Here is a 72,089-nt window from a genome sequence, read left to right on the forward strand (position 1 = left end):
ATAATATATAATTACCAGTCCGGACGGACAACGTTCCCCCGGGATACCTTCCTATCGTTCTCCTCGATATCTAAAAAAACCTAGCTAATTATTATAAAATCAGAATATGGCCTGGGGGTACAAGGCGGTCCTCCCCCTATCAAGTGATATATCCCCAACTCCCAGAGACGCATTTTTCTGTTTGATCGCCAGACTTACTGACGCCAGTTCGCTAGAGATTCCATGGTCGCGCGGAGGTATTACGTAACTACTGGCCACATGGCCTCCGCACCTGGCTGGGTGTGTATTAGACGACCGTCGCGCAAAAGTATTACGTAACAAGTTGCCCACCTGGTTAAGTGCAATGAAACTGAACACGGCCCTATAACACAATTAATATCGCCACAGGCGAAAACTAAATTAAGAGCATGTTCCGTCACATCCATATTACCAAACAAACCCAAATATGCCATCTATTCTGTGGACCATTGATCGACAGCCTTTTGAGGTACATCGCCATTTATGCTAACTAGTTCAACACGTTCAACTGGATAGACAGATGAGGGGCCTGCCCTGGGGTTCATTAAATATTGATTTTCTTTTATTATGGCTACTCGATCCAGTGAAGGAGTCTCGTCCAATCCATACAATCAGCAGTCCTTTCGCAGAAGGGCCTTTTTCAGACCGGGTTCACTTGGATCACATAGGGGTTCCACATTTCAAAATGTATCAAAACTCCCAAAGGGTTGCTGTTGGCAATACAACAGAGGTGGCTTCTGCCATAATTACCCCTGCAAGTTCTCCCATAAGTGTGGAGGGTGTTCTGGAAACCACCCAGTTTTCAGGTGTGCAAAACAAAATCCTTGGAAACTAAAGAATTAGGAAAGTCCAAATCATGGTAATAAAGGCATAAACAATCAAATAGTCACCCCTGTTTGTTGGAAGACCTTGTCTATAATGTTGCATGGTCACGATTTAGAAACAAAAGCATAAATGTTTAGTAGATGGTTTCAAATTTGGATTCAGGATAGGTTTTGAAGGCCCAAGAATAGGTCGAATATTGAAAAACTTGTAAAAGATTGTGAATAATAAACTGCACAAAGAATTAGAACTGGGTACGATAGCTGGCCCATTTTCAGAAATTCCATTTTCAAATTTACAAATTTCGCCAATAGGAGTGGTACCCAAGAAGGAAGCAGGCCAGTTTTGCCTAATCCACCACTTGACTTATCCTGCATTGGGGTCAATCAATGATTTTATCCTGGATGATTTGAAAAGTATCAGTATTGTGTTGTCATTAGGTCGTGGTTGTTTGATGTCAAAAACAGATATTGAGAATGCTTATCACATTGTTCCTATTCAAACTTTGGACTATGAATTGTTAGGTCACATTTTGTAGTCACGTATGGGTGCAGGTTTGGGTTTTCTCTCGGGACTCACTGAGGCAGCCTGCCGAGCTAGAACAGGACATTCAATTTGACTTTATTCTCGCATGATAATTTTTGCACAATATTATTCTCACATAGATATGGTGAGCTTATGGATTCGTGGTATATGTGTTACTAAGTTTATTCTTTTTTTTTTACGCTGTTGACAGTTTTTGCAATAGTGTGAATGTAATCAGATTGTGTTATGTTCTACGACTGTATGATTCATGGACTATGGTTGACGACCAGTGAAGTGTCGTGTTGTCAGATTTTACAACATGAAAGGATAGTACTTTGATTTATGTATCTGACACGTGTGTATGAAGGAATTAAAGTAGTATCGGAAATGCAATAAAACTGATTTTTATCTGACCAGTAAATATGTTGTAAATATCTATTTAATGATACTCAAACTAATTTAGCATTTACGTGTTTGGGCTCTCATTGATGTACAATGTGGTGTGTACTCTTGAAATTAAAAGAAAGATGTCAGTAAACAGCTGATTTGTGCACTTTATTGGAACAGACTATAACACATTTTGATCGACATGTGTCCATTTCATTACTATTGCAGTATGTGAGGGACCGTTTCTGATGAAGGTTTACCCCTATCCCTCTCCAAAACAAAATATTTGTAGACATATCTAAGTAACTTTTGAGCAAAACTGTCAAGAGTGTGTGATCTACTATACCGGTATTAAAGGTGCTGTCTCCAAGTTGCATAATGACAGCAATTAGAAATATATTTTTTAAAATTTAATTTTACTTTCAAATTTAAAGACTACACCTTTAATTATATACCCATAAATAATTCTAACAAAAACAATTCATCTACTAGTAGAAAATACATTTTTATTGGAGAATCCTTATCATAAACAAACTATGATATAGCACCTTTAAGTTGTTGCAAGATTTTGTAAATTTCTAATGTACTTATATTGAGTTTATATTCATTAACTATGCTGTCCATAATTAATAATTTATGCTGCAAATCAAAATACTGTTAAGCTTGTTTAAGGGTAAATGAAATGACACAGGTGGATCAAAATGTGTTATAGTCTTGTTCCAATATAGTATACAAATCACCTGTTTACTGACATCTTTCTTTTAATTTCAAGAGTAAAGAAAGAAAGAAATGTTTTATTTAACGACGCACTCAACACATTTTATTTACGGTTATATGGCGTCAGACATATGGTTAAGGACCACACAGATTTTGAGAGGAAACCCGCTGTCGCCACTACATGGACTACTCTTCCGATTAGCAGCAAGGGATCTTTTATTTGAGCTTCCCACAGACAGGATAGCACAAACCATGGCCTTTGTTGAACCAGTTATGGATCACTGGTCGGTGCAAGTGGTTTACACCTACCCATTGAGCCTTGCGGAGCACTCGCTCAGGGTTTGGAGTCGGTATCTGGATTAAAAATCCCATGCCTCGACTGGGATCCGAACCCAGTACCAGTACCTACCAGCCTGTAGACCGATGGCCTTCCACGACGCCACCGAGGCCGGTTTCAAGAGTAAACACAACCATGTACATCAATGACAGCCCAAACCAGTAAATGCTAAATTAGGTAGAGTATCATTAAATAGATATTTATAAACTATTTACTTGTCAGGTTAATATGAAAGACATAATCGACGAAAATCAGTTTTATTCTATTTTCGACACTACTTTAGTATATTTTGGCATTACATGATTACAGGTTGTACTACCAATACTGTCTCAAACATTCCCATTAACTTGATTGTTGGTTTCATTCTATTTCTAATTATATACACAAAGAAAAAAGTTAAGCACCCCCAGATATGATTACTTATATAATATTGGCATGCATTGCAACTGAAATTGCAATGACGATTCTGACAGGCATGGCGTTCCATAGAAAGGATGAGATCGTGCAAGCATGACAATGGTGTCACATCTCATCGTCGCGTGCACGTGCCACCCATGACTTTTCCAAAGTGCAGTATGGGTGCGTGCCCAAATTGGGTATTTAACGTGGCCGTCTTGCATTGTTCGATCATTATCAGTGAAGATGAATCGAAGGAGAATATCAGTGGATCAAAGATCACAAATAATCGGCATGCATAACGCAGGAATGACGTTCAAAGCCATCGGCCGTCACCTGGGGTACCACTACACAGTAATTAGCAGACTCGTCAGAAAACATGCTGTAACCAACTCTGTGAAGGATTTGTCGCGGTCAGGTAGACCTCGTGTAACATCAAACCGTGAAGACGTAGCACTGGGGCGGCTGGTACGGCGTCTATCGTTTGCAACAAGCACGGCGCTGAAACGTGAGTGGCTGCCCAATCGCCAGCTCTCTACAAGAACGGTGAGGAACCGCCTCAAACTGTTGGGATTGGCGTCCAGACGAGTCATCAAGCGTCCCTTACTGTCAGAACGACACAAACGCTTACGTTTGGCATGGTGTCTAGCACGGCGAGCGTGGAATCTGAGAACATGGAGAAGGATTCATTGGTCCGACGAAAGCCGGTTCCTGCTCCACGTCTCGGATGGGCGAATGAGGGTTTGGAGGAGGAAAAATATGGCTTATGCACCCAAGAACATCTAACCAACTGTCCCATACGGAGGAGGCTCGGTAATGATTTGGGGGTGCATCTCCCATGACTGCAAGCTGGACCTGGTCACCGTTCAGGGCAATTTGACAGGTGACCAGTACATCCGTCAGGTCCTGGAGCCCGTTGTCGTGCCACATTTCGACAACCACCCACTCGCTACAAGGCCTCAGTACATGGATGACAACGCGAGGCCTCATCGTTCCTGGGCTGTGACGGCGCATCTCCAGAACAACGCTGTGACGACTTTGCCTTGGCCCGCCATGAGCCCCGATCTGAATCCCCTGGAGCACATTTGGGGCATTTTTGGCCGTCGAATACAGAAACTGGACCCCCCTGTACAGAATCTGAGAGAATTGGAAGTTGCTTTGCATCGGGAGTGGCTGTTGCTGCCTCGTCAGAAGATCCGACACTTGACTGGGAGGGTGAGGAGCAGGCTTGAGGCGGTCATCCGAGAACGTGGAGGGTACACAAAGTACTGAACGTTTGGACTGTCAGTGTCGTTTAGGTAACCGAATGTAACTTTTTACCCAGAAATGACAATCTGCAAATGTCGTATGGACTGTAGATCCATACTTATAACGGGTATGTTTTGGGGGTGAAAACACGACTGGTGAGGTTGCGACCATATTGTGATTAAAAATTCACCACAGCTGACAATTGTTTGTGTTTTCCTATTGTCAGAATGTTGTTCTTGCCTTTCACATACATTGCCATGACTTCATTACGTCAGTAATTGCATGCCAAAAAAAATTCATTCGTCAGTCAGAAATTTCGTGGGGGTGCTTAACTTTTTTCTTTGTGTATATTATCAGTACATTAGTTGTTTCTAGTCATATATATTTAACTTTTAACTTTACCATATGTAATTGCATGCCAAAAAAAATTCATTCGTCAGTCAGAAATTTCGTGGGGGTGCTTAACTTTTTTCTTTGTGTATATTATCAGTACATTAGTTGTTTCTAGTCATATATATTTAACTTTTAACTTTACCATATGTATTATGTATGGTATTCTTTTCATGACGTATGACATTTATTAAATGCTCGATCTGAGGCTACATTTATAAACTTGTGGCATTTAATAAATTGCTCAAATCACATTTTTGTTTCCTTTTGTTTTTAAAAATTGGGAGCGAACATAGCAAAAGTATGCCTCTGGTTAATTCGTACTTATTTTCATTCTAACAACACCAGTGATTGGGTCCAGGGCACGGCGTAAGAAGGTGCCAAAAAGTGGGGTGGGAGTGTATAAAAACCATCGCTGCTGCCCCCCACGCACACACACCCCTCAACCTCCATTTAACACACACACTGACGTGTAAGAGTTATCCTACTTGAGTATTTCTGTCGTCTGCTTTGTCGATCCGCGACCACAACTTCTCTGTGCGCTTCCCCCCACCCCACCCCAGCAGAAAAGAAAAAAAGTTCAGGGTCGGTGGCAAAATTTAGGGTCGGTGTTTCTTACAGACACTATTGCTGCCTTAATATTTCGGTAATACTTTGGGTAACCAATCTCGATATTCAAATGTACCCCGTCGTCAGTATAAACTTGTTTCTGATTTTGTTCAGACCAAACACCAGAATGTTTCCAAAATTTGACACCTTCCATTCTATCCTCCTTGAAATAATGAGACTACCTATTCAATTCATCACACTTGACATTGAACCAAACAGTATCAACCTCATACCGTATCTTCCGAGTGGGGGGAATTCGGTGCAATACCTGACATACCACCACCTTTTGTACCATGTACTTAAATCTTAATTCCAAAACAAGTTGGATTAATTATCTCTCAATATCACGCACAGATTTGTTTACTGTACACAAATCATTAGAACCCACTTGTAAAAGTACCACTTCGGGGCCCACAGCTCGAACTGTCATGAGACCTACGTCATTCATTGTCGATAGCGATTCCCCTGGAAAACCGCGCATAATTATATTTTCCCTATTCGGGTCCAACCCTATATTTAGATCGACTAAGTGATGCTTACTACCTCGTATGAACTGCTGCATACGGAAAATAAAACAATGACCCATAATTAACATTTGCCATGTTGCCATTCGCACCGAACTTTGAGACTACCGACAATACAACAGAACCCACTATAATACTAAATATAAACGTCAGAAACCTCAAATAAGACAATATATACTCCACTCCGTGTGGTTTGCAAAAGAATATAAGTCTAATCAGGTGAAACAAATACAATATAATATTATAGTGTATGTAATAATGTTGTAAAGCATGTAACAAAAAAAAAATTCAAAAATAAAATCTAATTTTAAAGCCGCACACCCTAGTTCCATCCAGCGAAAATAAATTATAATTTGGTTAATCTACAAACCTGTAACACACTTAGATCACGTTTTTATCAAATGGAGTGAAAAAGCAGGTTTTATATCGATAAATACTATGGGAATCCCCATGTCCCAATTGCTTGAAATAATTTTGATAGTTAGTATTGTGATGTCACCGGTAGATGTCGCTCGAAGCACAACAATGCCTACGTCACGACAAATTTCACAGACTTGGGGTGCGTTCCTTTCACCTCTCCTGGACATGTTCCAACTGTTCTGTCCTGGTTGTATCCCCTCTCCAGATAGCGTAAGACTTAGCAAAATTATTGGTTTTAAGGGTTTGTAACGTTTTGTATTGAGACACTTACTTGTCTGAACTTTATTGTTACTGAAAATATTCACGAACTGTGAAGAAAAATCTCACAAATGAACAACAACAAATCGGATGTTCATTGCGCGAACCGTGCACGAGAAAATAAACCGAACCAAAATGATAACGGTCACGTGGTATACCAACGTCTGTGACATTGAAATGGAAATATCCCGTCTAAAAATAGATTAGACCTTGTCTGCTCAACGGTTTTTCTCAGAGGCCTGTGACATTTTATGAAATACGAAAAATGCATTTTGTGGTATTACAAACACCAGGATTACCAGGATTACCAAAAAACACTTCAGGTGAATGGAAATGTACATTCTAAATAATAAACGGTAAGTAAAGTGCAATTTTATTTGTGAAAAAAATGGGTTTAATAGCGAAAAACAACGGCGTAATGGTTAACAACTAGCCGTAACTAGGGTGTGTCCCTTTTATTTGCACGTGTAGTACTCACGCCTGAGACAAAAAGGGGGAATAATTACACAGTTCTCCAGAAGCATAAGAAAAAACCAAAAGGTTGCACACCTCCACAATATTATTTAGAGCTCATAATTTATGTGGCATAAAACCAATTTTGGTTAATTTTTTTTACAATGAATTTTACAATCAATATATATTTACATATGTTGTTGACAAATGTTTTAACACAAATCAATCTTTAAATCACCTATCCCCCCCCCCCCCCCACCAAAAAAATAATAATATATATATCAACACAGGCCCGTATCCAGGATTTTGCGAGGGGAGTGGGTGGGTGGGTGGGGGGGGTCATTTAGGCATATGATGGTTGTATATGGACGCACTGAGGTGTCTAGGGGGATCCGGAACCTTGTGCGATTTCCTAGCATCTTGACGTTAAAAGATAGGTTTTAAAAACAAATTATTTTCGAATATTTTAAGTATTGTTATTTTAATATTGATGGGCAGTCTTACCTCGCCTTGAAACGAAATAAAGTTGGGCCTATTATCAAGCTTGGTACGATTGTACGATTCCTTGCTTTCTTGGTTGATATTGGTATGCAAAACTATAATCACTGAGTGTCAATGTATCACTCTAATGGTAGAGCATAATACTTTTTCCATACTTGTGAAGTGAAGTCAAACCCCAATACTGAATATCTTTTTTGGGACGTAGGAACTATTGTAGTGCGATTTAATATTACATATATTTGCTTACTTAGGTTTGTATCTTTTAAAAATAGTTTTATTTTAAACGGAGGAATCGGGTTGCAAACAGTGTTAAAACTTTGCTTGTTTGATTTTGTTGTTTTACAAATATATAATTTAATGGCTCTAATTAAAGAAGCATATTCTAAAAAATTGGATTGTACTTGATATTTTGTTATGAAAGTATTGTAATTCATTAATATCCCATTTTCGTCTATTAGATCTTGAATAAATATTATGCCTTTTTGCAAATACTTCAAAAGGTTTGCCGGTTGTTGTTTTTTTAATTTTGCTATTGTACCAAATGTTTAGGCTCATTACATCTTCATTATTATCAGGCGTTTCTTTCTGTTGAATGGTAAGCCAGCTTTGTAACACATCTTTCCCAAAATTATTTTTAATTGTTGTTATTTTTAGCTGAATATAATAATCTCCATATTTAATCATATTTGCTGTCGTTAAACCTTTTACAGCTTGGAAAAGATGTGTCCATTTCGAGTTTGATATTAGAAGTCTTCTTAACCAAGTAGCTTTTAACGCAGTTGTAAAATTTCTAATGTTTAGCATTTTGATGCCTCCATTTACATAGTCTTGCATTAGTACTTCTCTTTTGACTTTTTCTGGTTTGTTTTGCCAAATAAAATTAAGAATCATTTTAGTTATTTGTTTTGTTACTTGATCTGGTACATTTGGTAATGCAATTAATAAATGTGTTATTTTTGAAATTATTAAGGTCTTAATAACAGACTTAATTTCCTAGTGGACCATTGTTTTAACAGTTTTTTCATCTCCATTAACTTCGGTTCAAAGTTAGTTTGAATCATTTCTTCAATATTAACTGAAAAATATACTCCTAGTAAGGAAAAGGTTTCTGCACCCCATTCTAACTTCCATTTTGGATGATGAAAAACATCTTTTGAATATATTTTACTGCCTATCCAGATGTTTTTTGATTTCGAGTAGTTTATGTTTAATCCAGATACGTTGGCATACATGTCTAATATTTTTAGAGTGCTATCCAGGGATTTGTGGGTTCCATCTAAGATGAAGGAGGTGTCCACAGCGTACTGCGATATTAAATATTCTTGCCCGTTTACAGTTATACCTTTGATATCCTTTGAATTTCTTATTAATATAGCTAGTATCTCGGCGCAAATTATGAAAATATAGGGGGAAAGTGGATCGCCTTGTCTAGAACCTCTTTCTAGTTTAAAACTTTCAGACAGAAATCCATTTTGTAAAATCCTTGATTCTGAGTTATTATAAAATGTTTTCATCCATGATTTAATTGACATTTTAAAATTGAAAAACTCAAGTGCTTGTTCAACGAACGACCAAGAGACAGAGTCAAAAGCCTTTTCAAAATCTACCAGGAACAATAAGCCTGGAATTTTATTAACTTCTGTATATTGCATTATATCGTATATTAGTCTTATATTTTCAGCTAAAAATCGACTTTAATGAACCCAGTTTGATCTTTTGAAATTATTTTATCAAGCACTTTTTTAATTCTGTTAGCAATGCAGCCAGAGGCAATTCTGTATATACAATTTAATAGTGTAATTGGTCGCCAGTTTTATAAAAAGTGTTTATGTTTATTAGGTTTTGGTATGCATGTAATAATTCCTAATTTCTGTGTGTTGGACATTTCGTTTATATTGTAGCTGTAATTAATGGATCTAATGGCCCGATCACACTGGCCCGAATGAGCTTCCGTTTGTTTTCCGTATACGAAAGTGGTGTGATTTTTTAAACTGGCCGAATGTCCCTCCGAATGTGTTTTCCCCAATGTATCACCGAATGCTTTCCGTTTGTTTTCCGAATGTTTTCAGTATGGTTTCAGAATGCTTTCAGAATAGACCGAATACTTCCCGCATGTTGACTTCGAAAGGTTTCCTTTCCGAACGCTTTCCGTATGCTTTCCGAATGCTTTCAGAACACGGCGAATCGACCTAGACTGGACCGAACTCTTTCCGCATGCTTTCCGCAAGGTTCTCAAAAAACGTTCGGAAAGGGTTCGTCATGTTCTATGTCCATTCGGGGTGTTCGGAAAGCATACGGAACCCAGCACCTCCAAATTTTCATTCCGAATGCACCAAGAACTAGACGCATGCTTCCCGAACGTTTTCCGTACATGCCGTATGCTCCTAGAATGCTTCCTGAATACTTCCCGAATCACATGGACGCCACATTCGGATGGTCGATAAAAATTATTTTGAACATGCACCACAAATTTTTGGAGCTACCGAATGCCGTTCCGTATGCATCCATACGGAGCCGAACAGCCAGTATGCGCCTAGAACACACCGAATGCTTCCCGAATATGATCCGTTCGCTCCCCTAACACCCAAATTCCTATTCGGAAAACAAACGGAATGGCATTCGGGCCAGTGTGATAGGACCATAACAATAAAATGCCCGAGATCCTTCTAAAACATTTTTAAAAACTGCGCAAAAAATCCATCAGACCCTGGGCTTTTATCGTTTTTCATAGTTTTAAGGAACGTTAATGCTTCTGAATATGTTATTTCTCCTTCTAGTTCCTGTGCTTCTGTATCTGTTAACTTTTTAGCCTCAATGTTGTAGATATACTATATGTTTTCGTTATTTGCTTGGTTTGTTTTAGAGAAGAGTTTTTGATAAAATACTTTCGTTTTTTCTAGAATTTGTTTTTGGTCTGTTATTATACTACCATCTTCAAGTTCTAATCTAGAAATTAGTTTATTATGAAAGTTGTGTGATTTTATATTACAAAAATATTTTGTCGGCTTTTCTCCTTCTTCCACCCACTTTGCTCTAGATCTAATAAAATGGCCTTTTAATTTATTTCGTCTAATTTCTATTAACTCGTTTGTTTTTTCTTCTAACAAATCGGAATTAACTGTACATTCATCTTCTTCTAATACTTGTATTTCCTCTATTAATTTTTTCTCTTTAACATCTCCTGTTTTCTTTTTGAATGCTAAGTATGAAATGGTTCTCTCTCTTATTTCCATTAGTAAAACTTCCAAAAACAGTTGATCGTTAATTGTAAACTGAATTTCTTCATTTAAGATATTGTTGATGTTTTCTAGATCATACAGAGGGATTGCGTATTGACATTTAATATTTGAAATGGTTTCCTGAATGGTTTGTACATATGTTTTATCTTTAAGTAAGGAATTGTTAAACTTCCATAGTCCCTTACCGGTTATAAAGTGCTGTAGCTTTAAATGTAAAACGACCCCGGAGTTGTCAGATCTATAGGAGCTGTCTATTTTAACTTTTTGAACAAATTGCATTAGATTGTCTGAAAGAAGAAAAAGGTCCAGTCGAGCTTGTTTTACTGGATATGTTTTCGTAATTATTAACACCCCCTTACATGTAACGCGTATGCCAACCGCTGGTCACTGTCAAAATTTCAAGGCAAATCCCCCACCGACCCCTGGAAAGGTATTGTACCATACCTCTATGGATATAAATATATTTTGGAGGTATGAGACGACCCCTCAATCAAGACAGTTAAATTTGTTCAAAATCACGTGAGAAGCTCAGCGCCTGCGCAAATCGCGTAAATTCCCAGTTCTACTGGCGTCCCGCTAATTGAAGAAAAACAAGCTGGCCATTGGGTTTGCAGTTGATTTAGATAATGTAGATAAGCGAGCATTGCGAAACTATAGCGATATGGTGGGCCTTTTATGTACCAGACAGAACTGGATCATCTATTCTAAATGCTTAAATAATAAAAAATATTCCAGACACTGCAGCTTTAATCGTTTAAGGAAATATAAAACGTAGCATTTAATATCTTTATTTAATATGGCAGTTAAAACTGTTATTGTTTTAGGCATATCTTGGCCCAAGATGTCCTGAACACTGCCCAAGATGTCCCCATAGTATTTTAGATAATTTTACCAAAGATTGATTAAAAGTTAGTTAATACAAAACATATAACATGTTTATGTAGCTATTGTGGTAAATATTAGATTCAAACAATGATAACATTTATCTGTATTTGAAATTGAATGCAATACTTGAAGTCCTTGCACACTAAAACACTGCATTAGAAGTAAACATTATTGTCAGAGATAAAATAAAATGTAGGATATGGTTACTTTGTAGTCTTGGAGACAATTTATGTGAACATATCGGATTAAAATTATTATGCAAATATCTCAGCAGAATGTTGTTATTAATTAATTCCTTGACCTCTAAAAGTGTATCACTAATTAAAAAATCTTGCTTAGATGATGTAAAATGTGATTAATTGCAATTTCCTTATAAAACAACTGCGGCTTTAGTCCAATCACGTGTTGGCTTAAGTGAGAAATTGTAATTTATGCTTTAGCAGCAAATGCGGCATTAAAACAAACTGACCTTGAACGTGGATCAACCTTGACCTTTAAAAGTTGGCAGCTTTATCTCAAATATTCTGTTATCTTAAAGTACTATTGTGTCCAGTTTAGTGCTTTAAAATTGCTTTTCTAAACAGTCTAAATTTGACCTGTGAACTTGACCTCTAAAATCGGGTAGCCTACTCTCAAAACAACTATATAGTCCTAAAGTACAACTGTAGCCCAGTAACCCAGTGGTAAAGCGCTGCCTTGATGCGCGGTCAGTCTGGGGTCGATCCCCGTTGGTGGGCCTACGATTGGTATACCAAAGGTTGTGGTATGTGCTATCATGTCTGTGGTGCTCTAGTGGTGTTGTTAAAAATGTTTTACAAACATTTGGTTATTTCGTGAATGTCTCAAAATATATAATGGGTGTAAAATTGTAACCAATCTGAGCTCCATGTTGTATCCAAAGTATCTTTCAGCATGGAGGAACGATGTATGTCCGTACATGGACGAGGAACGCTATGATGAAATGTACATTAGGGAGATTGGCGGGGGTGGTGGTGGCAACACATCCAAAGATGTTGTATGTACGTACTTTATGTATAGCCCCTAATGACCTGCAATCAAAGTAGGTAATCCTACTTGTTTAAATCATTTTCTAACTCGCATGTTGGGACTCCCGTAATGGCAAGAAAAAGGGATGGATACATTTTTGGAGCCTCATCCAACAATCACTTACCTATAATAATCAGGCATGTCCCTTCATGTATTATATTTGCATCTATTTTGAATTGCATATAGTTACTTGATCATAGACGTCACCTTTAAGGTCTCAACGTATGAAAACAAAGCTGAATACGTTAAACAGAAACTGAAATCCCAACGTGTTGGGAGTCGTAGTACTACGGGTTTTTCACCAGGGAAATGTTTTATTTAACGATGCACTCAACACATTTTATTTACAGTTATATGGCGTCAGATTTTTAGCAGGGAGTAATTTTTGCTTGTGTCAACGTAGTGAACACACACACCCCCCCCCCCCCCCCCAGTTTTGACAAAAAGATATGATGTGCTATGAAATTAAATGAAACTCGATCAAAAATTGTAGCCTATAATTTAAGGAGACTGGTGTACTTCCATGTTAGTCCTAAAATGGACGGCAATCACAGGACTCATTTTGGCTTTGTATTCAATAAAATATCATATATCTTAGTATAATCTGTTTGACCAGTTCGTCACGTTTGACAGGCAGGTCATTTTATGACATTAGTATCAGTACATACAGATATGTGGGGATAATTTTGTCCGGTGACCTATGACTTTATTATTCCAGTAATATAAGGATATCATTATAATATGTGAACATTTCAAGAAGGTGTAATGATTTTTTTAAATTTTGACCGATCATTTCCCGTTAGACCCTTTGAGTCACCCTGGCCGGAGTTGACATACAATAACCACTGATTATGTACTACTCACAGTGTTATAGTAGCGTCGTTAAACAAACGTTATCTTAGACTAATAGTAGCATGGATACATATCCTGGACCTTTTAGATTCCATCCCATTAACAGGAAACCGCTACTGCGCATGTTCTATCCAACAACCAGATAAATTTAACGACATCATTGGTTACCTTGTCCAATACAAAGTAAAATAATAATAATACGTTTTTTTTTTTTTTAATTACTTACCTTTGCTGTCAATGAATGTAAAATTCCCACCAGGAAGTGAATATTTGTAATTTTGTAAACACCATCGAAATCCGTCCCATGTGAACGTCACGAACGTGGAATATATGAAAAACCACACCCATCATAAAATTGAGGGAACAACAACACAGCAGATTGTCAACGAAGCAAATGTAAATGAATTATGAAAATATCAACACGTTTTTGGTGAACATTGGTTGTCGACCAACACTACTTTGTTTGAGACTAGAAAGTTCTCCTTACTTTTTTGTTCTTTAGAGTTTGTTTTAAAATTTGATTTTTTTTAGATGTTTTGTAAACAGTCATGCCTCTTAACGGCTTTTCAAGTAGTCAATAAATGGGTTTCTTGTGTGAACAACTTTTATAGGTGGCTGAAAAAAGAAGTAAAAGCTTCCTTCTACAAACAGTAAAAAATCTACTAATGTTGTCTCTCAATAACAGTTGTGGAACGGGCACAAACGACCTTCCATACACCCCACACACACTAAGAGTGTCAGTTATGTGACTTGTTACTAAATATAGACAAAACTCATGCAGACGACAGTCATTACCGATCTGTCAAATCTAGTCTCTTCATTTATAAAGGTTTTAATATATTATAACCTTTGGATATGGTTCCTGTATGTAATAATAGAATCACCGGTACTGTACAAGGGAGAGAAAAACTTCTTACCATTTTCCACCCTCATTTTCATTGTTGATTGATCGAGGCTTGGTTAGTAAACTAACAGGCAAAAGAAACTTATCACTTTTAAAATACGTTTATCTGAATTAAAGATACTGCAATAAGTTTGAAAGTAATGAGAAAACATTCGCCAAAACACACCCTGTGTTTCCGAAAAGTCACTGTTTCCGGATTTAGTGAATTTCGTGCAGTCATGAAAAATGTGAAAAACAGTATTTAAATATATAATTTAAATTTGTTAAAAATGCTCGTGCATGATTGTTGCATAAATACCGGTGTGGGACAAAGCAAGGAAGCAGTATCGAAAAGAACATCAGAGAGATGTCGAGACTTACCCAAGCAGAACGCAACAGAGCTATCGGTATGGCCGATATGGGGGCCTCTCAACGGCAGATTGCAAGAACCTTCACCTGCAGTCAAGCCGCCATCAGCAACTTGTTGAGCCGTTATCAGCAGACAGGCCAGGCACAAGACCGTGCAAGATCGGGAAGACCAAGGGTCACAACGCCAGCTGAAGACCATTACATCCGGACAATCCACATGCGGAACCGATTCGTGACGGCGATGGCAACAGCGGCGACGGCATTGGGACACCCGCCAGCAGACGAACAGTCTTATAACGACTCTGCAGGGCTGGTATCAGAGCTTTCCGCCCCTTCCGTGGAATGGCCTTGACCCCTCTACACCGTCAACGCGGATTACAATGGGCACGAACTGTACGTCGGTGGCAGCGGCGTGATTGGGAAAAGGTGCTGTTCACGGATGAAAGTCGCTTCAACATGTTCCGAAATGATGGCCGAGTTCGTGTTTATCGACGTAGGGGAGAGCGACTGTCGCCGAATTGCATCCAAGATGTGCACCCTTTTGGTGGAGGCGGCGTCATGGTATGGGGCGGTATTTGCGGTCAACGAACAACAAGGCTTCTCATCATCCGTGGAAATCTGACTCGTCAAAGATACAGGGATGAAGTTTTGCGACCTGTTGTTGTGCCATTCTTGCGTCAACACCCTTTTGCAGCAGGACAATGCACGACTTCATACAGCCAGACTTGTTCAGGATTATCCCAACAACGTTAACGTCAACGTATTGCCTTGGCCATCATTTTCTCCAGACATGAATCCCATAGAGCATCTCTGGGATCATCTTAATCGACAGTTGAGACAACGCATACCTCCCCCAGCAAATCGATAGCAGCTTGAACAGGTTTTGTTGGATGTTTGGCGCAGACGTGTTTTGGCGTGTATTGATGCAAAGGGTGGTCACACACGCTACTGAGGACGTCTTGTCCCATGATTTGACTTTAGAAGCACCTTTTGAAGGGACTCTGATTGTGTAATTTTTAATTTTGACCTCATGTCTCTTTCGCTCGGCCTTATGGCAAGTGCACTATCGATATGGCAATGCTTTTTTGTAAAGACATTGGAAAATGATTCCTTTCAGTAAAATAGTCATCTTATAGATCACATCTGTCTTGATTTTTCTTTATGGACCTACTGAACAAGGTGATAAGTTTCTTTTGCCTGTTAGTTTAGATACATATGCAGTGGTATTAAAATTCGTGCTTGCGCAGTGTGATTAGAAAGAGTGCAGAAGTGATATGGGATGGAATTCGATAGTTTAGGATATATTTTTTCTCACTAAATAATATTTGTTTATGAAAGCAAGTTCATTTTAAATAAATAAATACTGAAATATTATAAAAGTGATAGGAATACAATGTCATGAATATAAAATATATTAGTGAGGTGTAAAGCGCCGAACACATAGCACCGTGGTGCAAGGATGAAACATTCTCTATGAGAATGGCTAATACAGTACATCTCCCCTTTTGGGGCATATTGTTGGCCGTGAGGTGCATCCCGTAATGCTGGCTGATGGGATCCTGGTGGTTGAGTTGGGCGCATATCTATGGGTATGTTTTCTGGCAACACACCACTTTGGCCTGGTTCGAGAGCATACAACCCTTTGTTTTGTTTATATAGTAAAGAACAAACATTGTTTGATGTATGTTTTGTATTTGTTGCTCTTGGGGCGGTGGCTAGGGTCAATTGGGTGATTTATTGTTTTTTTATTGCCCAAGTATATCAACCATGTATCCCTGGCATGGCTGCCTTCTGGTTATCCGCAGCACCATGTCCCCTCGTTGGACTCGGTGGTGGGTGGGGGCATGGTTGATAAAATTATAGATTCATATATGGATCCAAATAAAGATATCACTTTTGATGGGACCCTGAAAAGGGTCCACACCGAAGTTGCGGATTCTTCATCATCTGATCCATGATCAAAGCTACAATTAAGAAGTCCAGAATAGGGTCTTCTGAATCCTGGCCAAGGTTCTCGGTTGTTACTTCTTCAATTGATGGAGCCTTGGGCAAACTTTCACCGTTTGCCATTCAGAAAGGTCTGGTTGGTTTGGCTGGGTGAGCCAAAAAATTCAAAACAAATTCAGGAATGGTTTGTTGTTAGTGGAATGTTCCAAAGCAAGTCATTCAAAGTTTCTCCTGAAGTCAACATTCCTCTGCAATGTATAACCCAGTACAAATATTAGAACGATTAGAAACACGTTTAATATACAGCCACTAATATTTTATGCAGAAAAATATATTTGATATGTAATTACAATCGTTAAAAAGTCTCTGTTAGTTGATAACATCTTAAAACTTACAGCAAACTCAGGAATGTCCCTTTAAATGTATCAATTGTAATGGGAATCACTTTTCATATTCGCGAGAATGTCCAAAGTGGAAGTTTGAAAAGAAGGTTCAACAGGTCACGGTTGACAGGTACTTATCATTTCAGGAAGCTAGGAAGGTGGTGGAAACATCAACATCTCCAGCTGCTGCAGATGAATCGTAAGCTGCAGTAGTCAAGGTTTCCATGATTAGTGTTGCTGTCAATACTGATCTTACTTGGCCATCTGGTGACAATAAGTATAAAAAGTTGTCTGATGTTCAAAAAAACTGAAAGACAAGTGGCTAAATCTGTAAAAAAAAGAAGAAAAAAAGAAGAAGAATGAAGCAGTTATACAACAACAAGAATTGGCTTCTACTTCATAACTGTCTGATTTGTTTTTGAGTTCTGTGAACTCATCAAGTAGGTCGAGTACTGGTCAGCCAGGACCCAGTCTCTCTCAGTCAGGAAAAGGCAAATGGACAACAACAAAAAATCAAAATCTGGATGATTAAAGAAGAGTGAGTTGCATTCCATCTCAGTCAGCAATCAATATGATCCTTTGGTTGTTGATATGCTTGATGAGATGGGTGATTCATCATCACAAGATTATTCACACTCACAAAAAGTATTATCAAAATCTAAGGGAAAGTCTAACTTAACCCCATACTTCCTCCCAATGACTAATTCAGACATTCAGTGGAATGGAGCCCAATTTCGATAAATTAAGTCTTTTAATTCAAAAACATAATCCTCTTGCAGTGTGTCTTCAAGAAACTGTCTTGAAGGACACTGATCATATTACCATGAGAGGATTTAACCTCTATCATAAGTTTCATGAAACTGAAAATAAAGCATCTGGGAGTGTTTACATTCTTGTTAATAAAAACATTCCTCAAGAGTATAGTAGCATTAACTACAAATTTACAAGCTGTGGCTGTAAAGGTCGCGGCTCATAAAACTATAACTCTGTGTTCAGTTTATTTACCTCCTCGCAACCATTTTAATTTTAATTCTAGAGATCTTCAAGATCTCATTAACCAGCTCCCTACTCCCTTTATTATTATGGGAGATTTTAATGGTCACCATACTTTGTGGGGATGCGAGGATGTAAATAATTAGAGGTAACAATTGGAAGACTTAATTCTCAAAATTACTTACTTTTATTTAATGATATTTTCATTCTGCAAATGGTTCTTTCACTTCTATAGATTTAACCCTTTGTAGTCCTTCACTTTTTCTTGATTTCTCCTGGAAAGTTGGTTCAGACCCTTGTGGTAGTGACCACTTTCCCATTATTTTTAAGAATGATAGACCTCCATCGCTTGAAAGGGTTCAAAGGTCGAAGTTAGCGAAGGCAAATTGGGGTCAGTTTCTGCATCTGTGCAGCACCCGACTGCAACAATTTACCATTACTGATGCAGATGATCCCATGTCTTTGTTCACTTCCATCTTGAAGGACATTGCATATGAAACTATTCTTAAGACTTTAGCTGTCCCAAAGCGTTTCAATAAACCATGGTTTAATGATACGTTCAAGGATGCATTCAAAGAATGAAACAGGTTACTTGAGAGGTTCAAACGTGAACCTACTGGGGATAACCTGGATGCATTTCATATTGCTAGAGCCAAGGCTTGCAGTGAGATTAGACAGAGTTACAAATCATCTTACGGAACTTTTGTCTCCAAGTTGAATTCACAAACATCAGTGAAATCTGTGTGGAATAGGATCCGTAAAATCAAAGGTAAAAATCCAGTAATACAGTTCATCATTTGTCTGTCAATGATATGGATGTTACGTCTCATCGTGACATTGTCAATGCATTGGCAGACAACTTCTGCTTTCAGTACAGATGCCTTTACATCTGTTAGAACTAAAGCTGAACAGCAGTCCATTAATTTTTCATTTGAAAATGCTGAAGTATACAACAGCCATTTCTCTATGGAGGAATTGCAAGATGCTCTTCATAGAGCCCATTGTACTTCAGTAGGACCGGATGAAATTCATTATCAGTTATTGAAACATTTACCTGAATCATCTTTGATGGTTCTTTTGAATATTTTTAATAACATCTGGATTTCTGGTGGCTTTCCTTCTGATTGGAGGAAAGCAATTATTATTCCTATTCCCAAGCCTGGTAAGGATCCAACCAATCCTACTAGTTATCGCCCTATCGCTTTGACAAGTTGCATTTGTAAAGCCACCTCTGCGCGTGCGAGATACAATTAAAATTTTGAATAACAGTCAGTATATATCTGTGAATTTGTATTTTTGCACAGTTTTTTTTTACACTGTGTTTTTATTTGACTCTTGAATTTTTATATTGATGTTGATCATCACTTACTGTTTACATTTACCATAGTTTGACACCCAATAGCCGATGTATTTTTCATGCTGGGGTGTTGTTAAACATTCATTCATTCATTCATTGTAAAACCATGGAACGAATGATCAATCGTAGTCTTGACTGGTATCTTGAATCCCACAAATTGCTTACTAACGTGCAGTGTGGGTTCAGATCTAGAGTAGATTTGAAACGTTTTGTAGGGAAGCTTTCATCCATAATCAGCACTTGATTTCAGTGTTTTTTTTATTTGGAGAAACTTACGATACCACGTGGAAGTATGGGATTTTAAACGACCCCCATGGCATGGGCCTAAGAGGTCGACTTCTTGTTTTTATTTCTCAATTTTTAAAAGATAGATCTTTTAAAGTCCGGGTGGGATCAACTTTGTCTGACATTCACCCACAGGAGATAGGTGTGCCTCAAGGTAGTATCCTGTGTGTAACTTTATTTTCTGTGAAAATTAACAGCATCACCCAGTGTTTAACACCTAGTGTGAATTGCTCGTCATATGTTGATGATTTTCAGATTTGCTATAGATCGTCCATTATGAGTATCATTGAAAATAAGTTGCAGCTTTGTTGAATAAACTTCATCAATGGGCAACTGACAATGGCTTTAGATTCTCAAAAGCAAAAACGGTTTGTATTCATATCTGCCAGAAAAGAGGTCTACACTTAGATCCACAGTTGTTTTTGGACAGAAATCCAATTCCAGTTGTGGAAGAGATAAATTTCTGGGGGTTATATTTGACAGGAAGCTATCTTTTGTGCCCCATCTTAAATATGTTAAAAAGAATGGCTTGAAAGCTCTCAATATTATAAAAGTTATTGGTAATACAGAATGGGGAGCAGACCGAAAGGTTATGCTCCTTCTGTATAGATCTCTTGTTATGTCTAAACTTGATTATGGATGCATTGTGTATGGGTCGGCATGCAAGTCTTACTAGCAGATGCTAGATCCTATACACAACCAGGGACTTAGGCTTTGTCTTGGTGCATTTAGAACATCTCCTGTAGAGAGCATGTACGTTGATGCACACGAACCTTGTTTGAGTGCTAGACGTGCAAAGCTTTCTCTGCAGTTTGCTACCAAGATTAAATCTTTACCGAAACATCATACACATGATGCAGTGTTTGACAACAAATATATGAAGTTGTTTGATGCAAGGCCAAATGCTATTCGTACATTTGGTCTTCGCATTCAGCGGGGTGTTTTTTTTTGTCGCTTTCCAATATTGATTTAACTGACACTTTGGAAACTCATTCATATTTTGTTTTACCACCTTGGTGTAATACACCACCTAAAATTGTGTTTGATCTTGCGCATCTGAAGAAAGATCGTACAGATGCTGTTGTGTACAAGGAATTTTTCATGGAAATTCAAGACAAGTACCGTGGTTACATTCCTGTTTATACAGACGGATCACGGGATGGGAATTCTGTGGCTTGTGTCACAGTTTTTCCATCAGACCCTATAATTTCCATGAGACTGACTTGGCATTAAACTTTAGTGCTGAAGTTTGGGCAGTCATTAAAGCCTTAGAAGAAATCAAAGATTCTAGTGTATCCAAATGTTCGTGTCACCAAGTTTCACGCAATATGAAGCTGGACCATCCCTTAATTGGGATGCTGATACGAAAGTGTCGTTTTATCCATTGTCAATAAAGACAATGTATTTTGTTGGGTGCTCAGCCATGTTGGCTTCAGGGTTAATGAAAAGGCAGATTCAGGTGCCAAGTCTTCTTTGGATTTGCCTCATGCCAGGGTTGGTGTGCCTTATAGGGTGTATACTACCAAATCAAATCCCATAGACGACAATAGTAACATATGTGGCTAAAACTCCTACCTGCAACGTATCAACCGACATAAACGCCACGGATATAAATACTACCACCCCTTACACTTAAAGTGAATCAGAAAAAAATGTGGGTCAAGCTGCTCGTTTCTGAGATAACTGGTAGCGTCTATGACTACCCTAGTTTCGCACAAAATTCGAGTACTTTTTTTTACAGGTACCCCATACATGTTTCAAGCACAAGGCTACTTGACACATTGGTACTAGATGAAATAAAATTGCACATTTTTTTTACCCAGATGAAACTATTATTTTTTTACAACCAACACACTCACATTTATAACCAATCACAGGACTTGTGGTGTTCCCTTCTCTATCAAAAGTTGGGTGCACCTCGAACTTTGACCCAGCCGGAAGTTATTTGGTTTAGTACTACCTATATTGATTTTAAATATAGTATTAACCAATTTATCTTTTCGACGTGGCAACATGAGTGGGATGGGTTCGGTTGCGAACAAGCTTCATGCTATCAAGACAGTCTTGGGAGAGTGGCAGTCCTCCTATAGACAGTGCAGGAAGGATGAAATAGTATTGTGTCGTGCTCGCATCGGTGATACATATTTGACCTATTCATTTATCTGAAAGAAAGATCCTCCACCTCAATGTAAGCACTGTCAGTGTACTCTGACAGTGCGCCACATTTTGATGGAGTGTAAGCATCTTAAAGAAACTCGAAAAGATATATTTGGCCAACATAATGTGATTTCGATTCCATCCAGAATTTATTTTACAATTGTTACGTGATACTGACTTTTACTCTAAATTTTTATTTTATATATCTGTGATATTTGTATTTTTTGCACAGTTCTTTACACTGTGTTTTTATTTGAATCTTGAATTTTTATATTGATGTTGATCATCACTTTAGATTTGCGTTTACCATAGTTTGACACCCAATAGCCGATGTATTTTTCGTTCTAGGGTGTTGTTAAACATTCATTCATTCACTGATGCTTGACTATCGCTTAGTTGTCTTTTCTAGCGAGAAAAAGACAACCTTCGACGTGTTATTCTGTCAGTGCGTGGACGATGTACCGCGCGCATCTATTTGTGTGATGGCCAAACCTAAACTAAAGAGACAGTCAATCGATTAATTAGATCACGCACCACACTTTAGAAACACTAAGTATTGTAACGGGGCGCCCTGCCTAAACACGAAGGAACTCTCGTGTCCACAATTGCTCGCGCCTGTAAAAGTGGTAGCGTGTATCACGAACAATTGTTTCAGAGAGACCCCGGCAGAGATGGATAATCGTAGCCGCGTTAGAGGCGTTCTTCTCAGGGTCTTAGAGAAGTTAAGGTCCAGTCCCAATTAATAACTATGTCTAAAGTATACAGCGGAAGAAAACACCACAACATAACAAGGAACTTTTATACAAATTTCTTTATAACGTACTCGCTTGTTGTTGAAAAGGAAAATTACACGATTTGTCAATAAAGTTCAAAGTTCAATTTATAATCCGAACCGAATACACTGTAGGTTGTCAAGTCTTGTATAAAACACAAACACGTACACTGGCACTGGGAAGGTGCAACTCCTACATCAACGGTAGCAACTCGAACAATGTTAACAGCAAACAACATTAGTAACGTATGCGGAAGTGTACGTTGGCACTTTAACTTGCAAACGGAAATAACTAGATATCTGTCTTCAACAATAGGTACTATACACGGGTCAGGTGCACACTAGTCGAGTCCTGGTCCGGGATAAGTAGTCGGTCTGGTGTTTCAGTTAGCACCGCTGATCTGGAAAAGGCAAAGAATATTGTTCATATCGGAGAACTGACTGGGAGAAACTCTTATGGTTTCTTCGGGTAGAGAGCCCTTTAGCCCGTGAGTCTCCGGTAGACGAACTACAAGTCCTCGTCTTGATCAGAAGTAGAGAACAACCAAGCACTCCTGTCCAAGGATAATCAGCAGGAAATGGAACGGTAGAGGTCTGCAACTCTATAGGTACATCAGATCTATATTGTGAACATCAGCATCAAACACGATAGTCAGAAGTCCCTATTTCTGTACTTCCTATCTGGTCTGCTCACAGTGTCACCAAAATGATGTAGCGTACAAAGTACGGGCATAGTCCGTTTCGGTATTAATGGGTGGTCATTTATGAAATGCTATTGATATCAATCTGTTTAGTGTATAAAATATGAAATTGGTGATACAATGAGCGTTTTCAAAGCGGTTGAGTATATGAAATGTGATTTGTTAAAATAAACCTCTACGTCATCGTTCATATCTGTGAAATAGATTTCCTAAACAAGTATAATCAGGGAAAATAACTTAAATCCGTAATTTGGGGTTTAATGGTTCGCCGCCGGACTATAGAGAAGGTGGATAAAAAAAAAAACGCGTTTTAATATGATGTTAGCTGTTCATACGAAACTGTATTATTCATGTCCCTCTTCGGTACATTGTCACCGTGACTCCTTGTGGCAATACTTGAACAGTCGTATCTGCAAGGAAAACGTTATTATTGAGTTCATGATCAAACTTTATTATTAAACAATTAGTCTTTACATTATTTTTCCTTTACTGCAAAACCGGCCTCGGCGGTAAAGTGGTTAGGCCATGGGACATAAAGCTGGTAGGTCCTGGGTTCGCACCCCAGTATCGGCTCCCACCCAGAACGGGTTTAACAACTCAATGGGTAGGTGTAAGGCCACTACACCGACTTCTCTTTCATTAACCACTAAATACCTGTCCTGGACAGACAGTCCAGATAAATGAGATGTGTATTCAGGACAGCGTGTTTGAAATATGTTATATTCCCTGGCAGGTTTCATTACAATATATTATGTAGCCTACATTATGATGAATGATCCAGAGCACGAGGCGGGGTAACAGGGCAACTGGTGTTACTTTATGCTACACATAGTGCATAATATTTATGCAAAGATCAGGATATCCTTAAGAGTGTCGAGGCATTATTATTTCTGTATATGGGACTAGTCACATGGGGTAAACCAGAACACCAAAATAATTGATGATAATGGGGACACGATATTTTGTGTCATTCACATTTGTACTCTGATATATATGTAGACGAAGATGCTGGTACATTGTCAGATCACTTTAGTGTTGTCCTCGTTCATCATTGATTCATTTTGTAGTCCTTGGCTTCGAACACAAGATTATGGGAAATGTTCTTCACGTCTTTCACGTCTGTTTTAAAAATAGCATACATTATCGTACAATACAAGAAAGACAATTACAGGTAAAGGATATTCATAAGAAATACGGGCGCGTTTACGAAGTATAAGGATGTAAGTAATTATTTCCTTTATTTGGATACACTTATACTATATACTACTCAAAAGAATTTAAGGGTCAGACGATATTTTCGACATTATTTTCTGAATGTCAATTATATTAGCTAGACCATAATGTCACGCATGGTATTGTTCCATTTTGACGAAAGTGGGTCTAAACAACCCATAAATGAATTAAAATCCACTGTCAATGACACTGTCGACTAGTTCTAATGGCGAAAACATGCTTACATTTGCACGTAAATTAGGGCGAAAGCGAAAGGTCTGCTAAGTGCCCATAACTTGCTTTTTCACAAAGCGCTTCATTTGCACGCTTTTCACGTGTATTCCATGTTCCCAATGCTGAATTTCTGTATAATTGGAGCTTGCGTTCGTGTACGGTGCACACTCCAAATTCGACAATGGTACGACTTCAACTGACTATCGAAGATCGAGGAAGGGCTATTGCTTGGCTTCAGGATGGCAATACGCAAAGAAATGTTGCTCTGAGACTTGGTGTCAGTCAGTGTGTCGTTGGCCGACTGTGGCAACGGTATCAAGCAACGAATTCTGTTCGAAATCGTCCACGTTCGGGAAGACCCCGAAGCACTACAAATAGAGAGGACCGCTACATCACCACTATGGCTCTACGTCAACGCACAACCACTGCACGCCGACTACGTGACAATCTGCGGACTGCGACTGGAACTCGAGTGTCTGATCAAACCATACGCAATCGTCTGAGAGCCAATCATCTACGCTGCTGTCGCCAGGCTATTCGACCACCACTCTTACCACGTCACAGAACGGCCAGACGTCACTGGTGCACGCTTCATCTGCGGTGGCAACGTGTTCAGTGGGGTCGAGTGATGTTCACTGATGAGTCCAGGTTTAGTCTCCAGTTCAACGACGGTCGGGTTCGTGTCTACAGACGTCACCGGTTCAGTGGTGGCAGCGTCATGGTGTGGGGCGGCATCTCTATCCACCACAGGACCCCCCTCTATGTGGTGGATGGCAATCTGAATGGAATCCGCTATCTGAATGAGATTATCCGGCCGTTGGTTCTCCCAGGCCTTCAGCAGATTGGCGGTGGGGCAGTTCTGCAGGATGACAATGCCAGACCCCACCGCGCCAGGGTGGTAACGGACTTTCTCAGACAACAAGGTATCGCCAGGATGGATTGGCCAGCATATTCGCCTGACTTGGCCCCAATAGAGCACGCCTGGGACGAATTAGGCAGGAGAGTTCGGGATAACCATGCCTCTCCGGCCAACCTTCATGATCTGGGTCAACTTCTTATGGCAGAGTGGCAGGCCATTCCCCAAGAGTTCTTCAGACGTCTGATCAACAGCATGAGGCAACGATGTGTCGAGTGTATTCACGCCAGGGGTGGATTCACACACTATTAAACGAATGTTCTAATGTGTAAAATCCATGTTTGACAACCTTCAACATTGACAGCATGTCATGTGACTTTCTTGTATACAGTGACGTTTATTTGTGGTTTTTTGTAAATATGGAACAATAAACAAAAAATTTGGTGTAGTTCACATCATCAATCTAATACACTCTGAAACTTATTTGGTTATAGATTTTTGACCCTTAAATTCTTTTGAGTAGTATATACATTCAAACAAAATACTGATTATTCAAGTTCTAACCCATCCAAAAAGTCATTGTAGTAAATTAACAAATTATGGCTGGTATTTTATGTGCAATATATAAATACATCTTGAAAATAACGATTTTATCTGGATACTATCTTTCAAACTAAATGCTTCTTTCGTATTTTAATAACAACTTTTGATAAATTCAAATATACTTTCTTGCTAGTTCTCAAATGTGCTTACATAATCGAGATGACCGTAAAAATGAGAACTGTTATCTGTAGCTAGTGGGGCACCGCCGATAGTCAGAGGACAGCTGTTCTTTGAGATGGGACCTGAAAGATAGCGCCATTATAACAGGTATATATTAATGCTTGTGGATAATGGATCAATAGATCAACGGGGAAGTTTTCATATCGTAGGTAAAATGATGTTAGATAGCCAATTAATCATATATTAAAATGTATTAACACAATAATACGACTTATGCGATTCTGCGAGTCTATGTTAAATTCTAAAAACATACTAAATTTGTTTTATTATAAATGTGTTATCGATAAAGGAGATAAAGGAAGTGCGTGGTGTGTTACCTTGTCCGGTAAATGTAGTGCACACTTGACTGTTGATGATCACCTTAGTGATGGATGACCTCACCGATACGGAGATGCGATACCAGCCTTCAGGGTCCTGCAACAAGCCAATGCTTCCACACAGTCTGATGGAAACCAAATCTTACTGATCACTCCGTCGTCATTTATGTTAGTAGATCTAACAAATGCCAATGCCACTTCTTCCTGTCCATGTGATCTTTTGTCCTAAATCATTATTCCAACTTACACAACAGTGCTTTGATACGTCAAATGATAGGTCATCTGGATCCGGAATAACACCGACTTTGGCTAGATCTAGTAACGACGACCGGGCGAAGTAAACAATAACAACTGGTTTCAAACAGATGCCGTTTAGAGTACAAGACTTATTTTAAAAGCAGAATTAGCGATGGTGTCCCCAGAGCCCGATCTTTTGCTATGCAAATAGCCTTAGATACTGACAGGAGAACGAACTTTTACTCAAGACATAGAAATTTGTTTGAAATTAAAGTAAAAAATTGTGTGCATTTTAGATGATGAATTATATATGAAATCTGTTGCAGTTTGGGTTCGTTTTCATGCGTATGTAAAGAAAGCAAGTATTGAATAGGAATTAAATATTCTATTATCAAGAACTTAGGCACGGAGTACTGGAACAGGACATTAGTAACTCGTTTATTATCCTCCATGTAAATCTGTAGTGTGGACTGTTATACGGATATATGACTGAAACTATGTTTGGTAATAATATTGTTTTGTTTAACGACACCACTAGAGCACACTGATTAACTAATCATCGGCTATTGGATGTTAAACATGTGGTAGTTCTGACATGTAGCAGATGCACGTCGATGTATTGAAATATGAACCTTACACGACGTTTTATAGTCATTTCCTTAAAAAAATGAACCTATGAAATGGCACATTAAAACATATTATTGAGTTTTAAACCCATCAACTCTTAACATTTTTAACTAAAACTTTCTAGGAAAATAAAAGTTTAAAAACAACAAATTACTATCAGTTAATATATATTAATACAGATTGTTAGAACAGCCAATGTATCGACGTAATCGATAATGCATTACAAAGACTAAAGGTAGAACTGCGTATGGTCAACCTTGGCTGTTCCATCAGTTGTCGTCATACCTGTATCAAAAAATAACCTATGCAATTTGATGGTAATTTGTAAAGAAACCTATTTATTTACACCGAATTTAATAGAAAAAAAGTTATTTGATATCTTATGGGTTTGAAACTTAATAATATCTTTTATATGAATTTTCACTTTATTCATTACAGAGTTGTATGCCAATTCATCGGGGGGTTTTGGTGGGTTTTTTGTTTTGTTTTTGCTTTTATTTGTTTGTTTTTGTGTTTTTGTTTGTTTTTGCTGTTGTTGTTGTTTGTTTTGTTTTGTTGTTGTTGTTTGTTTTGTTGTTGTTGTTTTGTTTTGGTGGGGTTTTTTTTTTTTTTTTTTTTTTTGGGTGGGGGGGGGGGGGGGGGGGGGTTACGCAAACGGACTATAGTGTGGAATGGCACAACTGACTGATAGTATACAAGGAATATCCAGTGTATACATGTGGATTGGTAGAAATGACTGGATTATTTATATGCATGTGATTAGTTTGGAATGTTGAAATGCATTAGTGTAGAGCGACTAATGGCAATGGATCGTGTATTTGATGATACATGCATGAAAAGGACCACCCATATCACAGTCCAAAATACCAAAGACACAATTTTTGCTCATTTTAAATTATATTTGTACAATAAGTATCTTATATTTGTTTATATAATCAACATGAATAACAAAATGAGATATAAGATTTACTTAGACCAATTGAAGTGTATACAGGCGGAATGAGACTACCTTAAAACACGCTGAATTGACATATCATTGAGAAAATAATGAGCATGCTATGTTTTGTGTAACGATTAAAATATCCAAACTTTGTGTTGGGGTGTATGGGGTGTAGTAATAGAGGTAGTACCTTTGTTAGCAGTCGGCCACATCCTGGAGATGGTAATTACTGGCACTTGTCCTCACCTATGGCTCCAAGTAGTTGTTAGTGTGTGATAACGGCCACACCCCAGTATACCTTGTTGGCTCAAGGGCAAAACTAGGTGATGGTAGCATACAATTCTTGTATGTAAAATATGACTAATTCTTCAATTAAATGCACCTTAGTATGTACACGGAAATGCACATTAGAGTATATAATTCTATACATATGTAGAGAAAACGGGTGTCTGGAAGAGTGATATCAAAGCACTATCAGTACACACTGGTGATATCACTGCTGTGGAACTCAGCATGGAGTCCAATGCTGGCTATAAAAGAACTTTAGTGTCCCAAATGCTACTTAACTAAACCCCATAACTGTTATTTAGCCGCACCTGAATTGACAGGTTGTGCCATCGCGGGAGAGCCGAGCAAATGATAACGAGGTTTAAGTTATCTGGATGGTGTACAGATCGCACGGAAATTAAATGGCATTGGATGAACGATCCGACTTCGACAAAAATCCACGGCTAATTTATGCAGAAATTACACATGAAGTGAACATCATGTATCCATTAAAATAACCTTACTCGAACAGTTACATTGATAGGCGACGACAGCATTCCCCTATTCTCTTTCTTTAACTATGAAATTGATGTGACTAGAATACATGTTTGCATTGCCTCTAATCAACTAAAAGTCAAATTAATAACTGCCCCTTTGATATTAAAACATGTTGTATGCGTCTAAAGTTGTTTTGGAACAATGATTATTATGTACTCCGTTCCAATCCCAACATGCACTTTTTGACTTTATAATAGTATTATATAATTTTTTCAACTTCTTAATTTAAGCCCCGAGTCTAATTTGAGATAAAACTTTATCTTCTCCACGATGATATTTTCCTGTATTAAGGTATTGAAATAATAACATATAGCTCCATGAATGATAAAAACAAACCCAACCTTATAGAATAGGTAATATATAGAAAGCATATTGAAAGATGACAATGATGTATTTTTATATTTTGTTTCACTTACTGCTAATTAAGAATGTATCTACACATCTACACATACAGAATGTAATTAGCGTTTTGAATTATTGAATTTTAGATGTAGAACCGAAGGATTCTAAGACGAGCCACTTTTAAAATTAGGTTTGAACTTATCTATGTTTTAATTGAATTGGTTTCTGCAAAGCACTTACTGCACGTATTTGACATGATCCGCTTTGACCCAGCAAGGTGTTAATCCCGATTGTGAACTTATTGGTATTGTGTAGATAACTAAGCAAGATGGATGCAGGATCTTTTCTAGGAGGATCGTCTTTGGTATAGCACTCATTTGAGAGAATAATTTGGGTGTTGTTATGTGGACTGGCATCTGGTTTGAGGCGCAGTTTCAGTAACATTGTGTCTCCTAATCCATTATACTCGAGAACTGGCATTTGCACTGACGTCCCTTCAAAGCTGGCAGCCTTTCCTGATGCGGTCGCCCCTAAAACAGTCTCCACTTGCATGTGAGCTCCACTTTTCTCCTTAACGTGGTTTTTCTGGTAATCGATGAACGAACCAAGTTTCTTGCTGTATTTATAGTCTATAAGCAACTCACAGTTCCCTGCAAATAATTTATTTTAACTTTAATAAACAACATAAAAAAGGCTTTGTGTGATACCATATTAATGTATGAGGGGTGTCCCAAAGGTTTTCGGCCTGACTATGAATCGGGTGTCACACTGATTCCAAAAGTTTAAGTGAAATAGAACTACATCTAAAGTGATGAATGGTCGATGTTAAATGATTCCATTCTGTACAACCTATCATATCAAAACTTTGTTTTCAGGTACCCCTCTGAATTTCACAGAAAATGGATAAAACTGAGTGTCGTGCACTAATTAATTAAGTATTTGCATTTAAAGAAAATGACATCGAAGCAAATGTCCGAAACATTAGGGGATGATGCTTCTTCGTATAGTACTATAAAGCAGTGTGTACTGATGTTCAACGAGGTAGAAAAAGTACTGAAGATGATCCACGCTCTGGTCGCCCATGTGAAGTGTCCACTGACAAAAAATTTAATGTTGTTCTAGACACAGTCATGAGGGACAGGTGAATCACCATCAGGCAGTTAGCCTGTATCCATAACATTAGTAAAACATCGGTGGAACGACTTCTATATGAGCATCTATACATGAGTAAAGTGGGTGCCAAGAATGTTAACAGCAGACCAGAAACGGGCCAGGATTCACATATCTTGTCAACTTCTAGAGGAATACCGCACTGACCCAGAAGCATTTCTTGCGCATATTGTGACCCCAAATAAAACATTCAAAGCATGCAATGGAAAAATTCTGAATTACCCGTTCCCAAGAAGTTCAAGACAACTGCTTCCAGTGACAAAGTAGTGGCATCCGTATTTTCGGATACTGATGGTGTTATCGTGATTTACTACCTATAAAAAGGTTCCACAATTACTGGTGCATATTATACAAATGAGCTTCGCCAACTCAGAGAAGAAATTAAGAAAACAACGTCGCGAAAAACTGCAAAGAGGTGGTGGCTGCTTCAAGATGAAGAAGTGATATAGAAATGTTTTTAGAAGTGTTAACAATGCTGGAGAAACGCTGGACAAAATGTTTTGAGCTCCAGGAAGACTATGTAGAAAAATGATAGAATAAAAGATTTGTTGCGAGCTGCGTTTCATAGCCAGGCCATAAAGTTTTGGTTTTATATATCATATTGTGAAATAACGTTTAGTAACGTTAGGTATAATAATGTGAGGTTACTAAACGTTATTTCACAATATGATATATAAAACCATATATCAAATCATGTTCTTGTTCTAAATGTTACCTGAGAAATAAATACGGTGCTAGGACTACCGTTACTTTAAATAGACGAATATGACCCGCCTCGCACACACACACACACACGCGCGCGCGCACACACACACACACACACACACACACACACACACACACACATCTAACACATTTACACACGCATACAGACAGTGCGTTATATCTATGTAACAGTCAAACCCGATATACATACAATTTATAGATGTTCATACATCAGTATATATATACATACATACATACATACATACATACATACATACATACATACATACATACATACATACATACATACATACATACATACATACATATAAACAATATGAATCTAAAAGAAATAACAAACACTGCTTATAATTACATTTTAAATATATTTATGATTATTATTATTATTATTATTATTATTATTATGAACATATTTATATTTGTTATTCCTTATGGCACATAAGAATAAAATAATATACTATATAAAATGGTATAGCAATTATAAAACCAATTTGCAATACAACGTTAAATAACAATACATATAAAGCATTTTCATGACGCTACGGCTATTATAATGATTGACGTTTTGCTGGAGCCACATACAGAAATTTACAAATATTAGTAATAACGCTCATACTTGGGTCACATAATAACTGAATTAGTTTAAAAACTGATGGTTTACAATTATAGTATTTTGTATTTAACACGAAGTTCACAGAATTATGGGCTAACAAGTAAAAAATGACACTCATCTTCAATATCTCCTCTGTCACAGAATTTACAAATATACGTTGGTTTTTATTCAACCCAAAGTATCGGCCGTTTCGACATTTAAACAATAAGAGTGTAAACGATATTTCGTTGGATATTTTGTAAATGGGTGAAGATGAAAATATCAACAATATGTTCCTCGAACGACATTATAATCGTTATAACATGATTTGAATCGGCGAAGCACAATCCATATAATCGTTATAACACCATTTGAATCGGCTAAGCACAATCCCTATAATCGTTATAACACGATTTGAATCTGCTAAGCACAATCCTTATAATCGTTATAACACGATTTGAATCTGCTAAGCACAATCCTTATAATCGTTATAACACGATTTGAATCGGCGAAGCACAATCCATATAATCGTTATAACACCATTTGAATCGGCTAAGCACAATCCCTATAATCGTTATAACACCATTTGAATCGGCTAAGCACAATCCCTATAATCGTTATAACACGATTTGAATCGGCTAAGCACAATCCCTATAATCGTTATAACACCATTTGAATCGGCTAAGCACAATCCCTATAATCGTTATAACACGATTTGAATCTGCTAAGCACAATCCTTATAATCGTTATAACACGATTTGAATCTGCTAAGCACAATCCTTATAATCGTTATAACACGATTTGAATCGGCTAAGCACAATCCCTATAATCGTTATAACACCATTTGAATCTGCTAAGCACAATCCTTATAATCGTTATAACACCATTTGAATCTGCTAAGCACAATCCCTATAATCATTACAATAGACGATTTGAATCGGCTAAGCACAATCCCTATAATCGTTATAACACCATTTGAATCTGCTAAGCACAATCCTTATAATCGTTATAACACGATTTGAATCTGCTAAGCACAATCCCTATAATCGTTATAACACCATTTGAATCTGCTAAGCACAATCCTTATAATCGTTATAACACGATTTGAATCTGCTAAGCACAATCCATATAATCATTACAATAGACGATTTGAATCGGCTAAGCACAATCCCTATAATCATTATAACACGATTTGAATCTGCTAAGCACAATCCATATAATCATTACAATAGACGATTTGAATCGGCTAAGCACAATCCCTATAATCATTATAACACGATTTGAATCTGCTAAGCACAATCCTTATAATCGTTATAACACGATTTGAATCTGCTAAGCACAATCCATATAATCATTACAATAGACGATTTGAATCGGCTAAGCACAATCCCTATAATCGTTATAACACGATTTGAATCTGCTAAGCACAATCCTTATAATCGTTATAACACGATTTGAATCTGCTAAGCACAATCCATATAATCATTACAATAGACGATTTGAATCGGCTAAGCACAATCCCTATAATCGTTATAACACGATTTGAATCTGCTAAGCACAATCCTTATAATCGTTATAACACGATTTGAATCTGCTAAGCACAATCCATATAATCATTACAATAGACGATTTGAATCGGCTAAGCACAATCCCTATAATCGTTATAACACGATTTGAATCTGCTAAGCACAATCCTTATAATCGTTATAACACGATTTGAATCTGCTAAGCACAATCCATATAATCATTACAATAGACGATTTGAATCGGCTAAGCACAATCCATATAATCGTTACAACAGATGATTTGAATCGGCTAAGCACAATCCATATAATTGTTACAGCAGACAATTTGAATCGGCTAAGCACAATCCATATAATCGTTACAACAGATGATTTGAATCGGCTAAGCACAATCCATATAATCGTTACAACAGACGAATAAATCGGCTAACCACAATCCATATAATTGTTACAACAGACAATTTGAATCGGCTAAACACAATTCATATAATCGTTACAACAGACAATTCGAATCGGCTAAGCACAATCCATATAATTATTACAACAGACGATTCGATTTGGCTAAGCACAATCCATATAATCATTACAACAGACGATTCGATTTGGCTAAGCACAATCCATATAATCATTACAACAGACGATTTGAATCGGCTAAGCACAATCCATATAATCTTTATAACACGATTTGAATATGCTAAGCACAATCCATATAATCGTTACAACAGACGATTTGAATCGGCTAAGCACAATCCATATAATCGTTACAACAGACGATTTGAATCGGCTAAGCACAATCCATATAATCGTTACAACAAACGATTTGAATCAGCAAAGCACAATCCATATAATCATTACAACAGACGATTTGAATCGACGAAGCACAATCCATATAATCGTTACAACAGACGACTTGAATCGGTGAAGCACAATCCATATAATCATTACAACAGACAATTTGAATTGGCGAAGCACAATCCTTATAATCGTTATAACAGACGATACTTTTGCAGAGTGTTCGTGAATACATTGAATTATCTTTATTGATGTCGACCTTGACCAATTTTTCCTGTTGTGTCAATCCAGTTACAGCTGATAATCCGAGTCTATATTTGGACACAGTTCATTATAAAATGGTTTCACGTTAATCTGGTTGTGATTTACATATAATTGTTCGTGTAACCTTCTGATGATGAAAAGCCAACAGTTTGTGTCATCATGTAGAAATCCACCTCTTTGCCTGGCCCGATTACTTCACGAGTATGAGGAATCATGATCATGTCTGCTACTCCCTGTGTACTGACACCTATGGTAGGGTGGTATTTTGGTAGATTTCAGAGAACGTCTTCTATTGTGGTTGTGACTGTAACTAGCGTTTTACATCAGTGAATAACTTTACATGCCATATATGTTATCTGATGATCCTTCTTATATCTAATTGATGTTACTGATAGGATAAGCATCCTCAACATACATGTTATCCCTCAACCTGGGCCCATATTTTCTCATCACAGACACAATACTTGGAAGGTAAGAAGTGAATTTCTGTTGGGTTCTCATCCTCAGAGGGTTACACACACGGGTCCTAATACATGAATAATTATAGGTACAGACGTAAATAGCAACCAGTTCAATATGCAATTAATAATTGATGATGATCTGTGTTCAAAAGGAACCTCAACATTACCATAATTTCATGCAGTAACTGGAAGTGACTCAATAGGATAAATAGTGGTATTGGCAAAAATATTATTGAATGTTTACAGGAAAGCTTCATCCGCTACACCTGAAGCTCTTAGCCAGATTGGAATTATTGATGAACCAACACAGAGGTCAGTACCGCATGTTACTAAGCTCAAGAGTCATTTGTACAACTGATGCAGCCTTGAAACAGCATATCCAAAGAGCATATCTCCAAGCAAGTATCTGAGCTCAAGATTCCATGCAACATATAGAGATTTAAACCCATGGTTGGGTCAAGGAGGAAAATATATTTGTGCCTGTGCTGTTGAAGGTGCAAGCTACACCAGAGGCTGTGATAGAACTGAACATATGCAACTCTGGTGTAAGTAAGTGTTCATGTAGATGAACGTGTAAGGAATACAACCTATGATGTACATAACTCTACAAGTGTAACGCTGGTGATGATTGCTGCAATAAACATGCAATTACACACAGATGCCTAATCAGGGGTTACACCGGAAAAAAAATAGTTTTAGCCAATTTTCAAATATGTAGAATTTGTTTGGAAATTATTAAAAAGTGGCCAATTTAAAAAACATTTTATTAGCCAAATACTAAATGTTGTAGACACTTTGTAGAAAAATTAGCATTTGGCTAATGTGGCATGAGCGTTTTGCAATAAAGTGTCGAATTGCAATAAAAAAAAATCTTTTCAAATTTCCGATTCCAACCTACTCTAAGATGATCTCTGGGCTCGAATTGAATACCACCGAACCAAATTTGTCATATCTTTTCACAAATTTGTTGATCAAAGGACTTTTAAAATGTTTAGATATATTGCATTTCCAATAAATAAACAGCCTTTTTCAACAGAAAACGACTTTCTTATCATCTCAAAATCACTGTATGTCTTTAACTAGAGGTGGCGAATAATTTCCCATTCCAACTTTTATTAATAATAAATTACCAAAAACAGTATTTGAGTTTATTGCAAAACGACACGCTAATGCATTTATTCAAAGTGTATCATGTGCAATAAAAGTTTCAAATTGCAATAAAAAAAACTCGTACATCGAGGGCTCTTATGATATTATTAATGCAAATATAGATATGTCGTAACCTGTAGATTATCAGACCTGCATTTTGTGGTAATCTGTACGTGGGTTACTAGGCACTACAATTATATTATGCCAATGTCTCCATGTACGTGTATAGTATTTGTATGTACGTAATGTATACTTGATATTGATATTGATATTGATCTATATATATATATATATATATATATATAGAGAGAGAGAGAGAGAGAGAGAGAGAGAGAGAGAGAGAGAGAGAGAGAGAGAGAGAGAGAGAGAGAGAGAGAGAGAGAGAGAGAGAGAGAGAGAGAGAGAGAGAGAGAGTATATCTGAACATTTTAAATGTCCATTCATCAACATTTCTTTTTATTGCAATTTGACACTTTATTGCGAAATGACACTTTGAAAAAATGCATTAGCGTGTCGTTTTGCAATAAACTCAAATAAAAAAAAATGTATGCTATTGTTGATAAAAGTTGTAATGGGATTTTGTTTCCGATGTCCAGTTAAACACATTCAGTGATTTTGAGATGAGGAGAACGTGGTTTTCTGTTGAAAGGGGCAGTTTATTGGAAATCAGCACATTAATTGAAATGCAGTCAGTATATCTGAAAATTTCAAAAGTCCATTTATAAACAAATTTATGAAAAGATATGCCAAATTTGGTTTGGGGTATTCACTTGAGCCCAGAGATCATGCTAGAGTAGGTTGGGAGCCCTGCTAATATGCCATTGTGAATTATAGTTTGTAATTGGTATGTTCCTCTATTTCATTAGTTTAAAATCTAAACTATTTGCCAAATGATTAAATTGGTGGTCATTTTGAATTTCAATGTGGTTGTCATGACTGGAGAATGGTCACAAAAATGTCACCATTGAATTGAATGATCCTAGAAATGTACATGGACAAAACTAATTGTGTTTTTACCATAACCTGGTGTTTAGATATATGAAAAATACATTGAAATGGTAGCCATAAAAATGTCACTAAATTAATTCATGACTACATAAATGTACATAGACAAAAACATATTGTGTTTCTATGTTAACCGGGAGTTGAGATATATTGAAAATATCTATTAAAATGGTGGCCATTTTGAATTTCGAGATGACTGCCTAGGTCAGACAACAATTTTCTTTTTTTACAAATTCATTCACTGAGCTCATAAATGTAAACGGATACCTAAATTGTTGTATAAAGATGTATATAAAAATATTTTAATGGCGAATTTCAAGATGGCTGTCATGCCTAAATGACTAAACAAAATGTTATCAGCGAGTTCATTGACCTCAAAGATGTACATAGCCACAAAATATGTGTTTCTATGTTAACTGGGAGTCAATATATATGTAAAATGTCCTAAAATTATGGCCATTTCGAATTTCAAGATGGCTACCATGATGGTTGCATGAACAAAAAATGCTACCAATGGATTTGTAATTTTGGATAGTCTTAAGAATAAAATGAAATACATTTCACTGACTTGAGCAAACAAACAAAAAATACAAAGTCACATAACTGCCTGGACTAGTGGTGTATCTATGAGTACTCGGGCACGGGCTGAGTCTAGCAAGACTCGAATCCGCTCACAGGACTCGAGTACCCGTGCAAGAAAGAACACTGTCATTTAATTATATTTTATACGTCATTTTGCTATATGCTTGCCGCCTGTTACATTATTGGGCTGTGAGACATGGATGGAAAATAAAAGTCGAAAGTATGCAAACAATTCATAGTGTAATTAAAAAGAAAAATCAGAATGCCTGTTACGTTACCTTTCTTGTTACTGGTAGGTGTTTTTTCTCCGTTCCTGGCTTTTATAGGATTCAGACATTTACAGTGTTTTTGTTCCCACACCGTGGTAGCTGGACAGAGCATATCGGAGCACACGGTTTTCAGATGTGCGATGTTGTAAAATGGACATATAATAAAATGATGTTTGTTCTTAGGGTTTATTCTTTTGCTAGGACACGAACATGCACATCCGATTTGGTCCCATTTTTCACAATAGCCTGGGTCTACACAGTCTGCAATATAAAAACAGGCTAATAAGTGATCGTTCTAAGTGCGTGTGTGGGAATTTTAGCATGATGTGTGGGTCTAGATTATTGCGAACGACGTTTATATGGGGTTCGAATCAAATTGAAAAAGAAAAACAAACAAAAAACAGACGAAAATATGATTGAGTAAGGAGGTGTTTCGATCTCGGAGACTCTCCCTCTGCACACACGCCTGAACGTCATCTCCTCTTGAAAGTTTGTCTCAAGGTGTGTTCACACTTACACAAGTTAAACTGGTTTAACTATACTGGTTTAGCTAAAATACTTCTGACTGAAAATGACGATCGTTCACGCGTGTAACAGTTGTACCGGTATAAGGCGGAAGTGTAGTCATTTACACTTGCGTAAGACATCAAAACAACAATGGACTACGAGTTTGTTATGTCTCACAACACAGTTCACTTCCGGATGAGAGTTCATTCATCACGGCAGAACACAATTCACATAATCATTTCTAGTATTTGTGGAAGAATTAAAACACTTTGTATGTTTAATGGTAAGCCTTTTGGCTGGATTTTGCTCATGTTATTTTGTAATATTGTGCATTGACCTTTGGGACATAGGTGTATAGCGGAAAGAGCAACCGGTGTGAATCGGTTCCTGAACCACCTGTTCGGACCGGTACTACAGGCAGATGCGGTTATATAGAAAAAAAACTGAGACGGAAATGTTCTTAATTTTGGAGTGAAAATAAATGCTTATATAATGTATGTTCGTAGTGGTGTATGTTGTTAGTGCTATCGAAAACCCGTTCTATTGGCAATCTTCATTTGAAGTTGGGCAATTTCAAATGGATTTCAATGGTAGATGACATCTGTATAGTGAGACCATAAGGCCGTTGCTAACACACTTATTACTTATTCTAACTGTGACTGCGACGTCGCTGTCACTTCCGCATTATACTGGGTTAACTAAAACAGTTTGCGTTCACACTTACATTTAAACTGTTTTAACACGAAGTGTTTTAGCAATACCGGTATAGTGAAAAGATCACTTTAGCACTTACATTTTAAACTGGTTTAGTTATACCAGTGTGATAAGGATATCTACACTGAAACAGAGTCACAGTATTTCTGTAAATGTAAACAAGATTTGGGTCACTTGCCCTTGACCAATTGTGCGTTTCGATGCTTTTATTCACAAATACATTTTTTTCTGAAGTATTTTAGTAATTGTTAATATCAATTTCATGAAGTAGTATGACTTCCCTATGAAGCTTCAAACCGACGCGCTTTTCTAATTCGCCAAAAGTTGCTGCTATTCCAACCAAATATCGAATCTAATTTTTTTTTAATTTGGTTTTGTTGTTGGTGTCTATGAGACCTATCAGTGATGGTCCACGAATAAAGCACTCAGTGTTTGTCTTCATCCTACACCAGTTTATTCAAAGCAGTTTAATTTAAAGTGTAACTGTAAACGTAGCTATTGTTTCACTCGGGACATAAACATGATACGAAAATGGAAGTACACAACGGCCGTTCATTTCCGTCTGTCTTGGCAAACTACAGCTCATCGGTTCAAATATAAAGCATACAACTAGATAATAAACAATAATAAAGGCATATGAGAATACATTATTTATTTTCTTAAACGTACATCTTTTATCATCGATGTACAGTATTTTTGAAAAGTACTTAAAATTCCCTCGTTGAAAAGTTAAGTTTTCTACTTTCATTATATTTTAGGTTATCCCTGTATTTGTAAATGCTGTTAATTAGTCTAGGCAATATATATATATATCAAATACAAATTGAACAAGTAATGAAATTTACAGTGTTTAATCAGTATTTAGTCAGAAATAACATAATAATTTTTAAAAATTAAATTAGTGGAACATGTGGTAATTTGGCTTTAAATTTAGGATAGAGTTCTTAATTCAGTGTTTTCTACAAATTTGCTACAAAAATAATGAATTTAGCTTTTTTCGCTTCTAATTTGGACTACAATAATTTGGACTTAAGTTAATAATTTGGACTTAAGATTCAGAGAAATTCCTGATAATGTCAGTGGCATGTGTCTGTGCGTGCGTGTGTGCGTGCGTGCGTGTTTGTGTTTCGAAAACGGGGAGGATAGGGGTAGAAACAGGGGACACTGGACCCTAAACTCTGTAAATAATGCATTGTCCACCATGCGAAAAGCCAATTAATATATATATAGCAAATTATTATGCGGAGAACATTCTGTAATTACCGTAATCTTAATATTAAAACTTTTTTTTTTAAAGTTACTGTAACGATATCTACACGCTGACAGTAGTAAGAATGTTTATAAATAAAGAATGGTGCACTAGAAAATTAACTATTATTATCGCATCGTTGTTATCAAAACCATAATAATTATTTTAAATAACATATTTATTAATTGCATTACCAAACGTACCAGATCAAGTAACAAAACAAATAATTAAAATGTGTTTTTTTAATTTTACTTGGCAAGACAAACCACAACAAAAATTAAAAGAGAAGTGCTAATGCAAGACTATGTAAATAAAGGCATAAAAATTATAAACATTTGAACTTTTTAAAAACTACCAAGCTGCGACACGTTTAACGACAGAAAATATGACTAAGTATCCATGAACATTATTATATTCAACTAAAATAAATAATAATAATAATTTTTGGAAAGATGTATTACAAAACTGGCTAACCATTGAATAGAAAGAAACGCTTGATAATAATGAAGATTTAACGAGCACAAATAGAACCTTTTTTAAAAGACGACAAACGTTTTATTTATAACAAGTATTTGCAAAAAGTCAATGTATTTATTAAAAATAATAATAATAATAAAAATAATAATAATAATAATAATAATAATAATAAAAACGGACATACCTTCCGGATTTCAATGTAAGTTATGACAATAAAAGTTCATTGCATCATTCATCTTTTTTAAAAATAGAGGTCTAATTAAATGCTAAGTGTAGGTGTATCATGATACACCTACACTTTCCTCCAAAATAATACGTAATACATCTCCACGTTTTGCGAAAAAGTATAGGTTTATTTGTGAATACACTGCACATTCAACAAAAGAAACCATCACAACGAGACAGGAAGTGCGGTATACTTATTAGTAAAACAACAAAATCAAACAACCAACGTTTTAACAATGTTTGCAACCCGATTCTTCCGTTTAAAATGAAAAATATACACCATACTAAATCGCCCTACAACAGGTTTTACGTCTCGAAAAAGATATTCAGTATATAATTTGACTTTGACTTCACATCACAATTATGGTGAAAGTATTAAGCCCCTATCATTCAAAACTATTAAAGACCCATCTTTATTATGGTTTCAATATAAAAAGTGTATACATGAAATAAAATATGTTGATTCTAATATATGTTACTATTTTCGTCTATGGGATTTGATTTGGTAGTATACGCCCTCTAAACTTAGTCCTTTGGAAAACAATGCAAGAATGGGCATTAAAAGGGTGAATAATTTCAATTAAACACATGGTATACAAAAAAAACCCATTGTTTTATTAATTGATTATTAGTATTATATATACAGAAAGAAATTACAAAAGATCAGATTAAATAAAAATGCAATGTTAAATTTCATTATTGATCAAATACAGATTGAAAAAGACATATTTTATTTTTTAAATGCATATATAAAGACTTTGTTGATCAGTGGGAACCTTGGCAACAGTTCTTCAAACAAATTGTATAAATTCAGTTATAAACCTATTGATGACAAAATATACGAATATATGGAAAATATCGCCAGAAAGATTTTTCTTCCGTCGTTCACTCTTTATTTCTATTTTTACTACTCTTTTTTTCTAGTCTCCAGAATATTTTTCCTTCAGTTATATAAGGTGTTTGTTTTGCTTTGTTTTACAGTGTCAAGTTACTAGTGAATATTATTCATGTGTGCATAGGCCAGGGTGCATTTCTCGCGCTATTAGTGTTCCCTTTCGTTTATATACGTTTTCATCAAAATATAATTAAATTTTCCGACAATCTGATTGGTCCAGAGGTGCTTACTTTTTTCGTTCATATCTCGATGAACCGAACAAATTTAAGCCATACCTACTACCCCCTCCCCCACTGACACGCACTACTTTTGTGCAACAAGCCGGATTATTCTAGCAATCATATTTAGATATTTTGAAGAAAACACACGTGAAAGCTACAAAAGCAATACAAAAAAAATGTATACGATAAATTAATGAAAAATGCTATAGCAGAGTAGACATGTAGATCTATACGCATTGATTTAAAAATAAAAAAACCCAACCTCTTCGCTAATCATATGAGACTCGGTCGGTGGCCAAAGAAATCATGTAGGAAACTTCACGCCTGTAACTTACTTGTAAGCGATGTTCTACAGCTGTTGGCAAAAATTAAACGGTTAGACACGTTTCCTTCATTCACTTTCATAAAATATAAACTGAACACGAATAGGGCAATTCCTTCCAATATAACTACACGATCGTAAAAATGCACAGCAGCTAGAGGAAATGACGTCATTAACAATAATAGTGAATGGACGTTTGCATTCTTACGCGACATAAGTATCAATGAAGTTTACACAAACAATACTACAGGCGTATTTAAAGCTAAACAAAATAAATTCAGTTATGTATTGTTAAAGTATGCATATAAATTTAATTATAAGATTTGACCGGAATTATTTTTTGGTTCATGCAAGTATGAACCGAAAACACGATGTGCACACTTTTGTATCACAGTCTACGCGGAGTCATACAGTCTGCATATCGTTTTTTCGGTTCATACTTGCATGAACCAAAATATAATTTGCGGTCAATTTTTAAATCAAAATGGCCGCCAGATCATCATCAAAACTATATCTTGAAGGGGCGGGATTTAGCTCAGTCGGTTGATTGATCGCCCGAGCTGCTTGCGTCGCAGGATCGAACCACCTCGGTGAATCTATTCAACAGACTGGGGTTTTTCTCCTTCCAACCAGTGCATATATGTATGCTTGTTGCATTAGGAAAAATGAAACGGGTTTCCTCTGATGACTACCAAGTCATAATGACCAAATGTTTAACATCCAATAGCCGATGATTAATTAATCAATGTGCTCTAGTGGTATCATTAAATAAACAAACTTTAAACAACACTTAGAAACGTGATCTTGGTGTCAAAACTGATGTTTATGGGCTTAACGAGTTCATTGACACTGTTTGTAATACTGTCAGATATTGGGTTGACAAACATTCAAAATGGCTGACTAAAAGGTCGGTAATTATGGTATGAAAATCTAAATATGTCACCAATGTTAAGTTCAGATTGTTGATAAGTTTAGTTACAAGTACATACATACCAGGAGTTCTCCCTAGACTGTTCTGTGTGTCGTTCGCTGTGGTGAGGCTACTGGTTGCTGAAATAACACCAGTGTTAACAGTATCAGCAGATCCTAGATTTCCATGTTTCGTAGAAGTACTATTTAGAGTCCAAACCAAAGTAACTAGACACAGTGCTATCAGAATGTGTAGAATACAAGACCAAAGCATTCTTGCCTGAAAAAAACCCCAAAGTAATCATTTGTTAAAAAAAGGGAAAACATCGTGAGAACAGTCGCTAGTTATGTTACGTCTTTGTAATAAAATAAAAAATAAAAAAAATAAAAAGTATAATGTTTCTACTGAATAAAGGCCAGTGGCAAAACGCTCACCTGATGCGCGTTCAGTTTAGGATCTGACCCCGTCGGTAGGTTCACAACTAGTGTAAAAAGACCGTGGTATTCTGTCTGGTGCTCCACAACTGGTGTAACAAAAGTCGTGGTATTCTGTCTGTGGGATGTTGCACACAACAGCTCCAAGTTCAAAGTTCAGCCAGCAAACGTTTTGATAACGTTGCAAACTATTTGATTGGTTCTCGACGTGACCATTTGGTTTATATGTGTGCCTAATTTCATGCTTTTAACCAAAGATGCACAATTATTTTATTACTCGCTCCACTAAAAGGGGGTGGGGGACATTTGTAGATCCTCCTTGACCACCAGGGGGCATTGCTGACTTGGGTCCATATCTAAAAATGTTTGTAATGAGTCAATGTGTACCATCGACTTCCCAAACTGCGTTCACCTTACGACAAAAACACGAATACGACATTTACGGAAATACTATTCTACATTTTTCAGTTACTATACGTGAAACAAAATAGATTGCAATCTGTTAACGTAAAAAATTAACAATGTGGACGTAAAACAAATTCATTTAGTAAACAGGAAAGAGTGCAACGTTTCTAACTGCGTTCAGGCGCATGCATTTGCAAAAAATATCGTACTGCGCATGTGCGGTTCGTCATTTTCCATTTTTAAGGCCACTATATGAAAACAATATATGTTTCTGAAATGTGCACAGTGGACGAGAACTTTGTTTCATATTTTTTAAAAAGGATAAATTCAGTTTGTCAAGCGACCCAACACCCATTGTCAAACGTTGATGTCAATACAGATACCATTGATATATTGTAAAATATAAATTTTAAAATGAATTGATTCGTAATTAACAAAATTTACACACTCAAAATTATTTACAATTGTTACGAATGGATTATGAATACTATTCACTACAGCTGAGGCACAAAAATGTAGCATACCTTTTGCAGATCAAATTTCATAATTGAAAACAAATTCTAACAACATGGGGGCTTGGAAATCATCAAAATTAAATGATTTGGCATTGTTGATCTGGCACGTGTGAGGTCATATGACACGCACCGAATGTTAATTCATCTTCCTCCATTTCATCTCAGTTTCTATGAGTCAAGTGGACCAGATATCGGTAATTTTAAGGAATAAACAAAAACGACGTAGCACAATTAATGATTTTAAGGGTTTGTAAACTTTTGTATTGAGCTACTTACTTGTCTGAACTTTATTGTTAATGAAAATGTTCACGAACTGTGAAGAAACACCTCACAAATGAACGACAAGCAGACGACAACAAATCGGACGTTGATTGCGCGAATCGTTCACGAGAAAACAAACTGAACGGAGTTGGAAGCATAACGCAGTTAGGGACGTTGACGATATTTATATGCAAAGTTCCATGCTTTTAGCAAAAGGTGTACACTTGTTTTGTTAACCCGCCTCACTAAACGGGGTGGGGAATTTTTTTAGATCCTCACTGGCCACCAGGGGGCGCTCCTAACTTGGGTCCATATCTCAAAATATTTGTAATGGGTCAAGGTATATATGTGCCAAGTTTCATGGTTTTAACCAAGGGCGCACAATATTTTTGTGAGTTATTCCATTAGAAGAGAGTGGGGGACATTTGTAGATCCTCCCTGCACACTAGGGGGCACTCCTGACTTGGGTCCATATCTGAAAATGTTTGTAATGGGTCAAGGTATCGATGTGCCAAGTTCCATGTTTTTAACCAAAAGTGCACAATTCAGTCAAATATTGGGTGTTATCTGCCCCACTAATAGGCTACTGCGTTAAGGATGGTAGGTACAGGTTTACACACAATGAATGTCGTGATACGCAAAACTACCTCGTCTTAGTTAAAGTACCGCCCACACAGGTCACACGTTTACGCAAAGGCTGTCAAATGGGAGACAAGGTGTCGCCGTGTGCTTTGCACTCATTACAGTGAACAGAACCCGACGTCATTCTCAGATATGAGTAATCACTCAAAAGGACCCGATGGCGTATACATTTACATATTAGTAATACAGTATAGGCGTATACGGTTTTATACACCGTCTTATGTCCAAATTTAAGGTCCCCTAGGAATTGTTTGAAAAAAGCAAACGACCATCATTCATCGATTTATTATATTGCCAATCTTGTATTTGACCAGGTGCCATAATGGAGTTATCAAGGATCCATACTTTGGATGCGTTATCGATTATAGAATACTGGCTGGTAGGCACTGGGTTCGTATCCCGGTACCGGCTCCCACCTATAGCGAGTTTAACGACTCAGTGGGCAAGTGTACGGCCACTACACCGACTTCTCCCTCACTAACCACTAACGACTAACCCACTATCCTGGACAGATAGCCCAGATAGCTAAGGTGTGTGCCCAGTCAGGCGGCTAAGGCCTCAATATCAAAACAATCGTTCACTTTTTCAGGAAAGCATGAAACTTGGCATATGTATTACACCAGTCATATTTGTGTTGAAAATATTGGATTCTAAAGCCTATATATCCATGTTTCAAGGAAATGTGAATTAATAGTGCATATAAAAATAGGTCATATGTCCGCCATACTGGATTTAAAGATGGCCTCCATAAGTAACACATTTCACTGAAACTTAAGCAACATAGAACCGTGATTCTGAAGCCTAAACCCATGCGTTAGGTACCTGTGAATCTAGTGGCACATATAAGTAAATCATATGTATACCATGACCGCCATATGAAAACAGTTTTAATGAATATCTTGGAATGAAAATCACACAAGTTCCAAAGCTTATTTTAAGTTAACCTCATATTCTATAATGTATAAATATATTTGTATACATATATACCAGCAGGAATTCCACTAAGACTAATACGAAGTTACATGATGGCGATATTATCTGAAAGTATTCCCTCATGTATAGGAAGATGTCAAAGCAGTTCTATCTGACGCATATTCATACTTTGTTAAAAAACCTCATCTACATTTTAGGGACTTGAGAATATAGATGAAAGGCTCTTTTAACGTGTATATAAATATATTAGGCTTCGTGGACATCCATGCTGTGCTTGGCTTCTGTAACTAAATCTGTTACAGACTGGGGGTAAGTTTCAAGGTTGACTTAGTTTGCAATATAAATTACCAGATGAAACAAAATGCCATACCCAGAATAAATTCTCCAAATCTCCAGATCCAAACAGACGATTTAGCTGTTCAGCCCAAATGCTTCAGATGTGAGCAGTTTAGATGTAATACCAAACTGAAAAAGACTGGATTTCAAAAACCTAAAGAAAGTATACTTTTAGAAGGGTTGCACATGGTTTGCTTCATTGACAAGTTTTATAGCTTTTTATACTAAAACATTAAATAAACTTGGCAAGGTTCCATTAGATGGTAAATTCTACCCAAATTAATGAAGACTTAGAAATATATAGAACAAACATTATAGGATATACTATATTTAGAAAGAATTGTGACTTAAAGGATGAATAGACTTCATCAGAAACTGCTTTCACACAAAAACTGGATGTTAAATAATGAAATTGGTGCACACAGTGTCCAACTGAGGGATTTCTTCTGTGGTGTGTTAAGTGGGAGTACATACAACTAGCTAATTAATCCACCTTATACCACTGTACTGCACATGAATGACTGACATCTTATATAAATGGAAAAAGAAAGAAAGAAAGAAATGTTTTATTTAACGACGCACTCAACACATTTTATTTACTGTTATATGGCGTCAGACATATGGTTAAGGACCACACAGATTTTGAGAGGAAACCCGCTGTCGCCACTACATGGGCTACTCTTTCCGATTAGCAGCAAGGGATCTTTTATTTGCGCTTCCCACAGGCAGGATAGCACAAACCATGGCCTTTGTTGAACCAGTTATGGATCACTGGTCGGTGCAAGTCGTTTTACACCTACCCACTGAGTCTTGCGGAGCACTCACTCAGGGTTTGGAGTCGGTATCTGGATTAAAAATCCCATGCCTCGACTGGGATCCGAACCTACCAGCCTGTAGACCGATGGCCTAACCACGACACCACCGAGGCCGGTTTGTTATATAAATGGAGTGGGAAATGCAAAACCAAATTTTTAAAATGCAGTGCCTCTGTTTGGGTATGCCTGTTCACATCTTGAACGCTTGATGTTTTAAGTTTTGATGAAAATAAATTATAGTCAGTTACACTCATTTAAAGGCATCACTGCTATCATATTATTCCTATCTCAAAACTGCACCTCAATGCTGGAATTGTCTATTGACAAAAAACAACAAAACCCTACACTTGCGGTAATGATGAAATTTGGAGTGTGTGTTTTTGTGCAGTAATATACCTTGCAGGAGGCGCTATAAGACATGCAGTTTGGAAACACCTTGCAGGAGGCGCTATAAGACATACAGTTTGGAAACATCTTGCAGGAGGCGCTATAAGACATACAGTTTGGAAACACCTTGCAGGAGACGCTATAAGACATGCAGTTTGGAAACACCTTGCAGGAGGCGCTATAAGACATACAGTTTGGAAACACTTTGCAGGAGGCGCTATAAGACATACAGTTTGGAAACACCTTGCAGGAGACGCTATAAGACATACAGTTTGGAAACACCTTGCAGGAGGCGCTATAAGACATACAGTTTGGAAACGCCTTGCAGGAGGCGCTATAAGACATACAGTTTGGAAACACCTTGCAGGAGGCGCTATAAGACATACAGTTTAGAAACACCTTGCAGGAGGCGCTATAAGACATTCAGTTTGGAAACACCTTGCAGGAGGCGCTATAAGACATACAGTTTGGAAACACCTTGTAGGAGGCGCTATAAGACATGAAATAGCATCGTCTACATACTGCTTGTATTAGTGAATATGATACCACATTCAAACAGTAAAGGCAGACTCCAGGGTAGCACTATCTCTGACTTTTTACAGCTTTAGAAACTCCTTATGAACCAAGATAAACATCATATAATGGCAGATAGGTTCCTATGTAAATAATATAATGTAAAACTCTTAATATGTTAACAATACCCTTGCAGTATTCCGATATACATATTAAGCCCTGTTCTGGTCAATTAGGTAAGATTTGTTTCGAAGTGTTGGTGAGTGTAAAGTAACAATAAAGGAACTTACCCTTTTAGCAGTGATAGTACTGAACGTAGATGTTATTCTGGACGAAGCACGCGGATATTCCAGGCTGTATCGTTTTATTACGCCGGGAAGCGCCCCGGGCATGTCACGGAGACCGCGAGCTGACACAAGCCTTCACACAAGGTATTGTCGCGCCGAGAACTACAACTTAAAGTAATATGCAAACGAAATTCTAAAACAAATTTAGCATCGGTGACTTTGTTTTATTTTCAGCAGTAGCTTTATTCTTTTAGGTCCATTTGTCGAAATACAATGAATCGAGCTTACGATATTATCCGGGAAATCATCTTATTAATAATCGAGATTGGAATTGATAGTGTGGATTTGGGACAACATAAAGCAAGTTTTCATAGCATGTGTTATATATAAATGATTTATCCTAAAATTTATCCAAGCATACACACACACACACACACACACACACACACACACACACACACACACACATACACACACATACATACATACATATATATATATATATATATATATATATATATATATATATATATATATATATATATATATATATATATATGTATAATATGTATGTATACATGTACATGTACATGTACATGTATATGTATATGTATATGTATATGTATATGTATACGTATACATACATATAAACAAACATGGGTTCTTATGTTAAATTTATACATAATAATCTTTATGTCTCTACTGTAATCTGAGGTAGGCCTACTTTGCAGTTGTAATATGAATTTTAAATTCATAAAAAGGTCATTAATGTTTACTGGTAGTTTACGAATTCCTATCTTGACACGTGTGCATTGCTCGCACAACGGAGGTTAGTGGTAGCGATGGGTTGTGACAACCAGTACTCAATGACTGGTACACAAAAGGCTGTGGTGTGTGCTCTCCTGACTAAGGGGAATAACGTATAAAAGACCACTTGTAGCAACGGCTTTCCTCTCTCATTCTCTAGTCTGTCTAAATAATCACATACTACACACCAATCAATTTATCATCATCTTCATCATCATCATCTTCATCACTATTGTTGTTGTTGTCAGTGCAGAGGTTCGACTTAAATATACTAATGCCAGACATTAATGAAATTCACAACTTTGATAGACCATCTAATGACTTTTACATATATGACGACTATTCAATTATAGCGTTTCTGGAAGTAGACAAGAAGATATTTTTAAATTGGCATAATCGTTCTCTTTTGGGTCCGCCCCTCATTTCCCGGTGTGTGTGTGTGTGTGGGGGGGGGGGGGGGGGTATCAGAATGACCAAATTCACAAATTAATTTTTCCGTGTGTCACAGCTAGGAATTTATGGAAAACTTTAAACATTGTCTTAGGGTGGGTTTTTTTCCTTTTGGGGCTTCACCCATCAGGCCCCCCCCCCCCCCCCCCCCGAAATTTAGTTGCAAATGGTCTAGTTGATCTAAAGAAATTACAGTTTAAATGCATTTCTTTATGTAACTATAGTAAACTTCACCCCTCCCTGGGAGATCTGAAATTAATTACATTCACAAATAGAAAGAAAGAAAGAAGTGTTTTATTTAACGACGCACTCAACACATTTTATTTACGGTTATATGGCGTCAGACATATGGTTAAGGACCACACAGATTTTTTTAGAGGAAACCCGCTGTCGCCACATAGGCTACTCTTTTTACGACAGGCAGCAAGGGATCTTTTATTTGCGCATCCCACAGGCAGGATAGCACAAACCATGGCCTTTGTTGAACCAGTTATGGATCACTGATCGGTGCAAGTGGTTTACACCTACCCATTGAGCCTTGCGGAGCACTCACTCAGGGTTTGGAGTCGGTATCTGAGTTAAAAATTCCATGCCTCGACTGGGATCCGAACCCAGTACCTACCAGCCTGTAGACCGATGGCCTGCCACGACGCCACCGAGGCCGGTCACAAATAGATAAACCATCTACTGATATTTAAATGTATGAATACTATTCAGTTATACCATTTTTGAAACTGGAAATCTATAGATCTTTACATATATGAAGATTATTCGGTTATAACATTTCTGGAAGTAGAGAAGAACATTGTTTTTTCATTGTCTTAATTTTCCCTTTTTGGGTCCTATTCCTGAGGCTCTGGTGCAAGGGGTCAAAAGGAAGTTTGCAATAACTTTTGGCTGAATTGGTCGACTAGTTTGAGAAGAATGTTTTAAAATTGGAATAGGATTGTGGTGTCAGAATGAACAAATTCACCGTCTGCCAAAGGAGCTTCAAACAAAATTTGCTTGAAATTGAGCAAGCAGAGTTGGAGAATTTGGCGAAAATGTATAACTCTTTATTTCTCTGACGTAAGGATATAAAGATACCAACACGAATCTACAGATATGTTCCAATTCTACCACGTGTCTGCCATATTGGTCGACCTCGGTAGCGCAGTTGTTAAGGCCTCGATGGCTTAGTTCTCAAGACTTGGGTGGCGCAGTTCTCAAGGTCTAGGTCGCGCAGTTGTTAAGGTCTCGATGGCGCAGTTCTCAAGGTCTAGGTCGCGCAGTTGTTAAGGTCTCGATGGCGCAGTTCTCAAGGTCTCGGTGGTGCAGTTCTTAAGGTCTCGGTGGTGCAGTTCTTAAGGTCTTCGTGGTGCAATTGTTAAGTTCTCGATGGCGCAGTTCTTGAGGTCTCGATGGCGCATTTGTTAAGGTCTCGGTGGCGCAGTTGTCAAGGTCACGGTGGCGCAGTTCTTAAGGTCTCGATGGCGCAGTTGTCAAGGTCTCGGTGGCGCAGTTGTCAGGTTCTCGGTGGCGCAGCTGTTAAGGTCTAGGTGGCACAGTTCTCAAGGCCTCGGTGACGCAGTTGTTAAGGTCTCGAAGGTCTCGATGGCGAAGCTGTTAAGGGTCTCGGTGGTGCCGTTTTCCGGGTCTCGGTGGCGCAGTTGTTAAGGTCTCGGTGGCGCAGTTGTTGAGGTCTCCGTGACGCAGTTGTTAATGTCTCGGTGGCGCAGTTGTTGAGGTCTCGGTGACGCAGTTGTTTAAGGTCTCGGTGGCAGTTGTTGAGGTCTCGGTGACGCACTTGTTAAGGTCTCGGTGGCGCAGTTGTTGAGGTATCGGTGACGCAGTTGTTACGGTCTTGGTGGTGCAGTTCGCAATGTTTCGGTGGCTCAGTTGTTAAGGTCTCGGTGGTGCAGCTGTTAAGGTCTCGGTGGTGCAGGTGTTAAGGTCTCTGTTATGCAGCTGTTAAGGTATCGGTGGTGCAGTTGTTAAGGTATCGGTGGTGCAGCTGTTAAAGTCTCGGTGGTGCAGCTGTTAAGGTATCGGTGGTGCAGCTGTTAAGTATCGGTGGTGCACTTGTTACGGTATCGGTGGTGCACTTGTTAAGGTTTCAGTGGTGCAGTTGTTAAGTTTTCGGTTGTGCAGTTGTTAAAGTTTTCAGTTGTGCAGTTGTTACGCTTTCAGTTGTGCAGTTGTTAAGGTTTCAGTGGTGAAGTTGTTAAGGTTTCGGTGGTGCACTTGTTAAAGTTTCGGTGGTGCACTTGTTAAGGTTTCAGTGGTGCAGTTGTAAGGTTTCGGTGGTGCAGTTGTTAAGGTTTCAGTGGTGCAGTTGTCAAGGTTTCAGTGGTGCAGTTGTCAAGGTTTCAGTGGTGCAGTTGTTAAGGTTTCGGTTATGCAGTTGTTAAGGTTTCAGTGGTGCAGTTGTTAAGGTTTCAGTGGTGCAGTTGTTAAGGTTTCGGTTGTTAAGGTTTCAGTGGTGCAGTTGTTAAGGTTTCAGTGTTACGGTTTCAGTGGTGCAGTTGTTAAAGTACAGGTGGTGTATGTGTGTTAGAAAAATGTTGTTTCTAAAAATTATAACATTGCGGACATTAACATGGGCGTCCATCCGGCTTTAAAAGTGTGTGTGTGTGGGGGGGGGGGGGGGGGGGGGGCGTGTTAGTGTTTGTGTGTGCGTGCGTGCGTGCGTGCGTGATAAAAGAATGTCAGTGAAAATCATAAAGCTACACATTAGTGGTTACATTTTTTATTTGTTTGTTTTTGTTTGGGTTTTTTTGTTGTTGCTGTTGTTGTTTTTGTTGGTGGTGGTGTTGTTTTTGCTGGTGGTGGTGTTGTTGTATATAGATTGTCCCCCGGCGTTGAAAAGTGAGTTGGACGCGTCCCCCCCCCCCCCCCCCCCCGTCCCCCACCGATCGACGCCCATGGACATTAGATACTTTTTAATAATGGCATTTTCCTGCTGTACACAGTAAATCAGGAAAAATAATGTTTGTTACATTCGTACTCGTTTAAGAGTGGTTATAAATAGTCATGAGCAAAATCAGGCCGCACGTGCGAAATGTGTCTGTAAGCAGAAGCCCGTGTACAGAGTTCATTCTAGCTTGCGTTTGAGCCAGTAACAGCCAATTATTTATCATTTACTGTAAATTATTAAATATAGACCCACACTGCAGTTTAGGAACATTGCACACCTTTTGTAAATTCGCCGTTAATATACTAGTATTCATAGTTTAGTGGTTACGCCATCGGTCTACGGTCTCGGCTGGTAGGTATTGAGTTTGCATTCCGGTACCTGCACTACAGAGAGCGACTTTAACGACTCAATGGGTAGGTGTAAAACCACTATGCAGGCACGGAGGAGCAGGGGTGGGGGTGCTGAACCAATAATAAAACATATTGTTGGTAGTAAATTTTAAGGCAGAGATTAATTTTACTTGTAAAATGCAGGAAATTGCATTACAGGACATCTAGTTTTAAAAATTTACTGGGGAGCCTGCTGTCTCCCTCCTGATGGCATTTCCCTTCCAAGCACAAAAAGTCACAGAAACAAAACGTTTGCAGCGAAACACAGCGGTAACCATTCCGATCTAACTGTCCACGTGACACGGTGTGTGGCCCCGTTAGGGTCGTTAAGGTGCACAAGCTTATGGTGACGAGATGGGTTGCACCGAAAGAAAACCGGAGTTCAAATATGACTCAAAAGGAAAATAGAACAGAACAGTTGCTAGAAAAAAACATGGTTCATTATAGCACCCAGTCAAGAAAACCCCTAAAGTTCCAATCATTAGATGCGGAAGGTGGAGTGCTGTTCTGAAATATAGATCTTGAAAAGGATGTAGTCCAGTCGTCACGGTTGGTATAGTGGTGCGGCCGGGCTCGGCTCCAGAGGATACAAAATGGTATCACAATAAAATAAAGTAAAGTCTAGAAAAGAGTAGTAGGGGCCGACCCCGCCCCCTATTTCTTCTTTGAGTAAGGTGGTTAATCTAGACTAAAAGCGAACAACTGTGACGTTCTGCAGAATGGCCGTCATACCAGTCACCGGAAAAAGTGTCGACAAAAGTCGGCCGGGAAAATGACGGTAGGCAAGAAATCTTGCTAAATTAGAATCCAACCTGGTGGTGCAGGCTGTCGAAACGAGAAGCGTCCTAGCGTTCAATGGCCGCATACATCCCAGTAGAAAACTCATTTCGTTGACAAAAACAAAACAAAAATGGAGAATTCCCAAGTCGAGCACACGAAAGCACGTGCAGTGTTCATAGGAAAAACAAACGTCTTGCCGCGGTGAGCTCCAGACGGAAAAAAGAAAGAAAGAAATGTTTTATTTAACGACGCACTCAACACATTTTATTTACGGTTATATGGCGTCAGACATATGGTTAAGGACCACACAGATTCTAAGAGGAAACCCGCTGTCGCCACTACATGGGCTACTCTTCCGATTAGCAGCAAGGGATCTTTTATTTGCGCTTCCCACAGGCAGGATAGCACAAACCATGGCCTTTGTTGAACCAGTTATGGATCACTGTCGGTGCAAGTGGTTTACACCTACCCATTGAGCCTTGCGGAGCACTCACTCAGGGTTTGGAGTCGGTATCTGGATTAAAAAACCCATGCCTCGACTGGGATCCGAACCCAGTACCTACCAGCCTGTAGACCGATGGCCTGCCACGACGTCACCGAGGCCGGTGCTCCAGACGGAATGATTTTTGTAGGGGGAAGACAGATTTGTGCTCGAATTTAAAGGTGTTAATCGAAAATGCCCAAATCTCGATAACAACGTTTATTCTTGTTTGCATTATTACAAAACAATTATATATAGGATTGCAAACGAATCACTACGCAAGGATTAGCCTGCAACTAATGAGTATTAATGGACAAAATAGAAATGTATTTTTTGAAAGTGCAACTTGTTCGGTCCACATGCATGCTGGTCTTAGAAGAAAAAAAAAAAATTTGCTTAGGGAGGCATGTTCATTTACCATCCCACAAACACACCATCCCACTGACTTCAAACGTACTTTTTAACGATATATTTTTTCCAAGTGTCCTAAAAATGTTCAAATGCCCTATGTATAAAACATAGTTTGCATGTAAGCATTTTTAGATGCATGATGTTAAGCTGTGCGTATATGCGCATGCTTGCAGATGTGTGTATGTTTTATCGAGTCTCAATGAGGTTCACTACATTTATTCTTGTCCACTGGACTGAATTAGCCAGCTTTTTCTGTCTAATAATTCAGATGAGCGGCTATGGAAGTTAAAATGACATGAAGCGAAAAAAACATATACGATATTAAAAAAAAAGTGCATTTGCTTCCTTCACGTCCCGTCCGTGTGTCAGTATTAATAATGTTTATATTTATGACCCGACCTCCAGTTAAAAATATCCTCAACAGATCTGCATAATCCAGAATATTTCGCCGACTATGTAATATATTGCTTGTCAACATGTGGACATCATCAAGAAAACGTGAGCATTTTTTCAAGATGTATGATGCTCGTGAATGTGAACGCTAGTTCACCAGTCATGTCAAGTAAGCACAAGATATATGTTAACTAAGACAGCCAGTGACACATGAACGCCTTAGTTAACTGATATCATTTCAGAGCACTTAACAATACACATTAAACTTAACATTATTTTGCCTAATTATAGTATTATACACCTGTCCTTTCCACTCTAAATGTTGACATATATAGATAAGAAACTTATTATCAAAGATAACAATACAAAATATTATGTGTTTATTTGTTTATTGACTGAATTGGCCACGGCTTAATTTAAGGTTACCACCCCAAACTAGGGCAACTGGGCAACCTAAATATAAATAAAATGACACAAATAGATAAATAGATACATATGTAAATAAAATAATACAATGCAAATATGTGAAAATTATGTTTGCTGAAATTGAGCAACAGTGCACACTGGAACCAGATATACACATGTCGAAAATATACAAATAAATCATCACTGAAAATATAGGATCATCCAATTGAAATAAAATCCAAATAAATAAATAAACGGTACTGTTGTTGAGCCAGAAACTGCCGGTTCGTTATATAGTAAATATGATTAAACACTCATCCTCGTAATATAAAACAACACTCCAAAATGGCTGACCGAGAAACTATATGGAACTGGGGTTTTTTTTTCTTTTCTTTTTTGTACATCATAAATAAACAAATCTACATTATATAGTTTCAAAAGGTTTTCCAGTCTATTACTCACCGAGTTTTTCCTGGGGTTTGTTTTAACCTGGAAATAGAATTGTTATCTGAAAATAGATTGCATTTATTAGGAGTGGAATGTCTAGAGAGACATCTCAAACCCTGATTATCACACAACCACCACCTCCGCACACACACACGCACACACACACACACACACACACACACACCTTCTTAACCACTGAGATCTGGTGCGTCTAAGGACATCTAAATAAATTTTTAAATAATAAATAAATTTTTGGATTGTAACACTAAGCAAAATAATCCTTAAAATAGTTTTAAAATTATTGTTTGAAAATGACTCATTTTGCGATTCTGATGTCGAACAGAACAGAACAGAACGGAATGTTGAGAAAACACGTTTAAAGCCATCCAATTAAAGCCCGTAGACATCGTGCCTTGCTTACTATGGATCGTTGTCCACCCCCACTTACAAAAACGCGACAGGCCTTAAAATAGAAATATACTCTCCAGATTTTACCGTCCTAACTGACTTGGAATTTAAATCATATAAAATATGTATAACCTTATGGTTGACATGGTATAAAACGTGTCTTAATTCACGTAAATTCCATACATGACTGTAGAAATGTTCTTATTTGTTTATTTCCATACACGTTTACGTTTTAAAATGCGCCATGTTCTTTGTATCATTCATATAGAGAGAAATATGTTTTCTTGGCATATGAATCGCAAAATTAGCCATTATTGAACAATATTTTAAGGATTATCCTGCGTAGTATTATGATCCAAGAATGTGTATGTGAGTGTGTGTGTGTGTTGGGGGGGGGGGGGGCTGATCAGGGTCGTTGGTAACAAAGGCACGAAGGCGCGTTTACGGGAGGGGAAGGGGGGCATATAATTGAATTGCGATTTCTTGGCATATAAATAACAAAATTAGACAGTTTTAAAATTTAAACAATAATCAGTTACTATTTTAAGGATAATTTTGCATAGTATTATAACCAAAGAATGCTTTATTTTTATTTAGATGGTCTTATTTGTTTATTTCCATACACGTTTACGTTTTAAAATGCGCCATGTTCTTTGTATCATTCATATAGAGAGAAATATGTTTTCTTGGCATATGAATCGCAAAATTAGCCATTATTGAACAATATTTTAAGGATTATCCTGCGTAGTATTATGATCCAAGAATGTGTATGTGAGTGTGTGTGTGTGTGTTGGGGGGGGGGGGCTGATCAGGGTCGTTGGTAACAAAGGCACGAAGGCGCGTTTACGGGAGGGGAAGGGGGGCATATAATTGAATTGCGATTTCTTGGCATATAAATAACAAAATTAGACAGTTTTAAAATTTAAACAATAATCAGTTACTATTTTAAGGATAATTTTGCATAGTATTATAACCCAAGAATGCTTTATTTTTATTTAGATGGTCTTAGACGCGAATTTAACCATTTTCAGACAGTAATTTTAGTTGCTCTTTTAGAATTTTATAACCCAGGAATTATTATTTAGACAGATTACTCTTAGATTTGAATAGCTAAATCATGAACGATAGCATTGACCACCGTCACTGGAATGGTTACCGCTGTGTTTCGCTGCAAACGTTTTGTTTCTGTGACTTTTTGTGCTTGGAAGGGAAATGCCATCAGGAGGGAGACAGCAGGCTCACCAGTCTAGACACCCCCCTCCCCCCCCCCCTCCCCCCACTCCCACCCCGCTAAAATGCCTGCACCTGTGCCTGGACAGCTATAACTAGCCTCATTGAAATACACGTATATTATTGTGTGAAATACCACTATTTTCTGCGCGGTTTTGATATGAACCGTTAAATGACGTAGAGAGCGATTACCTTATTAGCGGTGATCGTGTGGAAATTCGTCGCGTTTTGCGGTTTCGGTGTGAACGGGCCATTTAAGGTCTCTTTATACAGAAAGTGAATGCGACCACTTTTCGCAACGACTTATATGTATTTACCAAGACATACAGTTTAGAGACATAAAACACACCTGCAGATATTATATAGAGACTATAATAATATACACAGACGGGGGATGATTATTATATATAAACATAGAAATACGTTGTATATCAATAGCAAATGTATAGTTTGCATTTATATAATACATTACATCAGGTGCGTGGGTTTGGTTTGTTTTTTTTGTTTTTTGTTGGTTTGTTGTTGGGGTTTTTTAGGGGGGTTTGGGGGGTCAAAACCCCTCCCTGCTTAAGCAAAGGTTTTTTTTCCCAATAAATTTTGAGGGGGGAGCATGACTCGATCCCCAGTATAAGCTTCGCCCGTCATTCTAGACCCCCATCTTCCTGCTACAATACCTGCATACGCGACTGTACATTTCGTTTTCACATAATCAGAATTGTGCAGTCTAATCAACTACAATGTCAATGGATAGTAGTTAAATTAATTTAATAGTTTTAAAAATATGGCTTATTCATCTGCTTCTTATATTATTATAAAACGGGCAGACTAGGATGAAATGGTACTCGTTCTTTACTACATTCATATTACAAAGAGAGCAGCTTCTAACATTTGTCTATATTATTATACCTGCCTGATTATATACAAATATTTTGAGCAGGTATTCTGTGTGTACCGAAAAATTGTTTGTATTTAAATGCCAATTCTAGATCTAGATCAGTTTTCTTCTGGTTTTACGTATATACTTTTTCAGAATACAATACTACTATCTTTGTTTTGTTAATATTTAGTTTTAGGTTCCACTTAGTAGTGTAGCCTATGCATGTAGGGTGTCTAGCATATTTTGTAATTGGCATAAACTTTCAGTGAATAGTCATCGGCATGCGTGAGTAGACCTAAATGGAGTATATGTATCTGATGTAACCATTTCTAATCATTAGCAAATAAAAATAATCGTTTCCAGACATCCTTTTGGGCCAATTTATATAAGGATCTCCTTTTTGTCCCGTCCGGAATATCGAGGTTATTGCAAATAATTTTAAAATGTCTTAAAACTGTAAAGAAGTTATAAAATGATCATTTCAGTTTTGTTCGTCATGTTGGTACCCGGGACTGTAGCAAATAAATGTGGTCATAAAATAATTAACACAGACCAAACTGGGTTGATGAAGGATAGATATATAGGGAATGAATGCATAATTCATATACCATGTAATGTTTTACAATCAAATGAATGACTTTCCAGGATTACTACTATTAACTGATTTTTAAAAAGCTTTTGATTTAATATCCTGGTTGTTGTTTTTTACATATAAATTTTGGACGTCTATTGAAAACTGGATTAAAACAGTATATGATAATTCCCGATCAAATTTATTACAAAATGGATTTCTATCCGAATCAAATACATTTCAAAGATGTAGGCAAGCTGATCCCCTATCTCCTTATTTATATATATATATATATATATACACAGTGAAACCTCGATAATCCGGACAGTGTGGGGTTTTTTAAAAACGTCCGGACTAACGAATTTCTGGAGTACTGAATCGTCCATAGAGTAATCTCCCTTGAATTACAAACCACTAATAAAAAAGTAAAAAATATAAAATTCAACTACACATTTTATTTTTAAAACATACATTGTATACAGTACACAGCTTTGGTTACCGTAGTTTCAGTGCTTTATAAAACATGCTGTCTAGACTGGATTTCGTATTCGTTAGTTTGTACTGACATATTTCTCGTTTCTCAAATGCTGTAATTTCGTGACGTTTTCGTTTTTTCTGTTGGCTAGCCATGACAATAAAAAGCGATATGTGTCAAAGTAACATCCACGGATGTTAAACGAAGCATTAAGCTGTTATTTTTCTCAGTTCGTTTTGAATAATGGCCGTACGGTTCCGGAAGCCGAATTTCCGGATTAACGAACACATTTACAACATAAGAAGTTCGTTTTTTGGTTTTGCTGTCCGTAAGGCGGGGTTTCCGGACTACTGGAGTCCGGATTATCGAGGTTTCACTGTATATATATATATATATATATCTATATCTATATCTATATCTATGTCTGTCTTCTGTCTGTCTGTCTGTCAATCTATCTATCTATTTATCTGTGTCTATCTATATTTATCTATTTATCTGTGTCTATCTCTCTCTCTCTCTCTCTCTCTCTCTCTCTCTCTCTCTATCTATTTATATCTATCTCTATCGCTATCTATCTATCTCTGTCTGTCTGTCTGTCTGACTGTCTGTCTATCTATCTCTATCTATTTGTATCTATCTCTATCTATGTGTATACATCTATCTATCTATATCTATATCTATCTCTCTATCTCTATCTATCCGTCTACATGATATGGCATAAAATCGGTATTCTAAAATTTGCAGGACAATAAACCTTCATAACAGATATTTTCACTTACTATACAAATTATTGTCATTATGTTGATAGTTAACGAATCCCGAGTCATTACGCTTAACGCTACCTTGATTGTAATTAACGAAAATAAATATTGCTTAAATCAACTAAATGTTATGATTGTATGTTTTAAATTTTATTTAAACGTATAGGCCTACATAATTAGGGGAAGTGTTTTACCATAGATAAAAACAAATTGAGATTAGAGAGACCTGGAAGAAAAACATAAAGAAGATCTAGAACATATGAACGTCAGGGTAGCATACGCACATTGATACTAATATCCAGTACTATTATTCTCGAGTTACACATTGTGTAAAATGGCGAGTAGTTGGAAAAGCTTACTGTACCACCTTAAATGCATGACTCGTACGCACGAGTTGATATTGGGAGAATCAATAATGAATATTAGTACACACAAATATCAACAAACTACCAAGCAATGACACTGTTTCACATCAAGCTTAATTTCGTTTAATCTTTAAACATTGAAAGTCAATAAACAAAGATACAAAAAAGTTATAAAAATGCATGATCTTATTTAAACGAAATGATTATTCAGATTCCTATGTCACGAAATACTGTTTCAGTAGACAATCTATGAGAGATGTACATCCCAGCGAAATGGGGATATTGTGACTAAGCAACAGAATGTTTAAACGTTACATGCCATGCAATAAATACGTCCCCTGTCTTCGACGAACGTATGAACTACGCTACTAATTTTGCAGTCATAACGATTCATAATAAGCACAATATGTGCAAAACGTCCACTGTCTAAATATATGATGACTAGAAACTAAAACAAGATATTAACTCATACGCACGAGATAAAAAAAAATATCAGCATGTCCCCAAAGGGGCTCCGTAGATAGGTGTTTGGCAATGTCATACAAACGTCTCGTTCTCCAGCGATACACGTGGGTTTGTTTGGGGTTTTTTGTCACAGAATCGATCCGTTATGAAGTCTGTAACCATTCTTTGTCTAATGCCCCTTCGTTTGAAAAAAATATGATCACCTTTCTTGTTCGTTCAGTGGCGAACAGAGTAATCAGTGGCTTGAAAACACAAATTACACATTACTAAACCGAAACTATAGTGTGTATAATACCGACGTGACCTCTTAGGGGGAGACAATTTCTCGGCCTTTGCCATTTTAATGAAGGCGTTTATACAGACTGCGACCACGAACGCGGCTGGATTTAGGTTCATGTAGAAAGTCGCAGATATTGCCTCTAGAGACAATTATTTTTACCAACTGTCGCACGAAGTATTTATTAGGGACGGGACATAGCCCAGTGGTAAAGCGCACGCCTGATGCGCGGTCGGTCTAGGATCGATCACCGTCGGTGCGCCCATTGAGCTATTTCATGCGGCCACGCATGTATTATTCTCTATTGATAGTTTTATGTGGTTAACACAGGAACTGGAAATAAAAAAGAAAGATTGAAGGAAAGAAGAAAAAAGAATGAATTTAAAGAATAAATTTCGATATAAAAAATTTTGTTAACACATTTTTAACGTTATTTATATTTAACATATTTTCATGTATTTTCATACCATAAAATTTGATATTTGTTATTTATAGCTATTTACAAAGCTACTGTTTTTATTATTAGTGATATTAAATATGACAATATCTTTGTTGAAAGTGATTTCATTTCCTGTAAATTATGTAAATACTTAAAAAATAAATGTTGCAGCTTTTCTGGAAAATTACTGCAATAGCAACACATTAGAATCAATATTATAATAAATCATATTTAAGAATTTGTTAGGCGCGATGATTCTGTACAAAATTCTATGTTGAAATCATTCTAAATATGTATCTTTCCAGCTATGGAAACGTAGAGTGTAAAACATTTCCCATTACTGTGCAAGAAGGATGGAATCCCCAGTAAAGGATCTTTTCGGGAGTGTCTATCCTCCTATAGTCAAGACACTAGATAGTGATTCATGGAATCAACCACTATTTTGCCAATTGCCCATTCGAATCTGCATTTTGCAGGGATATGGCCTTGGTAACATAATATTTTGAGGCCAGACACTTCTGCATAATACTCTAAAACTGGCGTTGTATTGTCGTATAGAGCCATCAAGAATAAAACTGGTATCTTCATAATGTTATATTAAATTTCCTCTCCATGTATAGTTTAATACTAGGTGAATGTCTAACTACCAGACAAGATTTTTCTTTTATATATACTCTTCAAAAAAAGAAACGCAAAAGGGTACAAATGGGTTATAACTCCGATTTTATGTTTCCTACCGGTTCATGCTTTGTGAATATAAGGTCACTGCATGTCCCAAACACATTCCCACGGTTACATTCGATAAAACGCAGCTACTGTAAAATAAAGTTTCAAAATGTGAATATTCGCAAAAACGCAGCCACGTGCAAACCATGTCACCACTGCACGTGCGTTGTCTGCACGTGCAACATGAACACCGACAGTATAAAAGTGCAGGGTGTTCGCTTGCCTGGCCTCTGTATCTGGCCGACAGTTGACAATCCAGGACATGCCACGTCTCAGTGAACCGCAGAGAAACAATGCCATCGGCCGACTAGACGCAGGCGAATCCAGAACGGCCGTTGCCAGGGCATTCCATGTGTCCCCAAGCACCATCTCCAGACTGTGGGACCGTTACCAGCAACATGGATCAACACGTGACCTCCCTAGATCCGGTCGACCACGGGTCACTTACCCCCGGGCAGGACCGCTACATCCGGGTACGCCACCTTCGGGAACGATTTACTACTGCCACCTCCACAGCCGCAGCAATACCAGGTTTGCGCAGGATATCCGACCAGACCGTACGGAACCGCCTACGTGAGGTAGGAATTCGTGCCAGACGTCCAGTTCGAGGTGTCATCTTAACACCACAAGACCGTCGACTCCGACTGCAGTGGTGCCAGATTCATCGACAATGGCCTCAACTGCGATGGAGACAGGTGTGGTTCAGTGACGAGTCCCGATTTCTGCTCCGACGTCATGATGGAAGATGTCGCGTGTATAGGCGTCGTGGTGAACGTTATGCGGCAAACTGCGTGCAGGAAGTGGACAGATTCGGCGGGGGTAGTGTTGAAACGAAACCCAGAGTTCACTTGAAATCATGTGACTCGGTGTTTACAAAAAGGATAAATTCCCACGCCAGGTCCGGCCACCCCTTTCGGTTGTGGACTTCCAAAAGGTTCTACAACTTAATACATTTTATAATAATGGTCTGTCCAGTAATCTAACGACCTGCCAAAAGGTTAACCAAAACACAACAATTTTAAAACATTTATTCAACACAAAGACAAAGAGCTCTTAACAAAATACTGTGGACATTTGACAAGTTATACAATAATATTACCCTGAGATTTCCGACAAATATACTTATTTGAAAGTTCCATACCAAATGAAACACCGGTCTACATGAAAACTTATAATATCGGTAATTTAGGCTACAACTCCTATTACAAATAAATTAGTCCCTATCGGAAACTATCAATTTGATTTGAAAGATGATTTACACCAAAATCCCAAAACTACAATTCTTCCATGTTACAATTAATTTCCGCAACAGCCCCTATTGCAAATGTGAATATCCCACATAGAAATTCAACAATTGGTTTGAAAGCCGAATTATCACGGAGTTCACTACACCTCCCAAACCTCAAACAAACATATCGGAAAACAAATAACTAAAATTTGTCTGCATGTTTAGAAATAATATTTCCAAGAAAAATAAATGGCGTGCACCCCCATGCACAACCAACAAAATTACAACAATTCTTTTACTAACAATGTACAGCGATTAACCCCATAGCCAGTAATAAAGCATATGGAAACGGAGAGAGAGAGAGAGAAAGAAACTCTAAAATCTAGGCTTTAACACCCCCTAAAACATTAATTTTACCCAAACCATAATAACTTACGTGTTGACCCTATGAAAACACATCAGAAAGTAAAGTTCCAAGTTTGACCACACGGGCAACACGAGGACGAAATCGTATCTCATTAGTTCATCCCAAATAAACAATCATATAAAAATTATTACCCATAACAATTACGCCTAAAATTCACCAAAATATTCTATTATTACTACAATAGTGTATCCACTTAACAAAATAAAAAAATTAATTAAAAGAAAATACAAATAAACATATATATATTTTACTTCCTGTTAAATTACCGTAAAACCTTTAAATATTACCCTACTTAAAATTTTATCTTAATAACAATGAATTCCATGTTTTTATCCCAGCAGTATTATTCAGTTAGTAAACAGTGATTAGTATAGTTAATACAGAAGAAATAGAGAATATAACAAAATAAAATTACAACTAAAAAAAGAAACTAGGACAGAAAAGTTAAATGGATAAAAACATGGTTCATTACAGTGTCATGGTGTGGGCAGCCATCTCACACACTGGCAGAACTGACCTGGTCCACGTGCAGGGCAACCTGAATGCACAGGGCTACATTGACCAGATCCTCCGGCCACACATCGTTCCAGTTATGGCCAACGCCAACGCAGTGTTCCAACATGACAACGCCAGGCCTCACACAGCACGTCTCACAACGGCTTTCCTACAGAACAACAACATTAATGTCCTTCCTTGGCCATCGATATCACCGGATTTGAACCCAATTGAGCATCTATGGGACGAGTTGGACCGACGCCTCCGACAGCGACAACCACAGCCCCAGACCCTGCCCGAGCTGGCAGCAGCCTTGCAGGCCACCATCCCCCGGGACGTCATCCGTACTCTGGTTGCTTCAATGGGAGGCGGTGCCAGGCAGTTGTCAACACACGCGGAGGCCACACCCGGTATTGACTCCAGATGACCTTGACCTTGGTGGTGTGTCCTATCACTTACTCACAATGGACTAGAGTGAATTGTGAACAATCCTGCAACATTTGGTAATTATCGGACTCACCATTCAATAATTAAATCAATTCTCCAAATGTTACGACAATGTGGTTTTGCGTTTCTTCTTTTGAAGAGTATATATGAATATATATATGAATATATATATATATATATATATATATATATATATATATATATATATATATATATATATATATATATATATATATATAAACCTAAATATAGAAATACCGGCTATTCAAACATATAGCTAACGTATTGGCGTGCTCGGTTTGAAATGCATTTTTCTACATGTCGGCTTAATTCATGACATGCACGTGAAATCTTGTCATGCACACGTTAACGTTTTTCTCACGTGACTGCTTATTGGAGACAAAAGACAGTCGATCACGCATATTGTATCATTTTATTGCACTGATGAACAGCATGCTAGAAATGGATTCAGGTGATGATTTGTTTTTGACCCAGCATTACTTCAAAAATGAAAATGTTTCGTTAAATGACATATGCATTGACTCCGATTTTGAAGATCTTTTAAAAGTAAAAGGTGATTTTGATATCGAATTAACTATTACTAATGATTCGGATGAAGAACTTTTGAAAGCCACGCAACAAATATTAAATGATGACAAAAGTAATGCTATAGGCGCCAAAACTAACGATTCAGATGAAGAACTTTTGAAAGCCACGCAACAAATATTAAATGATGTCCAAACTAATTCTGTACACGCCAATAGCAACGATTTCGATGAAGAACTTTTGAAAGCCACGCAACAAATAGAGAACAATATTGCCAATGGGCGTTTCGGCAAACCATTAACTGAAAAAGAGTATTACGATTTAGAAAACTCGGGTAAAAACAAAAACACCGAAAAGAAGGGTCAATGGGCGGTTAGAATTTTTGACTCGTGGCATCGTGTGTTCCGATTTTGGAAAAAGTCTTCTGAATCTGCCCGTTACGGATTTGAATAGAGAGCGATGTTTTTTTGTAACAGAAATTAGAAACCAAAAAGGCAAAGAATATCATGGTAACACTATTCATGAAATACTCATGTCACTACAGCGCTTTTTGAGACAAAATGGCAGGGATGTCAACTTCAATAGTGATTTCGAATTCAGTGGTTTACGAAATATTTTGGACGCAAAAATTAAGTTTTTAGCAAAGGAAGGAATAGGCATTCAAAGAAAAAAAGCGGACGTGATTTCTTGTGAACAAGAGGACTTGCTGTGGCAAAAGGGAATTTTGGGGGAAGATACACCTCAGAAATTATTAGACACCGTTTTTTTACTTAAATGGCATTAAATTCTGTCTCCGAGGAGAGGAGAAGCATCGTGCTTTAAAAGTTGGAACGTTCCCCCCCCCACCCCCAATTTTAAGATAGTTTCCAAGAGTGGGGAGCGATATCTTGTATACACTGAGGGCGTCACCAAAACTAATGCAGGTGGTTTGAAGCACAAGAACTTGACACCGAAATCAATCACGATTGGATCGAACAACGAAGATCCGACACGATGTCCCGTTAGACTCCACGAAAAATATATGTCGTTACGGTGAGTACAAAGCGGGATTTAGCCCCGTCAGTTGTGCGCTCGCTTGGAGAGCTTCCGTCGCAGGATCGAACCTCCTCGGTGGATGTCAAACATTGGGCTCTTTTCCGTTCCAACCAGTGCTCCACGAATGGTATATCAAAGACTGTGCCATGTACTGTCCTGTCTGTGGAAAACTGCATATAAAAGAACCGTTGCTGTTTTTCGGTAGGAGTAGCCCATGTCGCGGCAGCGGGTTTCCTCTCTTGATCTAAATGGTCCAAAAATTCATAAAGCTTATATGTAATGTTACTACGAGATTAATCTTTGCAGGCCCCATGACTGCGACGATTTCTATCTGAGACCACTTAAATATACCAAACAAGGTTTATGGTACTGTTCTGTTCCCGTTGGGCGACACCTTCTATCAGGAGTTGTCAGGCGGCTCTGTGAGTATACCGGATTCAATGGGTTCTACACCAATCACTCCCTTCGTGCCACGACGGCCACCCCGTTGTATGAATGTGGCATTGATGAGAAACTGATAGCTGAACGGACTGGTCATAGGTCTTCAGCTATTCGAGGGTAAGTATCATTGATGTCCTCAGCTAAAGGGCCTTATAACAGTTTTCGGTTGTAATGGAGCCTTTCGGATATTATAATTATAGAACGTACATGTATATATCAAGTTAGGAATTTTCTGCTAACTACGCAATTGCAAAATATCGATAATTCAAAGTTTGTCTTGTAGAAAGTAATTTATTTAGTTAGATTTTTTTTACCGACACAAAACTACATGTACATGTATATATATTTTGTATAATTATAATGGTCGAAAGTAACCATTACAAGGACCGAAAACTACGTCATAAGGCCCTGTAACAATTTAATGTCCGACTGCTTACACTCGCTAAATGTTCGTTATGGATTTTATAGACCCGTCGTGTGAAGGGATATTTGCAATGGTGAAGAAAAAATACCCCCAAAAGACGAATGGAATGTTTTCCAAGAAAATGATATGTAACATGAATTGTCTCATCTTAAAACATACTGCAGGCTATATGTTTAGCATTCAAGTAATACAATATGTGGGATATATGTCAGTGTTATATTATCCCACCGGCATTCAATCACCCACCCCTCTCCCCTTAGAAATCGCATATCGGCGTATATGTTCAATATAGCATAGAAGAAAATTACATGTTTCTAATCCTCGTTTGCAGGTACAAAAAGACGAGCTACGATTTGCTCAAAATGGTAGATGACGTGGTACAACGAAAAGTTTCCGCGATCACCAACAGTTTGAAGCCACCCCCTTACAGCACTCCTCTTCGTCAACAGGCCGGTCGATCCGATAATGCAACAGTAATGTCAACAGATGCATCCAACACCGTGCAACAAAGTTGTGTTCAATTCGTGGTTGAGCGTAATGGTACGAAAGTGACATTCAACATGTAAACTGGATAAAAATGCTATTAAAATAACATTTTTGAAATTAAATTTTGTTTGTAATGTTTCGCCTCTTGCTGACCTCATTGGGAGCTGGGCGCCAGTAAGTAAAAGTAGGACGCCAATGCACATAAAATATTGGACGAGAGAGAGAGAGAGAGAGAGAGAGAGAGAGAGAGAGAGAGAGAGAGAGAGAGAGAGAGAGAGAGAGAGAGAGAGAGAGAGAGAGAGAGACATACATACATACATACATACATACATACATACATGGTTCGGGTCTCGGTAACGGCATGAGGAAATTTGTGATACCCGTAAATGATTTTAATATAACCAGTGCCAGTGCGTCATTGAATATATGTATGTTTAAGTCAAAACCCGACAAACATACAATATAAATATTCAAAACATAAAAATGAATGAATGAATGAATGTTTAACGACACCTCAGCACGAAAAATACATCGGCTATTGGGTGTCAAACTATGGTAATGCAAATAAATAAAGTGATGATCAACATCAATATAAAAATTCAAGGTTTAAACAAAAACAGTGTAAAGAACTGTGCAAAAACACAAATATCACAGAATTTTACGGATATTGAATTTTACTCCAAAATTTTGTGCTGTATTGGCCATTCTCAAAGAGAATGTTACACCCCTGCACCACGGTGCGGTTACAGCACGCGCAGGGGACAACACATAAAAATGCATGCATACATGTATACATACATACATACATGTATATAATTCAACAACGTATCGTTGTACATATCAAATCCAAGAACGCTTTCAAAGGAATTATTAATAACCCCAGGGTTTGACATTAGGATACAGTGCATAACACCATTTTAAAGATATAGGGGGAGTGTTTTGAAGCTGCTACACCGGTAGTTAAGCATTATAAAAACAGAGAAACAAAAATCTAGAAAACGTGAAAGAATGATTCAACGATTTGATGTAGAGCACGGAACATTAGAATATTTGACCAAACTGAATGTGTTATGGAGGTAAATCCTCATTTCATGTTATTATACTAATGTGTTTGTCTTACTATATAAATTATATTATAGTCAGATGCATTTTAAATACTTACGTGCCATTGCAAATAAAACGATAGACAAATTAGGCAGGTATTCCTTATTCAACCAGAAATGGCCGTTTAATTTGATCTTTCAAACAGCTACAGTAACATATTCTGTGAAAACTTTCACATCATACATTTTAAGAACACCATCTCGGATATATCTGCCAATTTTTATGAACAAGAACACAAAAGGTCATATTCCTGTTATTAGATAGGAATATTAGGTACGGCGTCCTATCGAATGAAGTAGTCATGCTTTTCACACAATGCTTTTAAAAAACAACAATCAAGGTCGCAAAGGTAAATTCTTTATCGCTTTTCTGTTTAACATTTTTATGACATTATAAAACAAAGTTTTTTAGAACGGACTAAGAAATACGTGACCAGGTTTCAAGGACATAAATGTCAACTGATGAATCTCTTCCATCACTGGTAAACATCTTGTTGGGAGATTATGAAGTAATGTTTTAAGGTCAAAAGTCATACTCTTACTGCGGCAATGTTTCTCAGAAACACGTAACACGTAAGCAAGTTTTAATGTCCAAGCGTCCAGGTCAAGATATTTTCTGGTGAAAATATGTAGGAAAAGTTTTAAGGTCAATGTCACAAAGGTCAAATTATGTATACTCGTGCTGGCAAATAATTATTATTTGAACATTTCTCATAATTTAACAAAAATCATGTAAAGATTCAATGTCAAGTTCAGCTTCAAGGGATAGAGTCATACGAGGTGAACATGGTGTCACTGGGTAATCAATCAAAAGTCGGCTTTGATCATAGTACTTAACACACAAAACAGACTGGCAGACTCGTAAGCATCGGCAGGACTTGACAGATTATATTCCTTCGTGTACATTGTTGCCAGCTCGTACACATCCTTGTCACACGGCAGTGTATCGACAGAGCTGCTCATTTCAAGGCATATGTCCAGTTTTTCCGTTTCAACAAGGTACTTGAAGTCGAGTGTTCCGTACAATTCAGGTAGGTTGTAAAGTGTGACAGGTCGCCCTCCATAACCTCTACTCTCAGCATTTATACGGATTCTATGTCTATTCCATTCATTCACAAGATCTGCAATCTCCTGGTAAAGAAATAAATGTGGCATACTACTTGCATAGAAAAATACATTTGAAAAAACGTGACAAGTTAATAAGAAAACAAGAAAACCGTAATTCAAACTCACAATCGATGAAACTAGGACAAAATATGCACAAAGGTGACACTTGAAAAGGTACAAGGAGAATAAAGCCAGGTGTGCATCAGTAATGAGAATTTGCTTAATTTTGTTGAATACATAATGAGAGAAGGCCTCGGTTAAATATTCTATATGTTTATACCGAAACTGCATGAGTATGGTAGTCTATATATGATATTCCATGGTTTGTCATTTTACATCTTTATATAAATTTCATGAGTGGGACAGAACAGTTTGATATACACATCATGAGGTGTGAGATATATATATACTTATGCCGTTATTATGCAAGAAATTGAGGATATTATATGTATTACAGTACACATTCTTTCGGTATTTAAATATCAGAATTGGACTATAATAATACCATTCCGAAGACTCGCGGACTCGGCGTCAAACGTCAAAATATTTCGCCAAAATGGCCGAAGTATTATGACGTCATTATTATTACTCCCCAGATGCAGTAAAATATAGAGAATATTATATGAGTGTTCATGACAGACAATGTTTACCATACGAGTGTCGTAAACATCGTCTGTAATGGACACGAATTCAATATTATATTTATTACCGTTAAACTGTCCTGCTAAATTTGAAATAAACATTCCAGTCAACGTTAACAAACTAACAACGTTGCAATGCCTATTCAACGATATGACGTCATACATGAGCAGACCACCGGCAGAAAAACGTCCAACCAGAAAGAGACGTACTGTTATGACAGCCAATC

General features: G+C 37.5%; 1 protein-coding gene and 1 long non-coding RNA gene across 2 annotated transcripts; both read right to left on the reverse strand.

The window, feature by feature from the left end:
- Window positions 1-22,798: 22,798 nt before the first annotated feature.
- Window positions 22,799-49,534, reverse strand: LOC121368724. The gene is made up of 7 exons (XM_041493473.1): window positions 49,433-49,534; window positions 43,985-44,180; window positions 38,391-38,642; window positions 30,089-30,498; window positions 26,878-26,974; window positions 26,531-26,622; window positions 22,799-23,885 (listed from the first exon to the last, which is right to left on the reverse strand). Exons 1-7 carry the CDS (start codon window positions 49,532-49,534, stop codon window positions 23,847-23,849), a joined length of 1,188 nt encoding a protein of 395 aa, XP_041349407.1. The 3' UTR covers window positions 22,799-23,846.
- Window positions 49,535-70,459: 20,925 nt separating this feature from the next.
- LOC121390768 lies at window positions 70,460-72,007 on the reverse strand. The gene is made up of 2 exons (XR_005960261.1): window positions 71,931-72,007; window positions 70,460-71,245 (listed from the first exon to the last, which is right to left on the reverse strand). It is a non-coding gene; the product is annotated as an uncharacterized LOC121390768 (long non-coding RNA).
- Between the last annotated feature and the right edge of the window lie 82 nt (window positions 72,008-72,089).

Source organism: Gigantopelta aegis, chromosome 3 (genome assembly GCF_016097555.1).
Source record: "Gigantopelta aegis isolate Gae_Host chromosome 3, Gae_host_genome, whole genome shotgun sequence".
Taxonomy (NCBI): Eukaryota; Metazoa; Mollusca; class Gastropoda; order Neomphalida; family Peltospiridae; genus Gigantopelta; species Gigantopelta aegis.

What these genes read in the sequence shown, in the direction of transcription:
- LOC121368724 (XM_041493473.1), bottom strand. Translation starts at nt 49,534, where the DNA reads ATGCCCGGGGCGCTTCCCGGCGTAATAAAACGATACAGCCTGGAATAT. An exon ending in CAGTCTAGGGAGAACTCCTG is followed by an intron (nt 38,643 to 43,984) that starts GTATGTATGTAC and finishes TTTATATTGCAG; the next exon opens with ACTGTGTAGACCCAGGCTAT. An exon ending in TTTACGGTCATCTCGATTAT is followed by an intron (nt 23,886 to 26,530) that starts GTAAGCACATTT and finishes TTTTCCTTGCAG; the next exon opens with ATACGACTGTTCAAGTATTG.